The following is a 70,787-nucleotide window of genomic DNA, read 5'->3' on the forward strand; positions in this document are numbered from 1 at the left end:
CACAATGAAAATAATCAGGAACCATCTATCTTCCCCAAAAAAGGGGGCTTTCTGCCCATCTCTAATTCTCACCACTCTCCCCTGCAAATATATATACCTCTGATGTTCAATAAGTCTGCCCAGATGGGGGAGTCTGTCTGTCTGTGAATGAGATACTTAAATCTGATGATGTCTTGCCACAGACCATCTTCAGTATCTAATTTCCACCGCCACTTGATCAACAACGTACATAACCATGATATTCTAATATTCATGGATCTGATTTCCATTTGAGCATAGGAGTCCAAGTGAAGAGAAAAATGGAAAAAGAAAGGCACCCATTTTTTCTCGAGATGGCAAAAGATTATACAGAATTGAAATACAGAGAAAACGACCAAACCAAACCACGTTGTTGGTCCCAAGACCCAAGCATAGGGTGGACGTGCCGGCTAGGCTAGCCTGAGACATTACTGCCAACATGACATGTATTTCGATCTGCCCATACGGTGTGTCGTTCTAGCTATAGCTACAGACTCGCGTATTACGTAGTCACGTGCATTCCTAGTGGCGTGTCATTTTTCTGTTCATGGCGGTTCGACACGTGTGTCCGTTCATGGGTAACATGGAGGAAGATCTGCTTAATTGCTGTCGCTGACTGGTACAATTAAGCACCGGCCGGATGATAGACAAACACGGCCACACGAGAGAGAGCGCAACCTACCAAGTATATATTAAATATAGATAAAATTAAAAAAACTAGTTGCATAAATTAATTAGATTTTACAAGACGAATCTTTTAAATCTAATTAATCTATAATTAGACACTAATTGCTACAATAACACATGTAGTAACGATGGATTAATTAGACTTAATAAATTTATCTCACAGTTTTCTTACAGTTTCTGTAATTTATTTTTTTATTAGTATCCGAACACTTCAACAACACCCGTGTAATATTTAATGTGACATAAAAAAACTTTTTGACCTCCAACTAAATAAGGCCTCGACCTCGATGGCAAGCAATGACGATACATCGCATGCATGCTTTTTATCCTCTTGTACTCTTCTTCTAGAGTTCTAGGTTGCCTGCATCCGAAGAAACCAGCTGGCCATATTCGAGTCTAGCTTTCGCTGTGGCTGTGAACCTAGCTCACTGAAAAAAATCGTGAACCCCCTATCACACAGTTGATATTTGACGAGACATCACCCCAAGACTTTCTTTCAAGGAAAAAAACAAGACACCATCAAAATCAAGTGTCAATAGAACGAAACAAGGCAACGTACCTGTTGTTGGAAATTTGACATTGTGCACAACTACGTGCTAGATACCTAGACACACATAGGTAGGGGCGTCCACCTGCAATGTTACTAATCAAACAATGCAATCACCTTCGCTCTCTCAACGGAGACAGCGATATATCTTGATGCATAATAATTGTGTGCCAAGTACGTCCCAATCAGATATAGATCATCAAATGGCAAAGCGATGATGTATAGCGTGGAAACATGTCTTTTACCATACATGTATGTGGTGTATAGGTCAGAGTGCTCAGTTCGATTCAGATATGAATGGATTTACTAACCGAAGTATGCAGAAACATAATATCATAAAAGAAAATACACAAGTGAGAACAATATCGAGACACCATATTTAACGAGATTCAGCAATGTGCCTACATATCCTTAAGGCATGACTACAGACACTCTTCCTATAAAATAATGGCCCGCATCTGGACACTTAGCCCTACACCATATAAACTAGGTATCAAGTCGTTTCATGATTATAATAAGGGTGTTAGAGTTAGGCCAGTGTACGGAAAAATATTAGGTTTAGATTGACATAAAAATTGATGGTGGAGAACACAACACATATAATGCAAGGCAACACTCGCCTATAGACTAGTCTTTTGAATTTAATTAAGCACAACACTATCAAGCCGTAGAAAATACTTGCTAGCCGAAACCATTAATAGGCTAAAAACAAGTCCACAAGACGTATCGACAGGAAAAAATACAATATATTTCCTGATGTCGGTCATCAGAAAACTTTTCCAAAATCATGTTTTTCCTAACCCCCTATATGAATGTATAGAAACATATATTTCACAATGCACATGAATGCTTCGGCACTATAAAAAATATATATGGGGACGAATTAATCGTCTTTTAGGGTTTAAGTGAACTCCTTACTTTGCATGTCTTGTTCTTCCCTTGCACCTCTTGCGGTAGGATCTTCTCCTCCCTCTCTTGTGGCAGCAAACCTCCTACTCCTCTTTCAATCGATAGCGGATCTTTTCTTATGCTCTCTATGTTGTTGCGTGCTCACCACGAGCATGTGTATGCGAAGAGGGTGGCTGCGTCGCGTGAAGGCAAAGGGGCCAACGGTGTATGTAGGTGGAGAGGGGCGATGGAAGGAGGGAGCAATTGTGGCATAGATGGAGAGGAGACGTCGACGAGTGGAAGCAGATTGGGCGCTGATGTTGGATGCAGATCGAGGAGGCGACGTTGGGCGTCGAGCATGGGGGAGGGTAAGGCGGGGGGAAGCCTCCCGTAGGCCAATAGCCGACTCCTGTCGGTTTTTTAGTGTTAGAAATAAAATATTCTTTTCAAGCAACTATATTATTTTCTAAGTGTTTTGTGTCGTAAGCGGATTTCTACCAATGTGTTTTTTTTTCCGGTTTTTTAAACCGATGGGAGTGTTCTTCTTATTCCTGTGGGTTTAAAAACTAACACGGGGGCAATTCTCGCACGCAGCTAGCGGATCCCGTATCCCCACTGGAGCAACTCAAGAAACCAGCCGATCACCTATCCTTTCTCCGTTTCATCCTTGTCATGATGATCTAGCCACCGAGAAAGGGAAGTGGCCAACATGATTTGAAGGCGCGAGTCATGAATGGCCATCCTGTTCCTAGTATAGCTCAGTATAGTTCACTCATCCATCTATCCCACGACGCTACGATCGTGAAGGGGTAGGGGGGCGCACCTCGCTGCGGAACCACCGCCATCGATCGATAGTAACCTCAGAAGCCTCGGAGTTCCGAGTGGTCCTGCCGCCGGCCCGTCGCGTCGCGGTCGCTATAGAAATGGAGCGGAAGGTGAGAGGCGCACATAAATGGGTTCCGGGGTTGCGTCGTCGTGGTTGTGGTTCTGGTTCCGGCCGGTGATTGATCAGAGGACTGTAGCAGATCGGAGTTGCCTCTGAGTTGGCCCCGTCCTGTTTATTTCTCCTGTAGCCCACCGGTCACATGCATTCAACTACAGTGCATACATGATACATACACATGACATGATACACGCTTTAATCTAATCGATCTGGAGCCAATTTGCTGCGTGTGCACGTTTTCAGACTTTTTAGTAGAGGGTGACTGATCTCGTTGAGAATTATCCAGTAGTAGCACTTTTTTTTTTTTAATTTCTTCAGTGAAGAACTGAAGATCGTCTCAACCTTTGAAAAGTACTAAACCACTACTAGTACGTGCTGATTGAAACTGTACATGTATCCATCTCTTTTTATCCTTTAGACCTTTACAACTGTGTCACCATATATATAGAGAGAGCATCTGTGTCCATCATTGACTAGTATACTCCTACTCCACTGGGGGAAAATTTTCCGCGTACATGCGTGTCGATCGGCCGGTGTGGCCGTGCGTACGTGTGTGTATGGGCAAATAATAATGGAAAGTGCGTTGGCTGCTATAACGAACAACGCCGGGTAAAGTAAACATGGGGTTGTACGAACGTGAAAGTTGTGTGTGGCACGTCCGGAAGGTCCGCCGGCAGGCACGTCCCTGGCGGAGAAAGCCAACATGGACACCCCATGCATCCGTCCTGCCCGGCGGATATATATATATATATATATATATATATATATATATATATATATCGACCCGGTCATCTGATCAGACCGTACGTACCGTTTGCTATGTGTAGCCACCGGCTGAACGGCAGAGATTAATGAGCCCTTTGTGCCGCTACGTACTGTGTGGTACGTACGCTACAAACTCGTTGTAGCGAGTTGGGACTTGCCCGGCCGGTTAGTAGTCTTTGAGTTGACGGTTTAATACAATTTCGCGTGGCAAGAAACACTAATACTGATATCAAACATGAATGGGCTTATGGTCTAGTGGCAGGACTGTCCAGAATTATTTAGAGTATACACACGTGTGTACTGACACGCATGTGTGTGTGCGCGTGTAGTTAGTCTGAGTGTGGATGGAGTATGTGGGTTGTGCGCGTTGAAATTGTACATAATCAAAAAAATATTGATTTCACAATAATAAAGTATTGATATCAACAAAAGTTGGAAGTATAAAAAACTTAGGAAATGAAATTGAAGCGATCACTTAATCGGTAGGTGGAATTTATTCAGATCCATGGTTTTAAATCCTGTTTGGCAGGACTTCTCTTCTACTCCAATTCTACTAGGAGCTGTTTGAAACCATGTTTTAGTAAAAGAAAAGGACCCAAGGCTATTTCAAGGGCTTTGGCTCCTCTACACAAGAGAGAGCACTACCAAACAAGGTCAAATTCCTTTAGGGGTCGTGTGAAGAGGACTGAAAACAAGCAGGTACAACACAAAGAGAAGTGAAAACGAGCACTACCGAACAAAGATTGATCAGTTTCATATTTACCGCTAGTGTTGCCATGAGCATCCAACAAATAAATGGTCCTATGAAGTTCTTATGTTACCCAATACTATTCGCTTGTCTGGAAATTTGGCCTTGTTTAGTTCCGAAAAGTGAAAAGTTTTCGGTACTGTAACACTTTCGTTTGTTTATGACAAATATTATCCAATTATGGACTAACTGAGATCAAAAGATTCGTCTCGTGATTTACAGCTAAACTGTGTAATTAGTTTTTGTTTTCGTCTATATTTAATATTTCATGCATGTGCCACAAGATTCGATGTGACGGGGAATCTTGAAAACTTTTTGGTTTTCAGGGTGAACTAAACAAGGCCTTTATGCCTAAAAGTATTATTCATTAAACTGTTGTGAGAGGAAAACACTGCTAAATGTTGTCTATCTACGTTTTCATCTTATTTATATGTTATTTTTGCTTTTCTTTTATTCTTATTACGTTACGACGAGGCCCTCAGTTGTTGTCATCCAATCCTTGTCTACGAGAGGTAGCTCACCGTGGGATTCACAACTAGCAGGGGGTCAACGTGTCAATAAAGACAGAGAGCTAATATTGGAGTACATGTCAAATATGGATGAGTGTGCCGTCATCTTTAATCGTTTCCTCGTCTTATTAATCTATCGTCACTGAAATGTTAGTTAGTTCTTGTAGTGTTGTACTACTTGCCTAGCTAATAACATCCTATAACTACTGTATTATGCATTCCCGCGTTTCACCAAGAAGATAAACGTTGTCATTTCCAAGTCTTTAAATCCTAAAGTTCTTTTTGTTTACTTTTATGTTTTATTATGCATGTACTGTGTTTTTCAGTTTCTCTATTTAGAATTTTAGATTCCTTTCTTTTCTCCATTTTAGATTCCAAAACAAGCTAGGCTGGCGCGAGGGGTATATCCCTTCCTCCAGGTTTGGATGTATGGTCGCCGGCCGGCCGCGTAAGCCCGGCCGTGAGCTACTGTGCGACCGTACAGGACACCTGTGCCCCGCCCTGCGCTCGCACCAGTGGCAGCATGCGCCAGTGTCGTCGTCGCCCGGCCGCCTGGGTCCGATCGGGGCCCCGCTTCGCTCGCACGTAACGGTGCGCGCAGCGCGCTGGCAGGCCAAAGCTTTTGCAAAGTGTGGGCTTCCCGGATCGGTAGATCCCGTCCCGTCGCGCGTGCGTGCAGCGGCCGCGCACGAGACCCGACCTGTCACCGGCACCACCACCTCGCAGTCTCGCATCAAACTGCAAACGAGAGTCGCTCCACTCCTCGAAACAGTTAGTGGATCGAATCGAGCCGACCCGAAACAGAAGAGGGGCAAAGGGTTCGTGACCCTATCGACCCGAGGGTCGACCCGTGACTCCCTACGCCGCCTCGCGGCTCGGCGGCTCCTCTGCACCTCGCGTCGCTCCCCAACTCCCCCTGCTATGCTTGCCTCGGCGTGCGGTGGTGGTCGCTGCTGCTCAGTCTGGCGGAGGGACACCATGTCCGCCTCGGCGTCGTCGTCGTCGGCGGCCGAAGAGAACAAGCAGGAGGCGAGGCCCATTATGCACTGCAAGGGCGTCAACGACCTCGACAAGGTTGTGCTCCATGAGGTCCGAGGCAGCTCTGCTGAGGTACTCGTCTGCCACTCCCGCTCAATTTGCACCTGCTAGGTCGTGTTCCTGCTGCTGGATCCCGATTCAGATCTATGGCTCTTGCTAAATCAGATACGTCAACGGTAAGGTTGTGACGCTTGGCCGCCGGTATCCCTATGGCTTCCACTGATTCAACCATCGAGATTGTTGGGCAGTTTGCTTGTTTAGCAGTTCTACAGATACTGCAGATCAATGGAGAAGTAATGTAAGGTTTTATTGACGGTAAAAAAGTTGTTACTTAGCTGCTGAAGGTTTTACTACATAAAGTTCAGCACTTTATGCAGTTGATTGACAACGAGAAGTTTTCTTTTACCCTGTTCATATGGAGACTAGCAGTAGAGAGACCTCTGCTTAGTCTTTCCAAAGTGCACCGGGTGGTGATGTTGTGGTGGCAGGAGGTACTACTATCTCACATAGTCACATGCACACACGGACGCTGCTTAACTGGAGATGGTGCAGCAAGTCAGCAACAGGCAGTTGTGATGGCAACAGGTTCGACCCAAGGATACCCGCGGTTCATCGTTCGAACGGAGCGGATCGACCCCTAAACCTCATTTAGCCCAAACGGATCAGCGGGGCAGCTTTAGGAGCGCTCCGCTCCGGCCCCTTTGCAGGGTTGGTCTCGCACGGCCCCGTGCGCGCCCACAGTGGACGTCGTCCGTGGACGCGCGGTGCTGCTGCCCAGGCATCCGCCTAGCAAAAGCTAGGATTTTTTATTTATTTGTCACTTTTAAGTGTGCCAATTCTACGTGTGTCAATGACATGTAGGACCATATAAATCACTGACATGTGGGACCAAGAATAGCAAATCTGCAAGAACCGACCGTAAGGATGGCATGTTGGTGGTAAATAACTAAAAAGCCCTAGACCCCCAGGTCCCAGGCGGCGGTGGTGTCACCGGATAGGTAGGAGACCCCTCCTCGGTTCGTTTTGCACGCACAGTACGAGTACTGACGGTGCACACGCATTCAATCGCGCCGGTACGAGCCTGTCTGTGCCGCCGGCTCGTCGGTCGTACTGCTACCGTACCCCGCTACGGGTTTAATTGGCCATCAACACGGCGGTACGGTTGCATGCATATGCATGCGTTGCGCTTGCGCCTATAGCGGCAGCAGACGTACAGTACTATAGTACATGTACATGACTGCAGATTCAGCACCGCCACGCGTACGTACGTACGTATACATATGCGTCACACATGGTGTATACTATATAGCTACTCATCAGTTGGAACTTGGAATATGTTCGTCAGTCAGTTTTGACCAAACGTGAACCGCTCGATCGAGTCACCAACTTTTGCTCAAATGTTTTAACGTTTGACCTGCTCAAGTGGCGATCGCTGTCGAATAATCCAACCCAACCCAACCCAACCTCCGATTACAAAACTTGTTGGACCTTTCGATCAGTTCGCACCCGATCGATCGAGCGCGCATCATCGTCGCATGACGCATCCACCCACCACCACCTGTGGTCGTCGTTGTCGTCGCCGCCGTCCGTCGGTCCGTCCCAGCACAAAAAGCTTTCTGATGCCCCTGCTTCTGCTTTGCTTCCTCCTGCGAGGCACGTCGGCCTATGCCCCCGCGACACATGGCCAGTGACGGCGTGACGCAGTGCGCAGCGCTTTCTGAGGTCACTCAGGGACGCGTGTTTGTTTCAGCTTTATCTGCTTAATTTACTAATTATTCAACAGTATTTTTCTCTTCTAATAAATTAGCGAACGACATTTTAACGTGCTCGTAGCTAGCCCATCGCCATTGGCCGGTCAGTTGGATGGCCACTTGCGACGGACCAGGGGAAAAAAATCACGGGCACACAAAAAGGAGGCCGGGGAGAGAAACCTGGAAGCGCACGCACGCACACCATACTTTTGGCCGGACGGAGGCAAAAGCGAGAGACAGGGATCGGAAGGCCGGCGACACTCGATTCGATCGGCGGCCGTCCCGTGTCACACGTACTACGTACCACTCGCCTGTCAATTCCTCTCTCGGTCTGGTCCCCCAACCAGAGCCACCAGAGGGTTCCTTCAGCACGTTGCTGCTGCCATGGACCCTACGTCCCTACCGCCGGCCAAGGTTGTTGGATTATTAACCCTCTCGCTGGTTCTTCTCTCCGATCCACACATGAGTGGAGGAGTCATGACGACGACCCTACCTCTACCTGGCCTTTGTTGGCTCTCCCATCGACGACGCTCCGAGCTAGCTAGAGGTCGTCGTCGTCGTCGTCGCTGCTGCACTGTTGGGACGACATGCGTGTACTAGCAGTACGTATTTCTGCCAAGTGGGTAGCACCAGTAAACTACCTCGCTCAGTCGCTCTACACCATGCATACATACGCCCGCCAGGTACGGTGGTGGTGGTGGTCTTTAATTATTTAACTAAAATAGCCGCCGTGCTTATATAACAGGCATAGCAGGAGAGTAAGTGGTTGGAGGGGAGCATATGCTCAGCTCAGCTCACCGTCTCGCCGGCATGGATGGCCATGGCCGTATGGCAGCAGCTCCGATGCGGAGGATGGCGAGGTGCGCGAGGTGGAGAAGCAGGGCACGTGCATGCATTTCTTTCGCTCGCCGATTTGGCAGCGGGCCGGCCGGCTAGCGGCTCACGCATCGCCGCGCAACGTGAAATCCGTAGGACCGTGTGCAGGTACCCACCTTGATCGAACGGGAGATAGGTTATCGTGGCTTCAAGATTCGTGAAGGCGGGGTATGGTAAAGACCCTTGCTGGCAATTATTATTGCTTACATGATACCAACGTGGAGCCGATGTGGCAGTGTTGGCCCGGGTAACCGAAACCGTAAAAAATGGCACTGGGTGAATGAAATATAAATGCGGTGGTTGGCAAGCTTCCAGCACAAGGAGGACGAAGGGGTATGCATGTGTATAACAAGGAAGCGAATGGATGGGTGTTTCCAGGCATGGATCCAAAGGAGAATTGGAGGAAGTGTGCAACTGAAAGCTTAGGACTAGCTAGCATGTTTGATACTGCATCAACTGCTGCTGTATTAGCAGCTACATGTGGAGAGGGAGCTTGGGCGGATGAAACATTTCGGCGGGATAGTGGAGAAGTCGATGGGTTCGGTGGCAGATTGAACGGGCCGCCAATGGTGGTGGGGAATGAAGGGGATACGGGAGAACAAGGGGGCATCGGTTCATCGACAGTGACAATGCAAGCGACGGGAGGAGCGCCGGCAGGAAGAAACGAGCGCTTGACAACATCGTACGACTGCAAGAAGAGGTACGCATGAAACTACCATGTCGATCTCTGAGTTATCGTAACAAGAATGGAATGCAAAACATTTAATAAGTAAACAGTTTTAGATTGTGGATAAACTTATCGAATTTCACGTAAAGAGTGTTTATTATCTATAGAGTGCATTATGGATCGATGTGATCTAAAAATACATAGGCTAGTGTGGTGTGGCGGACAACATTCCTAAAACATTAAACCAAACAGGTAGTATGTGATAACCTGTTAGTAGTCGGATGACCAAAGGCTTGGAGTATCTGTTAATATGAGTGCAGGAAGAGAGGGATGTCGGGACCGGATGCAAAAATAGCACCGACAGAAGAGAGCGCGCTGTCAAGAGCAATAAAATCTAGTATAGATCGAAAGAGTGAGGCTATATTCTTCCCGTACGAAGGGACGAGATTCAACTCGTTTGAAGAGGCTAAGGAGTTCTACAATCTGTACTCTTGGGAAGTAGGATTTGGAATCCGCACTTCCCGAGGGAGAACAAACAGTAACAGTTACACGACCAAGAAAGACCTGTGCTGTTCGTGCGAGGTTAGTGTTTTGTAGTAGGAACCAAAACATTTAACTGCATACTTCAATCAGGTGGTAATTGATGCCTTACAATTGCAGGGTATGAGCCGTAATCCAAAAGCAGCTTCTTGTAGAACCGGGTGCAAGGCAATGATTAGGCTGCTTAGACTGAAAGACCACAGCTGGTATATTAGCCGGAGTATAACCGAACACAACCACAGTTTGTCTGCTACATGTGGCGAAAAAAAACAATGGTTATCACACAGTGAGATAGATCCTTTAACAAAGGATTTTATCAGGAAACTAAGGGAGAACAACGTCACAACGGGGAGAGTGTGCAACATCCTAGGGACTTCGAGAGGAGTGGGGGGGTTCCCAGTGCGTAGGGAGGTTATTAGGTCAGTATGCGCCAGATTAGCACAACATAACATAGAAGATGACATTTCAAAAACTTTGACCTTACTAGATAAGATGAAAGTAGATGACCCAATGATGGTTGTGCGGTACAAGGTAGATGAAGGTGGGCGTATTGTGCACATGCTGTGGTGCACAGGTAAAAACCAGCAGAATTATGATAGATTTGGTGACGCAATGACTTTTGACACAACATACCGCACCAACTTGTACAACATGCCTTTCGGCCTATTCGTCGGAGTAAACAACCATTTCCAATCAGTTGTGTTCGGGGGAGTACTACTAACCTCAGAGAAGACAGAAGACTTCGAGTGGGCCTTCGCAAACTTCAAGGACATAATGAAGGGCAAGGAGCCAATGACGATACTCACAGGTAACAAAATGATATGACACCATTCTCAGACATATTTACATACATTTAATTTGTAACTAAAATGGCTTTTGACTGAAACAAGCCTTAATTAACACTGTTTGTTTGAGCTCCAGACCAATGTCAGGGTATGGCGGCGGCAATAAAAACAACGCTGCAGACCTCACGACACCGGTGGTGCAAGTGGCATGTACTAAGGAAGGCCAAACAATGGTTGGGAAATGTTTACACGAAAAATACTGGGTTCAAAAGTGAATTCAACAAATTAGTGACTGAGGAGGTTTCGATCATTAAATTCGAGAGAAGGTGGCGACAACTAGTGAGGAAGTATGGGGTGGAAAAAAACAAGTATCTGAAAAGAATCTACAAGCATCGAGGAATGTGGGCTAGGCCTTACTTCATGCATGTGTTTTGCGCTGGAATGACGAGCACACAACGGAGTGAAAGCGCAAACCACATGCTAAAAGGGTTCATCCAGCGATCAGCGCCTATGCACATCTTTGTTAGCAAGTTCAATGAGTTCCAGAATGATCGTATCGCACAAGAAGAAAAGGAGATCCACGTCACAAAGCAGGTGACGGACGGTTTGGTTGCGAAATGCGCATTGACGCCCTAACTCCATAGTTCGAAACCGAAATGAACAAAGTGATGAAATCAACTTTTGTTTTGGTGAATGCAGATGAAAAGGAAACGGCGGATTGGTGTGCCAATAGAGAGGCATGCAGAAGAAATCTACACCAGAGCCATGTACGACCGCCTATACAACGAGCTGTACCACGCAGGCAGCTACTTGATCAAAGGGAGAGGCGCGGACGAAGCATACATTCTGGTGCACTACAAGGAGGATGGAGCAACAGATGAGAAATTATTCCTGGTTAAAGACTCCGGAAATTTTATTAGCTGTAGCTGCGGGCTTTACAACCATGTCGGAATGCTATGCAGACACGCATTGAAGGTATGTAATGAGTATCACACATTAAAATGGTGAACTGATCTAGTGTGTACCCACGTTTTTATTTGCGGTGACATGACTATAATCTGTAAATGAAATTTTGTCTCCACAGGTGTTGATGCACCTGGACAGAACGGAGTTGCCATCCGGTAACATACTAGCCAGATGGAGAAGAGATGTGGCATGCGAAACAGGACATGTAAGCGGTCAAGGGGTGGAGACCAGTAGCTTAGAAAGCGCGACATACATTCAGAAGAAGTTGATGGTGCGTAGAGTACTAGCCATGGCCGGAGTAGAAGGAACCTTGGACGAGTCAGGTTATAAAGAAGCAATGGATGCGCTAGACAAGATAATTTCAGTACGAACCACAAGAGTGGAGGAGAAGAAGATAGAACTTGGGGAAAGAAGCGAAAAGCCAACCTCTTGCCCAAAACGGGCAGTGAAGAAGGGTCGCCGTCAAAACACGAGCCTGAAATCTTACAAAGCTAGCTTAAAGGAGCAAAATAAGAGAAAAAAATACGAGGAGGATGAAATCAGTTCAACATCAGATAATGAGCAAGTGACCGGAACCAGGAAGACGAAGGCACTTTGGGAGATAGAATAGTTCACTGATCTGTGTACCAAGTATGCGAGAAGAAGGCATGATGTGTACTCAGTGGGACTTGTGAAGTGAAAATTAATGAGATAAAATCGAATATAAATTATTAAGATTACATACGGGAAGAACATTGTTAACTTTGCCACGTATCACGAGACAATAATTGAGGTACTTTACATAATAATACACAGTCATGTAGAAAACTGCGCGAACGATAGTACAAAGCTTAGGGACGTTATCATACATGGTGATTAATATAGATGACAGAAACAACATAATTATAGAAAAAAGAATACAAACGAGGGAAAGGGGGGGTTACTACTATGCGAGCACTAGAGTGGAATACAAATGTCGTCAACAAACAAAGGGCGAAGTGACGTACTAAGACTACTTGTTTGCAACGACAAAATAGACAAGGGCCGCAAGTATAGCTACGATGCTGGCAACTAGGAACACCATAGTTAGTATGCACGAAATAAGCACGGTGGTGAGAGAGCCCTGAGTGGAAAGGGTAGACACCCGACCACTGAGCTCGATGATCTTCTTGCGGATGTCGTCGATCTGTTCAGGCAAGGAGGCGTCGGGGGTGCGGGTCTGCGCGAGCGAATGAAGAGATTGGGTACGGGCAGGAGTCGTCTCACGAGGAAGTCCGATCTTTCCAATGCCTCTAAGGAGAGTCTCGTAATCCGCTTGGAAGTAGTAAGATCTGCAAGAGGTCGGGTCCTGCGGCAACGAAATCAACAAAACACATAGTGCAAGCAAGTATTAGGACTAACGATTATAATAAAGATTGCAAGAGAAGTTAACAAGTATATTGGGAGATGGGGTCTGGGAATGTAAAACAAGACATCTATGGGTGGAGGACTTGCCTTCTCCTTGTTCCTAGGACACTTGAAGAACCTCTTCCCACAAGAGTTCTGGCGGGTGCTGGTAAGAGCGATGAGCCTGACATCTTTGCACGATTGGCAAACAATTAGAGGTAGTCCGGTTTCCAGATCAACTGGATCAGGGCCATCTAGGTTGGAAAGGAGATCCTGCGAGTTAACTGAGGATGACTGCGGCATTCTTTGTAGTGCGACTGTATAGCCAAGGAAATGCCGATGGGATTCGATCTAAGCGAATACTGGGGTTTCGAGGCAAGAATGGGGCGTTTCAGCGATGCGGCCAGGCAGCTCAAGATGTATAGCCGGGGGAGATGAATGTTGGAGGAGATGGGGATGATTGGGAAGCAAGCGAGGTGGTGGACGAACTAATTTAGGAGCACCTTGTGGATGTGGTTGCGTATTTATGGTTGCTCCTGCGTTTGCGTGCATCCATTGCGAACAGCAGTACAATTAATGCATTCAGAGAAAAGGATAAGAAATACGCCTTCGCGGTGAGTGGTCGTTGCAAATATTTAATGAGTTCATCGGGATCAGAAATTACAAGAGTACGATAGAGTGGGAAAAAGGTGCCGTGGGTAGGAATGAAGTGTTTCCAGTAAGTGCAAAAAAACGTAAAACAAACCAGCACAAAAGCAGTGTAAGGCATAATATCAAACCGTTTATAGAGTTCAACCCCTACATTAAGATTACACAGGGATGGAAATTTTGAAGAGCACATAGTTCAAAACTAAACCCAAGGGTTTTAGGGTCCCTTAATTACAGCGACGACAGATATGGACGAAGTCCAGGCCTACAATTCATGGCCAGCCCAGGTTGTTCTCAAATCAACATATATTAGTAAGTCGTCTTGGATACCCGGTGATGACGGTGAAGGAGCTAAGGCGACAGCAAAGACTCATGTCTGCCTCGGAGCAAAAGAGACATAACAAAACCCAGAACATTAGCTGGGCCGGCCGCTACAAACGGTGCCTAATAACTTAGTGCGAACCACTCTTCGGCCCGTAAGGGGTTCATTGGCCTATCAAGTAGCAGGCGACACAACGTCCACTTCTCGGAGTAGGGGTAGTCCTGTAACCGCTCCATGGGCCATGCAAATAAAAGCAGAACAATCAAAGTGAAAACTTAAAAACACAAAATATGGTCCACGAACGGGGTAAGCCATGTTTTGAGAGAGGAATCACCGGTGCAAGAATCTGAGTGCCTGCGCGAAAGCCGTCGAAAAGGAGTGCAAACACAGCAACTGCGTAGCCATGGAACCACCTGCGAAAAAAAATGGGGAAGAAAGTTTCGGTGGGAGAAGTGGAAACAAGACAAGGTGTTAAACAATTAATAACAACTATAAAAGCACGGGTGCACAAAACTTGTGTAGTATGACTAACTTTGCGGTTAAACGACCATCCCAGCGGTGAAACTCTATTTTCCATTGATCAACTGGAGTGACACGGCTAGGGAAATTGGGCCCATGCGCAAGGTTGAGACCGAGTAGCATCTTGTGAACGTGCGGGTACCATTGACCAACAAATGTGCGTTGGACAGCTAAAGGCTTGCCAGGGTGGAAAATTGTAACATGCTTTCTGTCCATATCAAATCCGAGACATACCCATTGATCGCCAAACAGGAGAGGTGCAATTACCTGAAGGAAATCATTCTAAAAAATAAATAATATGATATGAAGAACGGGTGATGGCAAACTAAATAAGAGAACTGAAAGGCAATCTAGGTGGTTATTGGTGGTATATGGTGATAGCTTTACGGATTATAATGCTGTTTCCAAACAAAAAAAAAGTTTGTATCGTTCAATAATTGCAGGTGTCATACCAGGTTATAATGAAGGATGTTGGCAAACAGATACGGCGGAGCAAAGAATGCAGCCCATGCAGCTGTCAATTCCTCATCAGAATTGCCGGAAATGCAATCAGACTGCAAATGATAACGGGCTGGGGCGTCATATATAGATTAGGCAACTTGTGACATGGGGGAGTAGCAAGTAGTGAGCATACCGCCCATCCAGGAGGCAAGAATAATCTTCTGGTGGTGGTAGTAGCATTGATTGATATTTGTGCATCGATCTCCATAAAAAGAGCCATAGCAGCAGCCATAACCTTGGCACTTACTGGTTTGTTCGTTTTAAACTGGTCGATAAGCTCACTACCCGTTAAGGTGACATTGATAAATGGTGGAAAAATGACCCAGTCCCTACGTAAAAAAAAGGGACTTGTAAAATGAGTCAACAGCACATGATAACCAAGTAAGTGCCACAAATGTACAGATTTCAGATAGCTTTGCAGGAGAAAGGACTAAAGAGACAGTAGGATGAGTAACAGGGTATTCCAGATATTAGAACACACAAAAACTAAAAAAGAACTAAATGGTAGTAACTAAAGACACCTACATATACTTACCTGAATAGGGTAAACTTATGGAGCCTAGTGGTAGTCACCATCTTATACATCCACATGTCACGGTCATGGTTAAGTATACGGGCTTGGACTACTATCCGATGAGGGGGGCGCGGAGTCTGGGGCGAGTCAGAATCCTCTATTACAATAACTTCAACCTCATTTCTTTCAATACAGATCTCGTGGGGGCGCCTATTTAGGTCAAAACCTGTAATACAAAGTAGAAAAATTAGTATAGGAAAAGGGAACAAATATATTTGCGGCGGGTGCAAATGAGGTGGTCTAAGAGGCTGGTGATGTTAAATTTCTACATTGTGAACAAAAGCTACGCGCCTATGACATACTACCAACAGACTGGAGTTAGCACAAGAGGTGAATCACAGACCTCTAGGGGCCGAACGTGGCGTGTGGTCGAACAATGGCCCAGGGGAGGTAGCGTGAATCAGGGAAGGATTGGCATGCTTAGATGTGAAGCCTGTATAAAAGTGAAAGCAAGCAAGATAATTGGTAAACCTCGTTTGGAGTAACGGTGACTGATTAAAGTGCGTGACATGAAAACTTCATGACCAGGGACAATACTCATTTAACACTAAATTTCAAACGTAGGGAACATTAAGATTACCAAAAACCATACTTGGAGTAGGATTGTCAGTGCAAATAGTAGGGAGATTGGTACGATCGGGAGATTGGTCCAGGATGGCTGGAGATGAAGTGGAGTCATCGTATCTTTTCCGCTTTACAGAGACTAGGTTCAAAAAAATGAAGAAATAAATTAGGAAAAATAAGAGTAGTAAGACCATAAAATACGACATAATAAGTAAACAAATTAATTGGCCAACGAGAAAAAAGTGTAAGGCCCTAAACGAAGGGAACGCAGAAATAATAGACAGAATTTGACGTGCACACCTGACGGCGAGTGTTTGATATTTTCCTTATCAACAAGATCTGATGACTGAACAAAGCATGGTGCCTGAAGCAAAGTATCGAGTTTCCTAGGCTCTGGAGTACTTAGGGGAGTGGGCAACAAGGGAACAGCAAGTTCGGGCGTACCATCTGCAGACGACATTATTGAACAACTATTTCAGAAATTCCGGAACTAGCAACAGCAAAAAAAATTTGGTAACCACGGAAAGGGAGATCCGTGGATGCAGGTGCTTGGCGACCTCGGTTCAAGACAGAGGAATACAAGATGAAGAATGCCTCGTGTTCCCAACTCCGAAATTCCCTAGTGCAGTATTTACATTCCTTGTAAAGTATTTTGTTTGCTATAATTTGCTTCTTAACTCCATCCCAAGATTGTAAAACTTTTATGACCAAGAGTGACCTCTTAAATAAATTCAGGTGGCAAAGCACAGCGGTAGAATGGTAAAAAAAAATGTTTCTCAGCTTCCCCGCGGCGAGCTTGGGACTAAAAATGGGTTGGGGTTATGACAGAAACGAATCAAAACGAACCAAGTTGGACAATTAATATCTATAATAATTGTTACCAATTTAAAAATATTGAACGTTTAATAGCTAGGGGCTAGTAGACATAATTAATCGTCTGGCGTGATAAGTGCAAGTCGGGTAACTACAAAACAGATCATGCACCTTGCCCATCGCAATGAACCGCACCGTCCTGAGCAGGGTTGCCATTGCCGGCGCTAAAACCAGGTGTCTCGTCAATGACAGCGATAAGTTCGGCCACGTTGTGTGACGGTATCTGAGGACAAGAAAAAAAAAAGCACCGTCAGCGTCTGAGGTGAGGTGGAGGGGGTGGTGCAAAGTCATGATATAACACATTAAAAAATATACAGTCCATGTTTAACAGCGGGATGCTGGTTTAAGCAGCTTAAGATTTTGAGGGCGCATATATGCTGTGCGCGGATGTATATGGGCTGAGGTTGATAAGCAAGTGTCCTAAAAAAAATGCTACGTTGCACAAGACGAGCAAGGTGTGATTGAGCTCTAAAAATATAGTTAACATTGCGTTCCAACTACTTTACAGCGACATATATAGGATATGATTACCGAAGGTCGTGACGACGAAGGATCGGTAGGGGGTTGGGAAGACCGACAAAGGATGTCCAACTTCCAGTACGGATGGTGATGCAGTACGACCTTAGGATATAGTAAATAATGAATTAGCGACATAAAAAAGAACTGCGTGGAACGGATAACGGAGTTGGCAGTCACGTACAGAAGGATCACAGAAACAATACCTGATGGCCACCTAGCATGTATCTCCATGAATCAACAGAGAGCCTTCTAACTTTGTCGAGCTCGTCCAGCCTAGAAAGGACCGGGTGCGTGAAATGCCTGATCTGAGGAAACATGGCAGCCCAGCGATCTGGCTGCGGACTTGCAGTGTTCATGAGGTATGTTATCTGTAATCAAACCCAAAAAATGTAAAAAAAAAGGACTGGTCAGAGTGAATGTAAGCAGATGCATGCAAGAATCTATCCTGGGAATAGAAAAAAAGGGTAAAAATGGGGTGGGGCTGTTGGTGGAACCCAAAAAGAAAAACAGGTGCTATGTACGAAGTTGTACAGCTGATGTAAAGTAACAGCAATTTGCATTGGATGAAAGAATCACTGAGTCCCAAATAAATATACATAGTTTCGACGAAGTAACTAAGACTACAAGGAGATGATTTAGAGAATCAGAGTGGGGGACAAGCATAGGCGTGGGTTGGAATGTACCGTTACTAACGAGGAACACCCGTACAATTCAATAGCTGACGGCCGCCGAACGCTGAACAGTTCTCTCTTCACACTATCTGCACAGTCCTTGACGACGTCGAATGCGTAAAGCCCCCAATCGATTCTAGTGTCGTGATTAAGGAGTACTATGGCTCGGAGAACATCGGGGTCGACCTGAGTTGAGCCAACACGGGCTGAAAAAAAAATTGCCGACCACAGCTATGATCATGGCAGCACGAAAAGCAACCATTTCGACGTCCGAAAGCGAGGACTTGGCAGATAGCGCATCGAGGACACGCTGTGCTCGAGCTATGGAAACTTCTTCGGGTACTGAATCGTACCAGAGGATTTTGGCTACCTCAGATCGGATATCGTCGATTGCGCGAGGTGTCTCAATAGACGAGATGTCAGTGCCGTCAGGTAGCCCAAGAATGGAACGGACTTGTGAAAGGGAGAATGGAATGGGGGCAAGGGGGTCGATGGTGAAGACAGAAGAATCTGTGTCCAAAGAAAGAAGAAGCCAAGCCAACAGCTTTTTATCAATAAAGAGGCGGCTGGGAAGGTGGAAGATGAAGGAGAACCCAAGCTCTTGCACGATTTTGAATTGCAGACTACGGCGAGGGATTGCACGCGCAATGCGACGAATGCTGGCCAGAGATGGCTTCCTCAAGCGGATTGGAGGACGTTCTCTAGGAGCAGGATGAGTCCGAGGGACGGGCATGGTACCAACTGCAGCCTGCGCGGCGTCGGGCACGGCATTGGAGTTGCTGGCGAGCAAAGGTGACTGGCACTCCGGCGGCTCCGCCATTGGCAAGCGGGGACGCTTGCTGGAGAAGAAAGAGGATTGGTAATGGAAAAGTCAGCTGGTACTGTATGACTTTTGTTCTTGGGGGGCACTAGAACAGAATAAGAAGTAGAGCGGCAATGGACGTCTTCCCTTTTTTATTACCCTCCCATCGTTGGTGTGCTACCATTTCAAGCTAAACATAATTAAATGATGTCAGGTGAAAAGGGTCCCTATGGACAGGGCTCACGTAATGTTGTTCATGCGATTTAACTCTGTTAAGTAATGCCTTGTTTAGATAAAAAAAAAATCCAAAACTTAAAAAGGTTCCCCACCACAGCGGATCTTGTGGCACATGCAAGGATCATATAAATATATGTAAAACAAAGATAACTAATTGCACAGTTTAGCTGTAAATCACGAGAAGAATCTTTGAAGCCTAGTTGCACCATGATTAAATAATGTTTATCAAATAAGAACCAAAGGTGCTACATTGTCAAAATCTAGAAAATTTTTGGGTCTAAACAAGGCCTAAGTTCATAGGCGCCAAAAAAAAACCAAATTAGGATTCAGATTAAATAAACACATGAAATTGATTCGATCTTCGCTCCTGCTTAACACTAATCTTAGTTTAGTGATAGATTATCAGTGTTAACAAAACAAACCCATGGAGACAAAATGTCAAAATAAATGACAGGATGTAGTTTATGTAGTGTGAGATAAAGTAACCAAAATTATTGTCTTTTTCATATAAATAGGCGGCCGGTGCTGGATAAAGGAAGGGGGAAGACGTTACGTGGCGTCCACACGGCAGTGTTGTGCAGCGGAGAGTCATCATTACCTGACCGAACGGCAGACGATGATAACAAGACTAGTATAAACAAAATGTACAAAGGACGCATGCCTGCAAGTGCCGTCGCCTGCTATTAAATCGGGCCTTGTTTAGTTACCAGTTGGTTTTTAGCTACTGTAGCACTTTCATTTTATATTAAACAAACATTGTCCAATTAGAAAGTAACTAGACTCAAAGAATTCATCTCACAAATTACAGGTAAATTATGCAATTAGTTTTTGTTTTTGTCAATATATAGTATTACATGAATGTCAAAAAAAATTGATGTGACGAGAAAATCTTGAACATTTAAGCGAACTAAAGGAGCCCTCACTGCTTGCTTTTGCCGGTTCATAAGGACGGACGAGAATAAGGAGAAAATGGATTATTCAACAAGCAAGAAAAATTAACGCTTCATGAAGTTTGTAAATCGACATATTCAGTGGTTCCAACATTAAGAAAACAAAATACGCAGAAATGTAAGGCCAAAGCGCGTGGCAAAAACAAGACTTGAAAACCGACGGAACAGATACCGAGTAATGTGCATTACTCTCGAAACAGAATGTTAGCAACGAAAAATATGTAATATTAATTTAATAATTACAACATTACGCATGCTTCAATACTCTATAATAAGCAGAGAAGCGTCACTGAGGGCAACTCAGATGGACTGCGCCCGTTGTTGAGCAATACTAAATTTGGTTGAACAAGTAGTACTCGTTCTTCCAAGCTCGGTTTCCAATAGAGATGGATAACTTCAGTTCTACTTTACGTGCCAGAGCTCAGAGCGACGCTGGCGGAACATGGGGGACGGAAAGGGCGCAGCAAGAGACCGATCTGTTCCATCCGAGGTGCAGCCTACAGCCTAGTGGCATCTGCTTCGGTTCCAGAGTCGAGCGGCAGCAGGAACCAGGTCTTTTCCATTGAAGGCTACCTGTACTCTGACGACCGCCGCGTGCTCAGCCCATTTATGCATACAGACACTGAAAGGATCTCGCAAAGTCCAATGCCGTATTCGGCTGTGCAGGCTCCGTGTCCGGCTGTGCAGGCTGCAACCACCGGCAAAGCATTTATAGGGAAGCTTGGGACATAACGATAGGCTAATTTACTTCCATCCAAAATCCAAACACTTAACAAGATAATGCATCGCATCAAATATTTAGACACGTGCTTACAGAAATAAATGTAAACATAAATAAAAGCTAACTACATAATTTTATCGCAATTTTCAAGACGAAACTTTTCAAACTAGTTATAAAATGATTGGATAATAATTACCATAAAAAAACGAAAATAGTACATAGTTAGAAAAAAAAATCGGGAATGAACTAAAAAAGACTATGAAGGAGCAGTAAAGCTAGCATGTACGTGTCTTGCCCATACGGACGCTAACATAGCGTAGGTGATACGGGTGTAAAAGGTGATTAAGTAATTCAAATATAACATTGTGGGTACGTTTATTATCGTAATTTAGTATGACGAAACCATGGCCATATAGCAGCAGTACGACCGAGGATACGGATAAATAATCAATTCAACAGTTATGATTAATTAGGGTCGAAAACAAAAAGATGCCATGCATGATTTCTAAGTTCTAAGCTATTATAAATAAACAAACAAGTACTCCCTACATGTCGTAATTATATGACGTTTAGGCCAAAAGTACATAAATCAGGGGGTGCTAAATTATCGGTTATTTTCCTGTTGTGCCCTTAGTAAATATAGCTTGCGGTGCTACTTGTACAACGGTTTGTCATAGACTGCCTGACCAAAGCTGCACAGCAAAATGACAGATCTCTGCGTTTCGAAACATATAAACGGGGGTACTTTTTTTATTACAGCCACCGGTTTTGCATGTCCCCGCGTGACTTAGATCGGGCGCGTTTGGCCAGGTAGGGGCGCGTAATTCCGACGAACGACGAACATGAGCAGCAAGCAACGTGCTGCGAGCGCGACCGATAACCATGGCCGCGAGTGTGCGCTGCGGGAGACAAACTAGCGACGAGCGTGTGATGAAGAGACGAGCGTGCATCCTAAAATTAGTACATGGAAGATGCATGGGGACATGCGAGAACGGGAACGGGCCGAAAGGTGAGGTGTGGCTGTGTTCATTTGGTGCCCCATGTGCCCCATGCAGCCTCGACTCCTTCAATTCTGGAAACAAGGCACTCACCCACGACGACTTCCTTTACCTAAATGAATACGGTATTAACATACCAAATGAAAGAAACACATTAGAGCAACCAGACGTAAAAAAAAAAGCAAAAAACTGGTGACATTGAGACGGCATATTTAGGATTAATGTGGACACCGATTAGGTCCTAGGAAGTTTATCATTAATTGTACAGTGCAGACCCTGGCGTTCTTTGGATAGCAACTAGCATCTCCAACCTAACTACGCAATAAAAATGTGATTTTACATGGTCGTGTGCGGGTAAACGAATGGGAACACAGGCTTAAGTCAAAGTGAATAAATGAAACACATAAGGCGAAAATACTAACACCGTCCAACACTGGTGGAGGTGAAGGGTCTATAATGAGAGATGCGCAACAGTATGAAACACATATAATAAGAAGTGAGACGAAGAGAATGGTGAACAGGACAATATAACACATGGAACAGTACGACATTATACATATTATTAGAACAAATTGTTACACATCGGCATAACTAAAGAACGACACCAAGCAACTATTTGGTACACAACAAGTAGGATCAAAGCTTGCGGACACACAGGACACTTGATAGGGATTGGACGACGAGACTGGTACATGGAAATGGCAAGGACATGGGCGGTACAGGAGTACAACAATGAAAACTAATTACATGCACGTAAACTAAATTTATTGCTAATACATAACTTCGAGACTACTAAAGAGGTAACAGGATAGCTGATAAGACGACAACCGGGCTGGAGACGACTTCCAACTAACGAGCAATCCTACACGTCCACTATGAAGAAGCTGATGTGCAGGTGGCCAGCGGTCTCACGGATGAGGACTACATATGTGTCGGATGCACGGAGCCCGTTGATGTGCACGAAGTCCAGCCAACCAGAAGTAATACGGGCTAACTGGTCACCAAAAAAGGGACGAGACAGCAATGCAGGGAACTCGTTGCGGGTATCATCCCCATAGTGAATTGTAACCGATGCGTGGCGAGGAAGCATGGAGGAGAAATGCGTCCCGAAGTACTGCATGGAACAAAAAGAAAAAAGCACGACCATATTAATAAAAAATAATAGGAATTATGAAATTTAGTGTTGATGGTTGATCATGAGCTTGGTCTAATAAACTTACAAAATAGCCGGCATAGATATGGGTCCTGACCAGACTGACTACATACAAAGGGTAGGACGTGACACGGTTCATCCATAAATCAGCTAGGATCTGCATTATGCGCGGAGTCATGTGGACCCTGGGTCCGAGATCATACTGCATGCCAAGTAAATGCGCAGGGACTACAAAAGAAAAAACAAAACAAATGGGTATGTTTGAATATTAATTGCAACTGGTATTTTTATTAAGCATTCAATCAGGTTAGTGGTCCATACCTTGCACACGAGGAGGAACGGGGACATCAGCTGCGGCCGCAGCAGTCGAAGGAGAACTGGGTGAAGATTGGCTTGGGCGGCCTGCATGGTGTGCATGTGGGGGCGCCGGCATCTTGACGTCCTCAGCAGGGGGATCTGGGTTAGGGACAGGATCAACGGGGGCTGTTGCACCACGATGCATTTCTGCACGTGGGGGTGACTGGACATATGCCGGTGCAGACAATACGAACGGGTCGGAAATAGGAGTGGTTACGACCGATCGAAGTGGCATGGGCTTCTCAAAGCCATTGTTGCCGTACAGCCTCATGACAAACCTGGAAGGCCTCATGAGAACAAAAAGTCCAATGTCAAAGCATGATATACGCTCGGCGGCAACAAATTCAGGCCATCCAGAGGGACCAAGATAGACACGACCAGCCTCGTGAACCACAGATACAGGGTGGGGGAACATTGAATCGCCGAGAACTAAAACTCGGCCACCAATTTCTTGCTTGAACTCCTGAGCGAAAGGTTGGGGTAAGGCCTACAAACGGGGTTGCAAAAAAGGTTTGTTTAATACTAATTGATTAAGATAGATTACATGATTTAAACCAGCACAGGCAGATTAAAAATGTAAAGGCGTCCACGGGATACTAACAATGCGAGTCTTGAAATCTGCAGTAAACTGTTTGATAAACGAACGGGTGCGGTGCAAATGGAGCGGGTCGAGCACAGACGGCTCCTTAGGGACAGATGACCTGCCTCCGGCCTAGGTAATAAAGCAAAATATTCGAATATTAGGACAAGAGGAAACTAATTTAGTTTTTTGCAAATGACAGTTCACATAATAGAATATGAGCGTCACCATTGAAGAATACTTACTGGTGCGGACATTGGTAAGTTCCGGGCATGATTCGGGTGGTGGACAGCCATAGGACGAGATGATGGGTGCAGTGGAGGAAGACGGCTGGTGTAGTGTGCTGGTGCTGGACCGCGAGAGGTAGGCGTACAAACACGGGGACGGAGTGGAGTGGGGCTTGTCTGCTGACCAACACGTGGTACGTGCATAGGGGATGCACCCAGTGGGAGAGACTGTGGACTGCGACAACCCACAAGGGTTACACGCCCGTCCTTGAGCTCCAGACGATCGAAAAACATCACACCGTACTGAGCACCGGGATCAGCTCTGTTGATGGATGGTGACCTAGCCTGCACCTTGCAAATAACAACGCCGATAACATCTTCAGTGCCGGATGAAATGGAAAAAGAACATCCAGATAATGGCAATAGCAACAACACACCTGAACGCTCGGGATTGTATTGGGCTGTGGGAGGACTTGGACGTCATCATCTTCGGACGACTCCTCAGCCTCTAATTCCTCTAAGAGACGACCCATATCATCAGAACTGTCGGGGAACGGGGCACCATCGTCAATTGGACTCTCTACAATGGGGCGCTTGCCTGCAGCAATTTCAGCGGCTGCAAGAGGATCGGAGTATACAGAGGGGCGGGGGCGCTTTGGCGAGGAGGATGGATCAATATGAGAAACATCATGGTGAGTATTAGACATTGTGCGCTTGCCGGGCACATTCTCCTCAGGGGAGGAGGGTGTGTGCTGGGGAGTGTCAGCACGACCGGTTGGATCCATTGAGGCAATGAGTGAGTTAGGAAGATGTAGTTGTGTGGAAGCACGAGTTTCCATTGAGCTTGGATACTGATATTTATAGCCAAATAATGGCGGTGACGTGGACACAATTGCATGTCCAAAGAGATGATCGAGTCGGGAGCATTTATGACTTGTTGCATGCAGCGTCTGCATGCGGGCTAAGGTCAAACATATAAATTAAATAAAGCCAGGACAATAAATGATAAGATAAATGAATAGGTTTGATGCATGGACACTTACACAAGGAAGATTTATCACACATGAATAAGGTAGGTGCTGTGTTGGTTGCATACGACGCCTGTCGGGCACATGAATACGTATGCAAAGAGGAAAACGACAACATTGAAAATTGGAATGAGAAAAATGAAGGCGGCAGACGGGAAAATTTGAAATTGGGATTTGAGATGGCGCCAGCGTGCTCAGCAAGCCGAGTGACAAATTGAACAGTTCAGCTGGCAAACCATAAAAAGGGGGCAACTTGTTTGAAAGGCCATAGGTAGACAATGGACGTCGACGTATCCAAGGCGCGCTCAATACTTCCAGAAGAAAGAGCACTTGAGGGCGGGACAAGGAGACAGAGTCCGTTTCGTGAACCAAATAGGATGAAGGTCACGATAAAGATGATCAGGGACGCGTGTGGAGAGTCGAGAGACCAAGGGAGGCTAGTAATCAACGGGAGCCAGGTGTTCACGGTAATCGGTTTATAGAAGCAGGCTAGTAACTAATATTCTCTAGGAAGCAACACCTACAACATGAGTAGCTGTCAGGTAGATGGATTGCATTTCTTATGACAAAGATAACATGTTATGCAGGTCGAGCTATGCGGGATGCTGACAAGAATCGAACAACATGAACGGTGGACGGACTATGAGATATACGATGGCACCGGCAGCATAAGATCGCGTATTTGGTAAGATCACTGAGTTTTATGCAATATATTCTACAGCGTCGACAATGAGATTTGATAGGAATTATAACTATTATGTAATGCAACCGACCATGCCTACGACGACATTCGGATGGTGTCAAAAAGGCCTAGAGACGAGGACGGCTACACTGACATGAGTGGGTCAAGGTAAGCGGGAAAACTGTCATTTGAAAAAATCAAAGCAAATGTTGCCAAATACTAAGAATTTGAATGCGACAGAGTTGGGGGGTACTACGCCGTTAACGGCACATGCACAGTGATAGACGGCGATGCGATGATTAACACTTTGATCGCCAGGTAATGATACAAATGAAATGACAAATGATTTAAGTGCGTGTTCAGCATTCTGCTTACTGCTCGTCTGACTTAAAGAAGCTGATACAAATTATGCAGGGAGGTGACCAACTACAACTCCGTGACTGAACACATGTTGAGCGTCATACATGAGCATCTGGAGCTTGGACACCGACTCAGTTCAAACAGAATTGTAGACAGAATGGGGACAAAGGCGCAATTAGACATCGACAAGGAAGGTGTTCTCATGCTACTTTCAAGTGATGAGGAAAGGTACGGGGCTATGTGCCTACAGTCCTGTGAAGTGAGCGTGATTATGAATTAAGATTTCAATACAGAGGATGACTAATGTAAATACAATTGTTCATTGGTTGTGATCAGGGAAAAGGAGGATGGGTTGACGGAGGATTACATCAGGGCGAAAATGGGCCTAGATAGGGACAACATGAGGTATACAGATGGACTGTGAATGTGACAATATAGAATGAGACTCATTATAATGTCTTAGTAATAGCTGAAACTCCTCATTACAGGAAGGTCCTGGATGGATTGATCAACGAAGGGCTAGTTTACAACACGGTGGACGAGTATCACTACAAGATGGCAGGGTAGCGGTTGAGTGTTCGCGCAGTGCAAAAATTTAGAAACGAAACAAAGGAATGTGACTCATGCGGTTATCCGGCAGTTTAAAGTATTGTATTATTCTTGAAATCAACGTAGTATTCCAGAGTTGTAAATCAAGTGTAGCCGGTAGGGTTTGTCATGCATACAAAACGGCCTGACACACTAAGATACAAAAAAAAACTAAACTGCAATAACCTTAACGCTAATGATGACTAAAAAACAACAAAAAATAAAAAGCTGCCGAGAATAAAAAAAAAGGCAAAGGTGTATAGCAGACTCAAGTCTAAGAGCACATGTTAAGGGTTCAGTCAAGCAGCAATTGCTATCTATGCGTCCACGAAGTTGGAGAGAGGCAGCGGCACAAGTGGAGGGACAGCAAGCATCTGACTAAATGTCGAAGGAGCAGACCCAAGATTGTCAACCAGTGAAGATACATCAGCCAGTAATAGTGCAGATAAATCCTGAACCTGGCACTAAGAAAAGAGAACAAATACCAAGTCATGGATCGGTAAATTGAACATTAATTCTAGTTGTTTTGTTGATTGCGTTCGAAAAGGGGACAGAATGAGTAGCACCAACATACCAAATCAACGCTACCACGAAGCAGTGTGCCGTCAAAACTCCGACAGAAATGTAGGCATAGAACACCGGAACGATTACAACTATGAAACAGAGGGGGGGGGGGGCAAAAAGGGAACAAGTAAGCGTTGAGAAATACAAAATCTGTCGGCAAGGTTTATCTACGTTTGAAGTTTCAACACAAAAAAATTGACTAACCTTGTGATCTGGCTTTGCCCATGATAGAAAATTTCTAGACGAGCATCGTCCCATGGGTGGCGCCAGCCATTTAGTATGTGCCGCGAAACCATTGACATAGCAGATTTGAGAATGTTTGCAACACGCTGATAATAAGCAGTGGTGAACGTTCGACATGAGGAGGAGTAGTATGGGTCATATACGACGATGGTGTTATCTGATATGCGCCAAGCAAAGCATACCCACCGATGCTGTAGCAGAGCAGGGAAAAAGAACTGTGCAAACGGGAGTGGGTGTGTAAGTCAAACTTTCAACGGAAAATGAAAGATAACTTATACAAGAGCATAAACATGTTTCTAGTGCAAAAGAAAACAACACAAAGTTGTCGGTAATGACGAGGGAAGTGTGCAAGTAATTCTAACTTACAATCTTGCATGAAGTGACATCATAAGTAATATGTGAACCACAGAACAAGGACGAGACTGCAGTATCCGATACATCAAACGAACCAGCAAGCAAAGAAACCTGTAAACGAAATTCATTGCAATGATGACAACCAAAGGACCACAAAATAAAACATAGCAAACATAATATAGTATGTCAAACATTCAAAATCATACAATTTAGTCTAAGAAAAGGAGCACACCATGAAATCACACTCAACATAGTGCCTCCAACGTAGGGAACCTTCATTAACATATAGGCAGTCATCAAACTGCTTGAAACGACGGAGAACGGCGTCAACGAGCTCCATTTCGAACTCAGCTTTGCCAAGGAACTGCGCCTTAACAGCAGAGGTCCGTACCTCAATATACTTAGGACAATAGTGAACAATCCAGGGCCTGCAGCATAAAAAAGAAATGAAATGACAGTTATTAAGGTGAACAAGGGAAGGACTATTTTCTAAAAAGTACGTAACTCGTTACATTCGATTGTAATGGTACTAAGTAGAGAACTGTTTGATTTCAAAGACAAGGAATAAATACAAATACAGTTTTAAGAATAAGTGAATTACTGATCGCTGTCTTCAAGCATGGCAATCTTCTTGGAGAGTTCAAGTGCAAACGAACGGTCAAATAGATAGGAGCAACCAAGATCCCAAGGAGACCTTGACACAGAGCAGGCTACGCGTGGAGAATGAGGAGAGACGTGTGAGACATACTGATCTTCCATGTGAGGGACATTGAGGTCACTGCACCTAACTTCTTTAAATGATCTCGTGCGAAGTAAAAAACGAGCCATAGCTTTGCATGCAGTTAAACTTTCGTCAATGTCATTGTATACAGGTTGCTTGGTAAGAGCAAACTGGTTCGTGTCATGCCCACGCGTGATCGGGGATCGGTAGCCACCGGAGGTCAAAATATCGTCAGGAAAACAGCTTGAAAACTTCCTCTTCAACGACACTTGGTTCAACAAAGGTGCCTCTTGAGAACGAACAGATTCCGAATGCCACGAGCGGCACAAACCTGCACATATAAGAACAACCTTAGGGGTTGGATTGGGAGAAAATAAAGGAGGGCAGTAAACTACGTTGATATAATGCAATTATAGTTAACAGGCATACCAACATGAGGGCAAGCCGCGCTGGTAGATGGCTGATATCTGAAACCATTGGCGTAAGGCTCAATAATATGAAATATAAGGGATAACATTTTCAGAGCCAAGCTCCCACTGGCCGAACTGAGCTCCTGTTGAAAATGTGTAGAACTTATCTGCCTTTCAAAATCAGAGACAGCAACAAAAATAGGTCCAGCAGCCTGATTGGCGAAAAGACAGGCATAATATAAGAAATATTACATGAAGTGCATTGTACAGAGTTACGGAAATTTTGTGATGTGAGATTACACGTTGTCACAAACACAAACTACGAACAATAAACTTTCCTAACGAACACAGTGTGGGGTAAAAACACCAAAACATTGCTCAGACAGTACCTCATTTGGGATCTTCATGACGCGAGTCATCAAGCTTGAAAGTTCCCAGAGTTCAAGCATGGTGTCTTGGTTACAGCTTCGGCCATTACCATGAATACAAGTGGCCCAGTGATAACAGACAAGATCGGGAGATCTAAGCTGTATAATCATATGGATACTAATGTAAGCAACAGGAGAGAGACAATTATATAATTTGGTTCAAACAGATTGCAAAAAAAAAGTAATAAAAGAAATAGCTCATCTATAATGACATCTCACCTTGGCAGCAATAGAAGTGCCGTGGGAGTTCACAAAGGACCCAACAAAGCTACTATCTGCAGCTATCATAGCCCTTAAGCGATCATACGAAAAGCAACGGACCCGGGGTAATGTAGTGTGAGCCATCGATAAGGATCCTAAATCAACACTGTCAAGGTATAGTACCTGCAGAACAAGATGAATAGTCGCTATATTAAAAAAAGGAATAATATGAATGTATAGTGTGAGGGTGGGGGGAGGGACACTTCGTATTATACAAAAAAAAGCAGGGGACGAAAGCAAACAGCAAATAATTAGAAGTACCTGCAAGAACAAAGAGCATCCGTAAATATAAGGAGTTTTGACATTGCTAGATAAATCTGCCTTCAGCTTCGATACAGCAGATAGGAGTCGTCGCAGCACAAAATCGGCCCAATCATAAGATTTGATATTACCAGGGTTAACAATAGCATGCATGTAGTCTTCAGAGACACGGTCATGCTTGCCACAAGGAGCAAACAATGAAGCCATGACAAACACGACAAAGGCAGCCTTGAACTCAGCCTGCTCAGATAAGCTCATCAACCCATCACATTCGCGGAGAAGAATAGCTTGGGCGGCCTTTATACTGCGAAGTTGACTTAGATTGATATGGCCTGAAGATTCGGGCGAAGTTCCATCGCTGACAGATCTCTTAGAACCTGTCCTAACTATACTCATGCCACCTACTGGAATTCCAAAAACCTTTGCAATATCGTCCTTGTCAAAATGTATGCATGTTCCATCACCAATGAGAATGGTCTGAGATGATTCGTCAACACGGGACATCAGCCACGCCGAAAACCGTAGATTGATCTGCTTGAGTGACGGAAAATACAGCAGACCCTGGAAACCAACGGCCCGAACCAGCTCTTTTTTCTGAGATCCGAATGTGGACACAACCTCATGTATAAGCCTGACAGAACATCGTGAAGCAACCGAGCCCGTGTCTGTGAGTTGAGATACAGCCATACTAGACTGATCGGAAATTGCGGTACGAGGGTACTCAGCGTACATACAACCCTGCAACAAACGACCTAACAATTAAATGCCCGACTGCCTTAACATAAAAGTTAAGAAGAGATTCCAATAAGAGTGACCTCAACTAAGCGTGTGCGAGATAAATTCAACGGAATCAACTACAAGAATGCATAAGAAACTGGAGCAGAGTACGAGTGATGATATAGAGTGAATAAGAACCCTAAAAATGATGGCGACGGCCACTGAAACGCAGCAAAAATAGAGCCACGTCTAGCGTCCGATTTAGAATCAGTTGTAGATTTAAATATGGCTCGGTAAATGGAACCCGTGTTTTGAAAATATACAAGTAACAAGACTACAGAAACAGTATATCAAGGAAAATACACATACCGCGGAGTTTGAATCCGAGCAAATGCTTCTTCCGATAGAATCGTGCACACATCTGAAGTTGAGCGGATTCGAAGATGCGTGCCGCGGGGCACTAAGAGATGGATTCATCGGGCTTAGATAAAGATGACCTACCAAGCCGTAAGCAAGCGAGTAATATACGAACTAAATGGATGATAGCAACGAGGAGATTTCCGGAAGGATAGAGAAGGTGTTCGAAAGGTAGAAGAAAGGTAGAGTGAAGAGGACGAAAGACCTGTCCAGACGGTGGTATTCAGAATAGATCGAGAAAGCCCGAGGAAAAAAAAGGCACCGCATTAAATCGTCTACCTACCATTGTGGTAAAAAAAAAATTACCTCTACCGTATAAAAGGGTTAATGGAGATAACGACTAATGAATTGTCCACCTGGAAAGCCAACGCCCACGTCAGCTAGACAGACACGAATCCAAAAGACAAATCGAACGGTAAAGGTGGGAGTGGGTACGTGCCGCGGATACCAGCCAAATATTCCCGCATCGCCGCGCCTGTGCGGCGAGCTAGCTGAGCTCGCGAGGCGGCAGCATGCAGGTCCGCCGCCGCCCCCGCTGGCCGCTGGCCGACCGGCTAACAACTGTAGCTCCTGAAAGCCAGCTAGCCAGCCAGCCGGCCGATCGATGCGTGCATGTGCCCTTCTTCTCCATCGGGCACGCCTCGCCTGCGCATCTTCTGAGCGCAAAAAGATATCAGTCTTCTTCACCTCGAACGGGGTGGTGCAGCAGCTGGCGGCTCTGGATCCCCAGGTTCCTGGAAGCGGCTGCAAAGTTAGGGGGTAAGCTTGCGCATGTGAGTGCTATGTTTGGCTCCATCTATCATCATTATTGGTAATCTTTTGGCTTTTGCTAATAATGATTCTCAATTTTGATAGATGATTCGTTTTGTAGAAGTAGTAGAGTGAAAAAGATTTTGGGGCCTGGTTCTGCAACATTATTCAACTGTTGTGTGTGCAAGCTCTTTTTGTCTGACATTTTTTCTACCCTTTTTGTCTAGTTGTGAAGGTTTGATGCTCTTTCAGACTAGTTAAGTTTGATGAAGGAACTCGATTCTTTGCCTGATTTGCTTTTGCTCGATCGCGAGGCTTGGGAAAGTACAGACGCAGTACTGTTCACTTCTGCTGAGCTCCAGCCTCCATGCTGCTAGGTGTCCACTTTTGTGCCCAATAATACATCTCAATTAAGTGAGGTTTTGACCTATTATAATGGTAATAAAGGTAGTAGATCGTGTTACATACCCCCTTTCTTTTTTTACGAAAGAGTATCATGTTTTACTTGTTCTAATTAATCGTAATAAGCATGAGAGGGTATCCACGGTTCATCTTTTCATATACATGTTGTTCAAAAAGGAGAAGAAGAAATGGATAATGGGCTGCGCCTTCAAGTGTGTGTACTTAGAGCTGCATCTGCAATTTCAAGCTTAAATGGGTTTCATCTTGTCTAAAATATCTTTTGTGAAAATAATGTACGAAAAAGTATTGCATATTTATTAACTATGCTAAATAAAAAGTGCCTACATGTTTACCGAGGGGAAAATGCCATTTTTTGTTTGGGGATTCTTTTCTCGTGACCATCGGATTCTATTCTGCACCTAACCACATGCATTTTCTATAAATGACTTATGGCAAGCAAGAACTGCTGCACATATATATAATAACATGAAAATGAGGAAAAAAACATTTTTACTGGTTCACCAGCATACCGTACCGTACCATGCAATAATGCTTTGAGCTATAAGTGGTAAGCCTAACTTCTTTCAAAGCAAATGCTTTCAACTTTCATGAGTGAAGATGGAAGCATCATTGCAGTTGCAGACACGCCAAAGTGGTTACAGAGGCCAGAGTGAGCACAGCACACATGCAGGAAAGCTACTAAAACAACAGACGACAGGTAATTTGGAAGCACCGGAACATAAACTGTGTCTATTATTATTTGGTGTGGGTCTGGTGGGCTAAACTGCTGCATGCCTGCATGCATGTGTCAAGCAACAGACCATATCACCACCGCTGCACCATTCGATTTTCTGTCACATTGCATGATGATCTAACACAGCATATATCAAAATATCGGCCACTTCCACACTAACATTTTATTAGCCAGACTTTTGTCTACTTAAGGGGGTGTTTGGCACGGCTCATAACGAGAGGCTCGTGTAGAGGAGGCAGAGCGTTTTGGAGAAGTCATAATTTGTGGCTTCATCAAAACGGCTTAGACTCCTCTGCTCTTTACTTAAAAATAGCTTCTTCACAAAAACGTTTGGCAGGACTCCTCTGGAGGAGCCAGAGTCAGAACCGAAGAGGAGCAGTACCAAACAGACCCTAGGTTCAGTCAATTTTTGTCATTTTGGCACCACACACTATCATGTTTTCTCTCTCTCTCGGAAGTGCACTAAACTTTAGTTACATTTTGGTATCTATTTTAAAGATTTTTTAATCTATTCAAAAACTAAATTTCATTAATAAAATAACGGGTGCTCTTTCTGAGAGAGGAGTATTTAATTAGCTAGTAATTATGGGGCACCCTTCTAGAGATCCACTAAGCATCCTATATTAGTCCTCTTGTGTATCAGGAGTAGCTCATGCACACATATTCAACAGAAGGATAATATAATTAACCATGCATCATATACATACATACATACTCCTATAAAATAACATAATATATATGTCTCCTCTTTCTCTTTTTGTACATTGGAAATTGATAGTGGGGAGCACAATATATAATTAAGATGAGGCTAGTGTTTTGAGTTGAGTTAGGTCCAAGGTCTTAGTATGTTGTGGGCTTCGATAGACCTAGACCCGAGGCCCATTGGCTTGTGTGTATAGAGGGTAGGACCGGATTCCACTCGCAATCTAACAGTTTACCTTGTCCTTTTGTTCTCCCCTACAAACTCTCCTTTTCTGATTGTCAACTGGTGATTGCGTCTTTTAACCACAACCTATCCAGGTGGCAGGCCTCCCTTCTCAGTAGGGTGGGGCATCTCGTCATTGCTTCCATTGTGCTTAGCGCCCTTACCCTCCACTACATATTGGCTATTGGGCTTCACAAAATTGTTATCAAGGCAATTGACAGTCATCCTAGGGCTTTTTTGGAATGCAGAAGACTCTTGCCATGGATCCATATTAATGACCGTCACCTGGATCCAAGGTATGCCAGCGACCACCCGACATTACCCTTGCTTGTAGGTTCGCCCCTGGGATGGGCTTGATAGTAGGTGTGTACGATGGAAACGTGCAAGCCCTTTTGATCTTGTGATGCTTATGACGCACTGGCTCCCTCCTAACATACAATACTTCCATGTACTATGGATCTAGCGAACTGAGGACCTTTGTTCCATTATCTAAAAAATGGATCTAGCGAACAAAAGTGTCAAACAAGGAGAAGATCTTCACATGGTTGTACTTCAAGGATCGTCCAAGCACCAAGGAGAACCTACTACACAAACATGTCCTCAATCATGGTATTTGTTGTGGACGTAGTCACCCCATGGAAGACAGACATCACGTCTTCTTTGGGTACCATCTCAATAGCGAGTTGTGGAGTTGCATTAGTCTGTCCTCTCTAGCGTCTGCCAACGACTGGTCTCTGCCATCTGCTCTTGGAAATGATCTAGCGACTTGGCCATCCATCCTTCTAGCTATATACTATGGCGTTTGTGTGATGCCAAAAATGGTGTAGCCTTTAGAAAAGAGACACTCAACAAGCCAAATCATTTCTAATATTTGTGATGGCTTAGCCATTTGGGAGGGGAGGTTCGCTTCCATCTCTATGAACCTGGATTTGTGCCAGTGGCAAGCTTTTCTACGATCATGTACGAAAACCATAATAATCCGTTGTTGACTGCATTGACCCTCAGGGGTATTTAATTAAGGTACATAAGGGAGCATAATATAATCCTGTTCTTTTTCTAGAATTCTATCTTTTGTCTCTAGAATTTATATACATCTTCAATTATCTATAACCATACATATCTTTATTTCAAACACAACCTTCACAGGGAAAATATGTTCACGGTAGCTGGATGCATATGTATTGCTCTAAATTGAGTTGCATGCCAAGATTTCAGTTTGGCGTACGTCCCCTTGATCATCACGGCTAAATCCCTAAACTGAGGATAATGACGATGGGCACAAAGGGATGGATGGAATTCCCAGGTCTCGGCCTCTCGGGCATATCCAGGAAAGCCTTATGTATGTCCTTTTTTTTTGAGAGAGAGAGAGAGAGAGTGGAAAGCCTTATGTCATACTGAATGATGAGAAATGTTGATGGGCCTAGGCCTTCACCTGCCGGCCCAGAAGAGAACAGCAGGCTTGGAGACCTGGAGTTGCAGTTGAATATATATCACATATTCTCTTTGTCCGTGAAAACTTAAACTTCTAGAATTATCTAAGTTAAACTTTTAAAATTTTGATTGAATTTTAAAAATACTAAGATTTATAATACTAAATTAACATCATTAGAATATATTTTCGTAAGACATTCATTTTATATCATAGATATTGATGTTTTTTTCTATAAAGTTAAACATGAATTCTAGAAGTTAAAACTTTTAGAGACCGAGAAAGTATATATATTTTCATGCCTTAATAAGTGTGAAAAAAATTGTGTTGAGTCCCTGTCTGTGAGAGATTTGTGACCCCAAAAGCAAAGAGACCACCCTCACAAGGCGCGCGATCGTTCAGCGTTGGCGGCGAGAGCGGGGCCCTGATCTCAGGTCTGTGGATTCTTCGGATGCCGCCGGGCGGCCGAAAGCAACCCCTTGAGAGACCTTTGACCCACATCCTTCCATCACATTTCCCATCGTGTATATTATGTGATTGTGACATACGTATAAATAATGCTCCCAGCAGCCAACGAGGCGCGCGACTCCATCGCAACTTCGCAAGCAAGCAGACAAAGTCAACGGCGTTTTGCCTCGTGGCGCTGGCTTTGCTGGTTCTCTGCCCCTGCCTGCCCTGCCCTCTACAGGAAGCAACCAAACGAAACATGACGTGGCTCTCCGATTTTGTTTGATTAGGCTTAGGTTAGTTTGCAAAATTTTTTAAGATTTCTTGTCATATTAAATCTTTAAATACATGCATAAAACATTAGATGTAAATAAAACAATAACTAATGGTACAACTTATCTAAAATTTACAACACAAATCTTTTAAGTCTAATTAGTTCATGATTAGATAATAATTAATAAATACAAACAAAAGTACTAAATTTTTTTTATGAACTAAACAAGACCATAGTCAATCATTATTCTCAAGCAGAGCAGGCGGCTACACCCAGACAGACGGTTAGGCCTTGTTTAGTTTTCTGAGGCAAAAAAATTTCGCGATACGGTAGCACTTTTGTTTGTTTGTGATAATTATTGTCTAACTATAGACTAACTAGACTCAAAATGTTCGTCTCGTTAATTTTGACCAAACTGTGCAATTAGTTTTTTTTCCTATATTTAATACTTTATGCATGCATTTAAAAATTCTATGTGATAAAGAATCTTGAAAAATTTTAGGTTTGTGGGTGGAAGGAAACAAAGCCTTAGCTGACGGACGAGATTAGAGAATGAGATGCGGGTGACGGGTGTAAGGTATCGCGCAGGCTTCTGTTAGGCCTTGTTGGCCTTGTTTAGTTAAAAAAACCAAAAAAAATTCAAGATTTCTCGTCACATATAAATCTTACGTCACATACATAGAGACATAGAGCATTAAATATAGACGAAAATAAAAACTAATTATACAGTTTGTAAATTACGAGATAAATCTTTTAAACCTAATTAGTTATGATTGGTCAATAATTGCAAATAAAAACAAAAGTACTATCGTTTATTTTTTAGAACTAAACAAGGCCTTATCTGTTCTGCGCGGCATCAGGCCTTGTTTAGATGCGAATTTTTTTTGGATTTTGCTACTGTAGCACTTTCGTTTGTTTGTAGCAAATATTGTCCAATCATGGACTAACTAGAATCAAAAGATTCATCTCCCAATTTACAATTAAACTATGCAATTAGTTTTTATTTTCATCTATATTTAATACTTCATGCATGCATACATCGAAAGATTCGATATGACAGTAAATCTTGAAAACTTTTTGGTTGTAGGGGTGAACTAAACAAGCCCTTATTCTGGATGAAGCTTTGCCGCCGGTTGGCGACGGGAGACGGGAATCTCTTGGATGGCTGCTGGGACGCGCTGGATGGGAAGCTTGGAAAGGATGATTGCGTGACCGCGTTGGTAGGACGGACAGGCTGGGGCTACTAAACGCGTGATGCTCCTCCCATGTCTCTATTATACAAAGGTCTTGTTTAGTTTGTAAAAATTTTTATGATTTCTCGTCACATCGAATATTTGATCACATGCATACAGCATTAAATAAAGATTAAAAATAAAAATTAATTACACAGTTTATCTGAAATTTGTGAGATGAATCTTTTGAGCCTAGTTACTCCGTGGTTGGACAATGTTTGTCAAATAAAAACAAAAGTGCTACAGTAGCCAAAAACCCAAAATTTTGCCAACTAAACAAAAAAAAAACTAATACGTGTGATTGCTGGTTTGTTACGCTATGATATATCGTAAGTGTTGTTAATTTTCATCTACCGTCTCGATCGATCAACAAGCCTACGTAATGGCGTCATATGAATTTACCATGCCTAACCGACCACAAACTACGCCAAACATGAAAGTAGTACCAAAGTTATGGTAGAACTGACTGTAAGCACACAAGAAAGATATATACTCATATATCCCATAAAATATGTTACAGTCTATTGACCACTATAAGATCATCAAACTTTTTTCTTCCAAAAAGAATGTTTTTCCCTTCTTTTACATTTCAAAAACCATAGCAATTGAAGTACTGTGTTTAAGCGCGTTTGCGTAATTTTCTCCGTTCGCTTATCTTATAAGTCGTACATTTTGTGTCAGTCAATAATGTTTTTCTCTCACAATAAATCAGCGAATAATATTTTCAGCCATAACTTTTCAGACCAATGAACAGTCTAAAACAAAGCTTTAAGATAATCTCATAGATAAGTCGATGCGCTCAATGTCACATGATTATTATCAGCAACCACAACTTCATACCGAAGCAACCGCAACGTTGGAGTCCAAACGCTGAACAGTTGATGACAATCTTGACTTTATGACAACTACCTCTGAATGTTCCACATGATTTGTCACAGCAAATGTGGCTTCTACCTCTAGCCGATTGGCGAAATCCTCCACTTGCACTCTCATTTCCTACTGGAACATGGGGATTCATCTTTGAACCATTCCGACAACTCAATCATTAGACTTTGTATGAACCTTCAAATGTGGCAGACGACCATTTGTTTTTATCAATGACTGACAACCATTTGTTTTTATCAATGACAAACAACATCTTAAACCTTTTGTGTTTTATATGGTCATTATTTTTCTTTCCCAAACAAAATAAGTGACATTTCAAGGTTGTCTTAAGCCCATCCTTTAATTCTGGTATTTGAAAATGTTCAAAGTAGATTTATCTCAAAACTTACTTTTGTTAAAGAAAATATGCCTTTAATATGTTTTATATTTTATAAATATTAAGGAAAGGAAATGTACATATCAAGTTGTGTTTCTAAACTATGCTACTAAATATATAATACAACATCAACTATCTGTGACCGGAGAGATTATCTCGGTTTATCTATAATTGCTTATGGTAGCTTACCTTTTTCTTGGTCTGAAAATTTTCAATTGAAGATAATTCAGGTAATAATACTTTTTTACCAAGAAAACCTTCGGATAAACCATGACCCAGGCTTCCAGGGTACTTCCTACGTTCTATTTTAATTGTTGTTGTTGGTGTACGTACCACAAGTTTGACTCGATTTGTAAAAAATATGTGTAACATTTGTATCTTCAAATAAATTTGTTAAAAAACTAGATTCAATTATCTTTCTAATGATACTAATTATATATTATAAATATTAATTTTTTAATATATAATTGTTGGTAGTTATTTTTTAGAAAACGTAAGCGATAATTAAAAAGGAACGGAGTGAGTAAGTTCTAGGAGATGACAACAAACAAGAGACAAATCCCGCAAATGCCTGGAGGACCAAATGGTGACGCAAGTACTAACGGCCAGCCGTCAACGGATAAACAACCAAAACGGCTTAAACCCAAACCGGCAAGACCTCATCATCTCATCTGCAGTCAGTCTAACCAACAATTCCTCCCTTTCCATCCATCAACCCAACAGAGCCTCCTCACTGCCACGCGGGTCCCGGACCCGCACGTCATCCACTTGCGTCGCCGACTCAGAAGTCGATAAGCCCACGGCGGGCGGGGCTTCGCACCTCGCTTCCTCTGCTTTCCTTCCTCCGGCCCTCGGCCCTCCCGGTTCCTAGTCCACCTGCCCTGCCCCGCTCTCGTATTATCTCCCCGTTCTCCGGTCCTCTTCGCGTGCGCATTGACGACGAATTTCTAGAGCGCCGTACCGCGCACGACTCCCGAGCCGAGCCCCCACCGCGAAGCCGCGCCAGAATCGGGAGGCAGCCAGCCTTTGCCTTGCCTTGCTCCGCGGCGAGAGGAGGGTGGTGGGGGGTGATGTACCCGCTGGTGACGGGCACGCCGCCGGCGCGGCTGCCGGCGGCGTCGCGGGTGGACAAGGCCACGAGCCACCTGCTGCAGGGACCCGACTGGGCCGTCAACCTCGAAATCTGCGACACCCTCAACGCCGACCGCTGGTGAGCGATCGCCATCCCCCCTCTCTCTCCCTCTCCCGCTTGCTCTCCTGATGTCCTTCTCGCTTGCGGGGTCCGCTCGGGCGGCGTGGTTGTCAAGTTGCTTGCTTTGTGTGGGGGAATTTCGAAGCGTGGTTGGGGTTCTGCCTGTGCGGGCAATAACGGCGGCGCGGCTTTGCAAATTCCGTTGCCTCGCGGCTCGCACTGCTAGCTCGTGGAGCTCCTCTGGTTGGGGTTTTCTTGTGTTGGGGCCGTTGACCACTTGACCTGATCGCTTCAGCGAGTCTTTGGTTAAAAAATTTGGGGCGATTTGAGGATTTTGCTTGCTAGAGACTAGCACTTAACACGATTTCTGGGAAGTAACCAGTCTGGCTTTCGTTTGCTTTATTCTCTGTTGCTATATGCTGTTGGGAGGGGGCATTATGCACCAAGCAGGGAACTTTGCATGCCAACTTAATCATATAGGGTGGCAAGTGGCATATATACTGAAAAAAAGCTTAAACTGCAGCTTGAGCTTAGGTGGAATCCTGTCTGTGTACACCCATATTTATCTATCAATCATCACGGAACTTGTGCCGCAAATTGGTGAAGACGTTTAGCTACATGGGGTCTCATCATGATGTGTTACTGTTTTAGTGCCAAGTTTAAGTGCTTGCTTTCCTTTACAGCAAATGGGCAAGATGAACCTGGTGGTAGAGTTTTGATTAGTGGTCAAGAAATATGATGGCTTTTACGTTTTTACTCAATGATGATGCCACCCTTGGGAACTTCAACTCTTGTTTTGGTACCTTGGCAGTTGACGACAGTGGTTTTCGTAACTTTAGGTTCCAACTTCACTGTAGTTGTTGTTCAGGGTAACTAGTGCATTTGGAATTCCATTTAGTTGTGGTATTGATCAGTTACCGTTTTATAATGAATTGTTTATTTACAATAACATATTGCATGGGATTTGTACATGATTTATTTTTTATGGTTGTTAATAGAAGCCTACAATATCCAAACTGTAAGCTAAATTATTCTGTTTAGACGTCACACAGTCAGAAGACATACACAGAGTAACTTACATAATTGCACTTCTGATTTTCCTGGCTTAGAACTTATATATTATCACTCTGAATCAGGCAAACAAAGGATGTGGTAAAAGCTGTGAAGAAGCGATTGCAGCATAAGGACCCAAAAGTTCAATTCTTTACTTTGACGGTACACACTATAATCAATAATTTTTCTGTAATATTTGCTGTGGGATTACAAAAAAATTTAACTGTTCATACCCCCTGTTGAATTTCTGCAGTTATTGGAGACAATGATGAAGAACTGTGGTGAATATGTTCATTTTGAAGTTGTTGATCATCATGTTCTACAGGAGATGGTTAAAATTGTCCAGAAGAGGGTATTTCCATCATCCTCTCTCCTATTATCACTATTATATTATGTTGCTTAAGTTGCTAAGAGAAAAAAGAATAGTTGGATGTTGAAGGATCTTTGTCAGTTTTAAAAAGTTTTACCAAAATTAGCTAAATTATTTCCAGTGATATGGTATATGCATAAACTTTTTTCATATGTATTTTGAACTTTATGAGGTATAACCATTGAAAAAAAATATGATGCTACATTTCTTCTTATATCTTTTTTTTTTCTAAAATCATTTCAGCATGATATGCAAGTGAGGGATAAGGCATTGTTACTTCTGGATTCATGGCAAGAGGCATTTGGTGGACCTGGTGGCAAATATCCACAGTACTACTGGTCATACATTGAACTAAAGGTATGCATCAAATCCCGATTCGATCTCATGTGCTGATAGTTTTTCTGTCATAGAGATGGATTATTGATTTATTGTTCTCCTAAATTAATTTGGAGTTAAACCATGACTTGGAAGAAATATTCAAAGCCTCAAGTGCACCAGTGATACTTATTGTATGTTCTTTTCGCAAAACATTTTACAGAGGGCAGGAGTAATGTTCCCACGACGTCCTGTAGATGCTCCTCCAGTATTTACTCCTCCTGCAACACATCAGGCGTATGGTTCACCTAGATATACTTCTGGAAGTCTAAATGAGAGAATCACATCTGATGCTGGAACATTGAGGTAAAACTCTTATGTAGCATTGGCTTATTTGACTGTTCCAAGTGTTGACTTTTCTTTCATTACTACTTTTATGGATATAACCTTTTTTTTCTATTTTGCTGTTCAGCTTTGAGGGTTTGAATAATATTAGAAATGCAACGGAACTTCTGTGTGATATGGTGAATGCTTTGAACCCTGCTGATCGCATGGCAGTAAAAGATGAAATCATTACAGATCTTGTAAATCAATGTCGTTCAAATCAACAAAAGCTCATCCAATTTGTCAGTTCCACAGGGTACGCCTATCACTCTCAGATTATACAGAGCTACATTACCTTGTCCTTAATGTATTGCATAACCATATTTACTAATCAGCATGGTTTCTGTTGTTGCAATTTATAATGTCTTCTGTTACATAGTGATGTAGACATGCATGCAGTGTATCATAAAAATAATATATGAAAATTTTGTGCTTGTTGTCAGGGATGAGGAGCTGCTAAAGCAAGGACTAGAACTAAATGATCGCTTACAGAGTGTACTGACAAAACATGATGCTATTGCTTCTGGTTCTCCATTACCAGTTGAAACACCGAGTAGAGAACTACGCAGAGAGGATCCAAATCCTGAGCCATCTACACCAATTACACATGATAGCAAGGCTCAAGTTGAAGAGGATGAAGATGATGAGTTTGCTCAGATAGCACGAAGGTACCTAGTGGCCTGCAAAAGGCTTCAGACAGTTTATACTTACTGTTATTGTCTGTTAGGGTTTTAACTATTGATCGTTTTTATGTATTTGCAGAAAAAACAAATCTGTGATATCCAGTGATGAGGCATCATCCAGTGCTGGTGATCAGGCCCTGGTACCTGTTGATCCAGCACTTTCTGAAGTTTCTTCAGTTGCGAGCAATGCAATAGTGCCTCTCGACGCAACTTCTGTTAGTGGAACCAGGACGAAGGAGCAGGATATGATTGATCTTCTCAGCCTCACTTTGTACAGTCCTCCTGAATCATCTGCAGATTCTTCAACTCAGAACCAAAATGGGAGTCAGCCGAGCGTCACATCAAATGGACCAGAAACACAGCCGAGCTATCAGCCCGCTGCAGCGAATGGGGCAAATTACCCTGCCAACAACCAGGCTTATCCAACAAACCAGGGATATGTTCCTTACAATAACTATGTTGCACCATGGGCCCAAACGGGACCGGTTGCACAGCCTGGAGCATATCCAACTCAACCCCAGCAATATGTGACTCAACCCCAGCAATATGTGTCTAGCTATCCGGCACCACCATGGGCTATGCCTGCAAGTGCCAATGCAACTAATCCTTTCCAGCCTGCGACATACCAAACTCCAAACCCTCCTGCTGCTTCTGTTGCCCCTGCAGCTACCTATCCAACTACGTCAAAGTCTTATGCCGCTCCATCAATGCAACTTGTTCCATCTCCAGCACCAAAACCCCTGCAAAGTTACAACTCTTCTATTTCTCAAACATACTCTGGTCCGAACATGGTTACAGATGCTCGGATGAACGGAAATCAGCGGCCAAAAGAAACTCCAGTGGCAGCAGCCAGACCATATTACATGCCGGACAATTTGTTTGGAGACCTGATCGACGTGAAGAGTTTTGGCGCTGGAAGCAAGATCAACAGGTCTACCAGCATGCCGAGTCCAAAGGGTGGTGGCCAGCCTATGATTGGTAGAAACAAATAGGCCTCCGAAGTTCAAAATAGGGATGAGCATATATTTAGTTAATTGCTACTGTCGTTTGGTTTGATGTAAATTTGCTGTATATTTTAACGTGTCAATTCGCGAATTTGTTACGTTGGTCAATTTCTCAGTTGCTGCTTTAGAGATGCCGAGATGGGTAGAGCAGTCATTGCTGCAGATGATCAATGACATTATCGTGATGGCTTGATGATAGAAACCACCATTGCCTGCTTAGTGTTTTCTACTGTCATGTGCTCTGATACTCGCATATGTTCATTTAATTCGTGAACATTTTATTTTGGATTCTACGTTAACGTTTTCTTTCCTGCCAAATCACTGCTACTGTATGTATGTAATTTGTAAAGCCGCATCTAGCATCTATTGAACATCGATAAGTATTTGTCAACGGAGAGCAGAAATATGTGGAGCATCTGAAAAGAAGTTGATATGGGTCACAAACAAACAGTTGCTACTCCATGGGTCTGCGAGACAGATTACGAGACAACGAGGTGCTGTCTCACAACTCGTCTCTTATTTATGAGCAAGAATACCATGCCTACGGATCAGCGGATGACATGGCATCGTCCTAGATTAAGAGACAACGAGGTGCTGTCTCACAAATCGCAACATTATTTATGGGTAAAATTCCCATGCCAACGGACCAGAGTATGCACATCATCTTCGCCCTGCCTGCCTCACAGCTTCGAGAGCGCAATGTCCATCACCTCAATGAAGAAGTCTGCAACACGAGGCAGTTCGTCATTTCCCCAGAAAAATCACGTGTCACTAGTTAAGATCAATGAGGAATGCTTCAGCAGATAGCAGGTCTTACCGGAATCCTCTTTGGTGAAGCACAACGGTGGTGTTATCCTAAAAACGTTCCCATAGAAACCACCCTTCCCAACCAGCACTCCCATATCTGTTGAAGAAGAGAGCACTTAGATTACAGTAAGAGTTGTGCATCTAGCTTCGGACCTGGAGGAGGTTGTCAAAGCACAACGCACTTACCTTTCATATGGTTCATGACATGTGAGATCTCAGCTTTCGCTGGGGTTTTCTTTTCACGGTCTGTCACCAGCTCAACTCCAAGAAGGAAGCCTTTGCCCCTAACATCACCAATGACTGCAGAACAGACAGGTAAAATGTGAGTGGCAAGTAATAGTGACATGATTTATTTGTTTCTTTTTCATTTGCCTGCTTACTTTCATGCTTCTCTTTAAGCTTGTTAAGCTGTTCCTTTAGATAGGAGCCTACAACAAACGCATTCTCCTGGAGCTTCTCCTTCTCCAGCACTTTGAGCACTGCATGCCCGCCCGCAGTGCTGACAGGGTTACCACCGAAGGTATTGAAGTAACTTCTGCGGGTCAAGACCTGAGCAATCTCTGGTGTTGTCACAACAGCTCCTATGGGTATGCCATTCCCAATACCCTGAAATTCAACAAGAACATGTGAGCAACCAACGTGATGCTGCACCAGATGTGCATTTTGATGATTTTACCATGATTGGATGTCATGGGGATGCAAGAGCCTGCACATCATGGAGGAGTTTTCAAGCTTTACCTTGGCCATGGTGACTATGTCTGGGATGACACCATGCCCTTCGAATCCCCAGAAGTGGCTTCCAGTTCGCGCAACTCCTGCCTGAACTTCGTCAGCGATGCAGAGTCCACCGGCTTTCCTTACCATATCATATGCCACAGGCAAGTATCCTGGTGCCAATTCCACTATTCCACCAACCCCCTTCAGAAAAGAACATGTCGTGTTCAGGAGAGAAAATTGCTTTTCATTTAAGAGTGGTAAAGATGCTCAGCCGATGCTTTGATATTGGAATACCTGTATGGCTTCCGAAATGAAACCACCAACTCTCCCTGTAGTTCCAAATTCAATGATTTCCTGAACATCTCTGGCATATTTCTCTCCGTCAGAACCAAAAGCACCTCTGTAGGGGTCTGGATTAAGCGCATGGTGTACTCCCGTCTGGATACATTACAGGTTAGCAATCATCATGGTGTTTTGCCACAAAACTAAGTACTAAATGGAGATTTTAAAGCACAGTGATGCAAAGAACAAATGACCGATGCAAGTTTAGCTATGGAACTTCATTATTTTGCATATGATGTTTAGGTAAAATTTTGGCACCTTATTGCAGTACCAAAAAAGGAAAGGGCACCTACCTGAACAACATTAAATTTCCAATTGGATTGAGCGGTAGCACCCATTGTTCCAGCAGCATTCCCATGGTATCCATTCCTAAGTGAGATGATGTCATTGCAACCAGTGTAAAGGCGTGCAATCATCAGTGCAAGCTCATTCGCCTCCGTGCCTGAATTTGTGAAGAAAACAACCTGACATGAAAGAAACCAGTTTCCATGAGGCTCAAATCATCCAAAAGAATGTCCATTTCTGAAGTAACTTCAGGTAAAGAAACATTTGAAGTTTTTCTTAGAGAATACCTTCAGATCACCAGGCATTTTGGAAGCCAATGCCTCTGCAAAATCTGCAATGGCATGATTGAGATATAGAACCGTGGAGTGCTGGATCCGCTTTGCCTGGTTCACTATGGCTTCAACCACATCTGGATGGCAGTGCCCACAACAAACTGTTGCAATGCCACCAAAAGCATCCAGGTAACGACGGCCATCCTCATCAAATAGGTACTGCTTCTTTCCGTCGACTATGTTCAACTGCAATGAATATCGCATAATAAATGATCAGCTGAATGCAATGATGTTGTGGAACTGACAATGACTTTAGCTTCTATTGCTTGATTGAAAAACTAATATACTTGATCGGGTTCTTACATCATACAGTACATACTACAAGAGGCACTCATATGATCTCATGTCCAAGTAATGACAGGATGACAACATGCAGGGGTTAACTTTGCTGTTTACTTCTTTCCAGACATGCAAGTGGATCTCAAAGTGCTAGCTGCTTTTTGTTCTCCTTCGTGCCAACTTTTATCAAATTAGATAAGTATATCTAGTTTAAAATTATTTGATGTGTAACACACGTGCTTCTCTGAGTATTGCACATGAACTCCAATTATATCTCCTTTAAAATTATTTGATGCGAGGCACACCTGCTCTTCTGAGTACTGCACATGAACTCCAATGGGACAGGAGTCAGCAAATTAGGTACACGGTTCTTGACCTTGTTTATGTACTTTGACAATGCGTGCACAGTTTTACATGTTCTGTTGTCAGTAACCATGTATATTCTGACAAATAGAGAAACAAGTGGCACAGCTACATATATCTGAGATCTAAGAGGCATAAAACATAGTTGTGGAAATTAATCGGAAGAGCCTAGATTTTCTTCAAGTTTGCAGGCAAAACTGGGCAGCCTCGTCATTGCAATTTTCAACAACCCAGGAAAAGCCTATCACTTATTCATTTCCCTACCCATCCGGCATGTGCATTTAGAAAAATGATCTACTAGTCACAGAAAAAAAACAAATACTGTTGACATCTTGTGGTGCTGGTACAACAAGTTTCTTTTGTTGATTCGCTTAAGACTCCGGTTCGAGTAGTACTGCCTGCAATGCAGAATTTGTGGCTGCTAACATCTTATGGGATTCTGGAAGTGCCTCGAGACAGAGCTTGGTTGCATACTTCTGTATAGCTATATATCAGATCTCACTTTACTAGTTTACTTCAGATAAGAACAGAGCACATGTACGGTACCTCTGTCAAACGAGAGAGACAGAGATAACAGAGCACATGCGGTATGGCATTCCTATCAAACCTATCAGAAAACGACAAAGATCACTGCTCTGTGCCAAAGGGGACTACCAAGAAGACGACATTTCTTCTCTAAAAAAGAAATAAAAAGAAGAAGAAGACGGCATTTCCCGAAAGAATAAAACAAAAAAATGTTTTAGTTCCGAAAAATGCTAGTGGTTCGATAGTTCGTCTTAACCTAACTGATCGCCCGGGCGATCGGCGCAGCTTTTACCCAAAAAAAAAAAAAGATTGAAACCGAAGGAAATTTACAGTTCTTTCCCTTTTTCCTTTTGGTCCTAGCAATCCGGTCGTTCCCACAGAACAGGAGAGAGTGGGCGAGTGGCGATGATGGGTTGGGTGAGCGGGCAAACGTACAGGGCGATCGTAGAAGTGGAAGAGGGACGGGCTGAGGAACTGAGCCCGCTTCCGGAAGATCTCGTCGGCGCGCGGCCCGTCGTACGGCGGCGGCGTGTAGTCGAAGGCCGGCATCTTGGGGACGGCGTCGGCGCCATTCTCTGGCGCGGGCGCGGCGACGGCGGCCGCGGAGAGGCTGGAGTTGGCCCGGGCGGGGACGAGCGCCGCCTGGAGGAGCCTCCGGGAGGAGGCGAGGCGCTGCATGTGCGGCGCTGTGGTTTTCGCGGGTGGTCGGGTCGGGGGTCCTACCGGAGCGGCGCGGGTGCGGGACGGAGTTGCTTGCTGGGTTGATTGAGGAGGCCGTGGCGACGCCTATAAATAGACGGTGGTGAGATGGGTTTCCACTTCCCATTGGCAGGTGGGGCATGGGTAGGACCACGACGACGGTGCGTAAATTACCAGTCTGCCCTTCGCTGCTCTCTCGGCGAGACGGCGACGGCTTGTTTGGTGAGGGAACGAGACGTGTCGGGTGGCCGAAGCGCGGTAGTATGGTGACAACAAGGCCTGCACTCTGTGTGGTACGTTTGTCACGGACCTTTTGTTCAATGTGCGTTTGATTAGGCACGACTTAATTAGCTCACACATTATTATTAAGCGCCAAAAAGAAGAACACGGGCACGCAGGCGGCATCATGCGCAACGCTAGCTTGTCCACCAACGGACCCAAAAAAAAAAATGCATGCGTTGTAAATAACGCACGATTGCAAACGTAGTTGATTGAACCTATCCTAGATCCTAGTTCTCCGCAGCTCGTTGGGCACTCGGGGTCTGCTGGACGAACGGCGCTGCTTGAACCGGCAAGAACTGGCGACCGAGCTGCACAGCCTGCGCTGCTATGCATGTCGCAAGTGAGGCTCGTTTTGTTTTGCCCACGACTCCGGAAGGATCGTTGTCGTGGTCCACGTACGGCTGCACGACCACTGAGCACAGCTTCAGTGCACAAATTTCTCGTGAAAAACGTCAGGTAGCTAGTGCGGTGCTATGAAGTGCCCATCACCATCACATCTCCCATGCATGTTTCCTCGGGGTTTCAGTGGCAAATTTTACAAAACTGGTGCATATATAGGCGAGCACCATCAGTTCGCATTCGCAATCAGGAAGCAGGTTCATCAACACCTACCTACCTACATTTTGCTCTCAGTGTGTTTTTTTTTCTTTTTCTAAACAAAGAACAATATAATAGTTTGATAAGATGATTGTCCTTTCTAGAATCATCTATTGGCCGCTTATCTTATTGGCTTATCATTGCCAATTGAGGTCCCCAATGACACGTAACGTGTGGGACAAACCGACTGCGACGGCCGGGGTTGATTGGAGCCGCGATGCCGCGCTAGCTTTTTCTCACGCCTTCACATCGAAATCAAAAAAGTTTTCAAGATTCCTCGTCACATCGAATCTTACGTCACGTACATGAAGCATTAAATATAGACAAAAACAAAAACTAATTACACAGTTTGTCTGTAAATCGCGAGACGAATCTTTTGATCCTAGTTAGTTCATGATTGAACAATATTTGTCAAATAAAAATAAAAATATTACAGTAGCAAAATCTGAAATTTTTTCGAAACTAAACAAGGCGCAAAACGATAAACTGTACGCTTCATTGCTTCCCTTATCACTTGACATGATGTTCACGGTTCACCTAGTGAAGCATTAAATGTAGAAGAATGACTGCCAACTTCTTTCTCTCATAAATGCATGCTTGGTTGCTTTCACCGTGTAATTCTACGACGTTCAATGTTGACGACATCGTCAGCACACTGAACTTTTCTGTCCCGTATTATTTCAGTAGTACTTTTCAACAAACAAAATAATAATTTTTTTTCTCAAAGAATTTCAGCACCAGCATCAGCATTAACCATTCCTTATGACGGAGACACCTGTACAAAAGAGATCTTTTATAGTAGAGTTAGCACTTAGCACTTTAGCAGGTTAGTGAACTAATGCCTGCTTTTGCGAGATTTCGATAATGTTGTCCGTGGTTGTGTTCTGCTAGTGCTCCTCCAATCCATAGGTCTTTCAATCGATTATCTCATCTCTAGCTGGGCTCGCTTGCACTGCTGGCCAAGTGGTGCCGAGTCACTCTCCTGATCCAATGCATGCAGCTGACGGTGTGCGTGGCTTGCTTGTGAGTTGTGAGTGACAGCCATGCAAGTTGGGCGCCGTGAAACGTAAGTGATGACTCATGAGTCACGAGATACATTATATTTTTGCAACCATGCAAACTGTGGGTGCTTATTATATAAGTATATACACAATATTTTTATCTTTTATGTGAAATGTTCGATCTATCGCCACATCACCCTTTACAAACTAACACTCCATCTAGGAATGATAGACACATATTTTGACAAAGGAAAAACAATTTTTACACACTTGAGTACTTGACTCACAGTTAGTCACATTATATATATGCAAGTTAAGGCATGAATTTGTATCAATAGATTTGTATTCAAAGTGACTCCAACATAATATTGATTCTATAGCGGTTGATAACATATTGCAAAAAAAAATGTATGTGCTTTTGTGAAAAATATATTTATCATTTTTGGACGGAGGAACTAATCATTACTTCAACCTGAGAATTGGAAGCATCTCACCGAATTTCATGGTACTTTTTTTTCCTGAATACGCAAAAAACTTGTATATCATTGCATTAAAATAGAAAGGAAGCATGAACGTCTTCACTAAATTCCATGGCATAAACTGATGATTTACCACCTCAACCTAAGATAGTGTGGTTTTTTAATCTAAGCACCTCGAATTACTTGTTTGTAACTTAAGCGATCGACCAGCCATAACCAGATTTTTCAATTTCTTCTAGTGATGTGGGGTTCTTCTAGTGTTTTAGCATTCAAATTTTAGTATAAACTTTCCTAGTAAATATCTCTTAGTGAGGATTCCCTAGTGTTTTGACTAGTGGTAGTGTTTTATTACTAACTAAAAATACTAGGAGAACTCCACCATTTTGGTAGTGAGCATTCTATTAGTAGGAAGCACATGAAAACAGCATAGATCTACTTGATGAAAGCAAATTCTACAACAATTCGTTTCTGAAATAGAAATCTATATTGATAATTATGTGACAAAGTATTAGAACGATTTAAGTTGCGTGCGAAGAGATTTTTGTCGGTTATTCCCGATCTGACCATTTTAGCCGCACACGTGCAGGCTGCCAGTGTAGCTATCCCGTGACAGTGGTAGAAACGATAGATCAGCTGATGTCATGCATGACTCATTCAAGAATCTGCCGATGGGCACTGCTCACTCACTCGTTTGTACTTTGCTCTGTGTACCCTACAAGATACAACGACCCAGCGTCCTCAGCCAAACAATAATAAAAATATCTACACTCATGTGATATATATTTATATCGAAATCATATAATTAGAGCAAAGGCGAAGTAGTTAAATAGCGTAGAGAAATTCATAAAGCGTAACAATATTTGTGCGTCTTGCCAAAAAAAAACTATATTTATGCCCAAAAATTCAGCATACATACACAAATAAAAGGCCAACCTAGTAGCTAAGGCCTTGTTTAGTTCCCAAAAATTTTGCAAAATTTTTGAGATTCCCCGTCACATCGAATCTTTAGACGTATGCATGAAGTATTAAATATAGATGAAAATAAAAACTAATTGCATAGTTTGGTCAGAATTGACGAGATGAATCTTTTGAGCCTAGTTAGTCTATAATTGGACAATATTTGTCAAATACAAACAAAAGTGTTACTATTCATATTTTGCAAATCAGCAGCAGTTATGAAGCCCAAAAAAATAAATAGCACTCGTCATAAACGGTTTAAGACGGAGGTTTAAGTTAAACCTCCGTCTGGTGGCTCGGGCGCTCGGCGCTGCTTCAGATCATCGTAGGATGTTGGAGCGCTCTGTGGCTCTTTGCATGGAGGCAAGAATCTAGTGAACCTCATGCTCATTGTCGTCGATGGCAGAGAGCTAACAATTCTGTTTGTTTTCCCCGATAGATGCAAGCATCATTCTCAGGTTGCACAACCGAACACGAATTAAAGAATGGAAAAGGTGATTTAACGCAAGATGCCAATCCAGACTTGCAACTTTGCCAAAAAAGTGTTTTAGGGAATTGTTAAAGAACTATTCCCAAACGTGATTTAACTAACGAATTAAAGAATTGATGAAACCGTGATTTTTAAGTATTGATGAAGCCGTACTTTTTCTATCAGCCAGCTGTGTTTTTCTCTCATAATAAATCAGTCAACAGTAATTTGAGCCTTGACTTTTTAGACCAGCGAACAGACCCAATTATTATTCCCAAAACGCAAATGCCAATCCAGAGCATCTCCAAAGGCTTTGGCAAATTGAATTTGGCATTTGTTGTTATTTGCAAACTCCCATAATAAAATGCAAAAGATAAAAATAGGTCATCTCCAAGGAAATTGGCATTTGGACTTGACAAATGATAAAAATAGAAGGTCTCCACGCGCGCGCGCTTTCCTCGCACGTGTCTTTGCTCGCGCGATTGTGTTTGCAAAGCTATCCACAACTTGGCATTTTTGCCAAGTTTGTTGACTAAATTGCAAACTCCAAATGCAAAAACCGTTGGATACCTCTTTTGGAACTTTTTAGCAGATTACAAAACTCAAATGCAATTGCCGAACTCGCCATGCGACAGACGCTAAAACGGTGACAAAGTCCAAATCACGTTATGGTTTCCGATCAGTAAAGGCCGTAAAACAGCAATGTTAAAACCCATAATCAACCTGGCACTAATGGGGGTTAGGGAATCTTCTTTTGGGCCCTAATTCTAGGGCTCATGGGCCGCACAGCAAGGAGTCTCGTGGGCTCGAGGCAAAAGCAAAAGTGCGAAACCTGGCCAGTGCGCGCGGGCCGCATCCTCAAGCGCCGCACCGGTTCTGGGCTGGAATTTTCGATGACAAAGAAAAACAGCTCGGCGAGACGAGAGTCGACCGGGGAGCCTTCGTCATCAGTAGCTTGTGCCGGCAGACGGGCGGCACCGCCGCACTAGAGCGCGCCACCGGCCAGTAGTGCACACATCTTTCGATTCGCCCCCGGGCCGGGGTCGATGGTGATGATGGACGCAACGATCTCGCTTCCCCCAGCGCGGTCCCCGGGCGCAATGAGTACGCGCTCGTCTGCTCGTGAGTCGTGACCGTATCGTACGTTCCCCGGCAAAGTAAGCCGCGCCGCGTTCACTCCTGGTCCTGGACACGGACGGCGAGCGCCGCCGAGCGGGGTTCTGAAAAGGGCGCGGGGCCGTCGGGGCACTACACCAGCGAGACCTGCGAGACACGCCACGCGCAGGCACACGCAACGACGCCTTCGCGGACGGACGGCGGACGCGGAGCAGCACTCTGCGCCTGCGGCAGAAAACCTTCTAGTAGCCCTAGGCCCTAGTTAGCCCGGCCTACAGGCAGGATCGATCTCGGGCCGACATGGATGTTGGAGACGAAGAGGAACAAGAAATGCTCGGTCTTCATCAGGCTCTCCTCTCTGCGACTGGTAAAGGCTCTGGCCTCGTTTACTTGCAAATATTTTTGCAAAATAGAAATAGTAGCACTTTCGTTTATATTTGACAAATATTGTCTAATTATAGACTAACTAGGCTCAAAAAATTCGTCTCGTCAATTCCGACCAAACTATGCAATTAGTTTTAATTTTCATCTACATTTAATACCTCATGCATACGTCTAAAGATTCGAAACAAGGCCTGAGATCGATCGGTCTTCGCCGACTGAGATATGATGATGCACGCATGACGTGGCTTGGGAGTTGGGAGCCGGGAGTGCGCGATCTCTTGCGGATTGGCAGATTGTGGACTTCTGTAAGTGGAGTCGTCATCGGCTGTTTTCTGTTTCCACAGACAGACAGGGGCAGCGTAACCCCACAAGAGATACTTGGCGGTGCACTCGCTGATTCGCTGGAAATTTTCTTTTCGGTCTGCGCGCAGCATAGGTGATAGGTCTATCCTAGACCTAATGGCGGACGGCCAGTGGATGGAAACTGTGTTTATCCGATCCACCTGACGACCTTGGTTAATCATGTGGATTTGCAAGTGCTCGGAGTTGGTGATGGGAGGTGGTGCTGTGCATGCTCCATTTCTTCCCTGTGTTCCTACTGAACTGGTGCTGCAGAGATCCTGCTCTGCTCATCAGCATCGTTGTGACGCATGGAGTTGGTTGGTTAATTCACCTTTGCTTACGGCTCATTAAAATTGCACCTAGACCGAAACATCTGTGTGTGACTGTGTTACTAATAAATAGTTAATGTCATCTTAGAGACACTTCAAATACAAATATGTTGATACATACAAGCTTTATGTCCATATTGAAGAAGTCCTAATTCTTGCTTCCACTTACCTCTAAACCAAACGTGACTTCGTGCCTTAAATCTTGTCTTCAGGCATACTAAAGTTATAATAAAAAATTTATACTAAAGCATATTATACTATATGTTCACCGTATACATCTACTTACGTGAAGTCCAACAAAATTAGATTTTTCATTTTATAATTTTTATATAATTTGCTATGATTTTTTAAAGATTCAGCAGAAATAAAAAAAACACACACACAAAACCACTATCAATGTAGCAAAGCCACCGCTCAAAACCGCTTAACAGAGTTGTTATTTGATCGGTTTTAATTTAGAAAGTTTAAGAGGTAGAAAATTCGGTTTTATAGTTTAGGTAGTCATAGTTGAGAGAGTTATATAGATTTTTTTGAAAAGAATAGGTTCCTTCCTCTTCTTGTCTCCGGCAGACACACCGATTTTGTATATGACCTGATACACTTGATTTGACATGTGATGATATTTGCATATATGTGTACATATGATTAGTGTGTGTAACTAGTTAGCTTGTGAGGTGAGCGCGCGGGTAACTAATGTGAATAGATAACGTATGCATGTAACATTGTATTGTTTACAAGCATATAATGTATATATTATTGTTTATAGTTTCTGGTGGCGTGCTAACGTATAATACGTTTGTATGGTATGGGCAATCACATACTGACGAAATGTATGCATTGTTTTTTATTATCAACTGTTTGATTCGATTTGTAAAACATAAACATGCAGGTCCAGATGAGCGTGCGTTCGTTCCACGTACGTGTGCTGTGTGAGACGACACATCTGCACCTGCACGTCAGCACGTACGTGCACCCGGTATGTGTGCGCGTGTATTTGTGTGTGTGTGTGTGTGTGTGTGTGTGTGTGTGTGTGTGTGTGTGTGTGTGTGTGTGTGTGTGTGTGTGTGTGTGTGGTGTTGCTGAGATGAGGCCGGATTCAGGAGCTGCGAGCTCATAGGCCACAGGTTGCTACCTTAACTGACCAACCAGCCAGCCAGCCCGGCCGGTTTCTTGTTGTGATGTGCCCTGCAGTTACGAACCTTGCCGGTTGCCGGTTGCCGTCCCTTGCTACCATCTTAAACACGGTGATATGATGCCTCCTTCTCCTTGCCTTTACAGCCAAACACGTTCCTTGCACGGATTAACACGTCGTAGAAACCCAGACGTTAATGTCTCTGCTGACGACCAGAGCCGTCGTGGCCGGCGGCTGACCGCGCGGCGATCGAATCGAGCAGCTGCTAGCTGCGCTCCGGGGAGGCGTTTCCAAGCCGTGATCGAACCGTCTGCGGCCCACGCTTCACGTTTTGCACCAGACCAGAAATTAGCGCCTCCCAATTTTGACGAACCATTGTAGCTTCCAAGTTCCAACTGACGACAAACCGACGGTTTCAATCAGGCAGTACTGTAGTTTGTGGTCTCGCGCCCTTAGCCAGCCAGATTCAGAGCCTACGAAACATGGTACAAAACGTAAAGATACACCCATCAAGCTCACGTAAGGCCGAAGCCCACATAAGACACACCCATGGTCATCCGGAGAAGCTACCACCCTGCCGCCGCACCGCACAATTGACCAGACACCGGCGGACTCCTCGCCAAAACGCAAAAGAAATCTTCTTTATATTTATATAGATTTATATGATTTTATAGTTAAATATTTTTAATTAATAAAAATTGTCCGGACTTCTCAATCTTCTGGCTTCGCCACTCCAGAGCACCACACGAGCTGGGATGACGTACGATGGCGTGCAGTGGACGGCCATCTTGGAAATCAATGCATCGTAGGGCGCCCTTGACCTTTGGGTTGACGGCGTCCGGGGCTCTGAGGTGCAGGCGAGAGCAGCCCATGAACACGAGGGATGCGACCTAAGGTATGTCTTCTTCCCCACTGACTCATGTGGCTGAGGGTCACGTTCCATCCTCGGACTCGATGTTTGAGTGTTTGCAAGTCGCGTTCCACCTTCTATTGGGACGACGTCCCATTATGTCTCCGTTCCACGAATCGAAACGAAGTTCGCGGAACAGGAACGTGGGGCACGTTCCTGTCCTCCGGCTGCTAAGCTCCTGCCTGCTGACAATAGACTTTGTGTTCCATGACAATGCCCTTCATTACTAGTGTTATGATCTGTTTGGGTGAAGGTGTTAAAATTTAACAAGTAGTATTGTAATATTTTTATTTTATTAAACAATTAATGTTTAATTATGAACTAATTAAGCTCAAAAAATTTGTCTGTAAATTATTCTCTAGTTATGTTTTTAGTTTTGTAAATAATATTATATATATTATATATATATAACGAGATTTAATTTAAAATCTAAAGTTTACCGCGACGAACCAAATACACGTTACTGCCATCTCGTGTACCGTATGTTGCCAACCTTGGCCGGCGATCGCCGTCACGTCAGGTGCATATCTGCCTGCGCTACCACTAGCAGCCGCCCCTGGGCCAAGCACAGAGGCACAGAGCACTATATAAGCTGGGGCTTGTGGCACAGCACAACGAACAAGAACAAACCACACAGCCGGCCATATCGGAGCCAGAGCCCAGAGCCACAGCCATCGCCATCGCCATCGGCCATCGCCGTTGGTGGTTCGTTGATCGCCGTCGGGCCACTCGTTGAGATTGCACAATAACTAGCACTCTTCGGCGTAGCGTACCAAGCGCGCACCGGAGAAAAAAAAAATCCTTCCCACTAACTATGTCGTCTCCTTCCTCGGTCCATTGGCTGAGCTTGGTAGGGAGCATCTGGCTCCAGACCATCAACGGGCCCAACTCCGACTTCCCCGTCTATTCGTCGCAGCTCAAGGAGATCAAGGGCATCTCCCAGGTGGGGCTCAACTTCCTGGCCTTCGCCTCCGACGCCGGCAAGCTCTTCGGCTGGTTCGCGGGGGTGGCCGCGCTGTACCTCCCGCTCTGGGTGGTGGCGCTCACCGGGGCGACGTTCGGCCTCGTCGGGTACGGCGTCCAGTTCCTGTTCCTCGACAGGGCCGGCCTCGCGTACTGGCACCTGTTCGTGCTCACCTCCCTCGCCGGCAACGGCATCTGCTGGATCAACACGGTGTGCTACCTGCTGTGCATCCGGAACTTCCCCTCGCACAGCCGCGTCGCGGTCAGCCTGGCCACCAGCTACCTCGGGCTCAGCGCCAAGTTCTACACCACCATGGCGGAGACCATCCCGAGGGCGGCGAGGGCGAGGTACTCCACCACGGAGGTGTACCTCCTCCTCAATGCCGTCGTCCCGATGGCCGTCACGCTCGTGGCGGCGCCGTCCCTCCGGATGGTCGACCTCAAGGACAAGGAGGGCCGCAAGAGGACCACCGAAGCGCCGTTCCTCGCCATGTTCGTGATCACCCTGGCCACCGGAGCCTGCGCCATCGTCGGCAGCATAGGCGCCAAGTCCATCGGGCTCTCGTCTAGAGAACACATGGTCAGCTTCTACGTGATGCTGGCCCTGCCTCTACTGATCCCGGTGTGGCTCAGAGTCAGGGAGAGCACGGCCAAGATACGCGAGACTATGTGGCCTGAGAACCGGGTCCACGACCACGACTCCGACGGGGCCGAGACGACGACGGTGTCGGTGGTCGAGATTGAGGCGGCGGAGGAGGACAAGCCGGAGCCGGAGGTCGAACAGAGTGGTAGTAGTCAGGAGGAGGTCGGCGGCCTCCGCTTGCTGAGGCAACTTGACTTCTGGCTCTACTTTTTCAGCTACATGTTCAGCGGCAGTCTGGGTCTGGTCTTCCTCAACAACCTGGGACAGATCGCCGACTCCCGAGGACTCGCCGACGCGTCCACTCTGGTTTCCCTGTCCTCCTCCTTCGGCTTCTTCGGTCGTCTCCTTCCTGCCTTCTTGGACTACTACACGGCCAAGTAAACACACCCGTCTTCACTCTTGCTCTTGCATGCAAACGTCTCAGCTAGCCGTTAATTACTTGTCCTGACGAAAAGATGTGTGTGTGTGTGTGCATGACCGGTACAGGAGTGGCTACTCCCTATCAAGAACGGCGTCCATGGCGTGGCTGATGGCTCCCATGCCCGGCGCGTTCCTGCTGCTGCTGCATCCCAAGAACATGTTCCTGTACGCCAGCACGGCGGTGGTGGGCACGTGCACGGGCGCCATCACCTCGGTGGCGGCGTCGACGACGAACGAGCTGTTCGGCACCAAGAACTTCGGCGTCAACCACAACGTGGTGGTGGCCAACATCCCGGTGGGCTCGCTCTGCTTCGGCTACCTCGCCGCGTTCCTGTACCAGAGGGGCGCGCACGGCGGCAACCGCTGCCTCGGCGCCGCCTGCTACCGGGACACCTTCATCCTCTGGGGCGCCACCTGCGCCCTGGGCACGGCGCTGTGCACCGTGCTGTACGCGCGGTCGCGCCGTTCCGCCGCCGGCAGGCTACCCCGCTAGGCTCGGCGGCATGCGTACGGCACTGGTTGGTCGGCTAACGTAGACGGTGGTGATGATGATGATAGCCAAGGGTCCAGAAGCTTCTCTAGTGAACGAGTTTAGCTGTTCATTAGATGCCACATAGTATACTTAATTAAGAGGAGAATAAAAAATATCTAGCTAGAGAGTACTGCTAGGTGGATATATATATATATAGAATCTTTTTTTTCTTCTTCTTCTTAGGATTATTTTGTTTTGTTAGTTTGTTCACACACAGTCCGCCCTTGGAGACACTGAAAATCTCCATGCATATGCTTATGGGTGAAACGGAACAGAGTACATGTAAACGATGCTGAAAGTTGCAATTTTTGCCAGCCTAGCGGTAAATTCTGCGTTCAATTCTTTGGTTGGCTTGTTCACTTCGATAGAGTCAACTCTCGGGCCAATCTGTTCTGGAAATTAAAAACATCCGGTCGCTTGATAAATCCTTGTGCCCGAGCTGCCCCGGAGTTCTTGAGACAAGTGATCACATCTTCATTTGGCTGATAAACCATGATAGAAAAAAACTGTTAAATAGGTGGCAAATTCGGCTCAATAAATAGGCTTATCGTTTGCTTGCCCAAAGGCTGCAAATGTGTGGAGTCGGCTCAATATCGGTGTGCGAAGCTGGAGACCAGACAACGCCTTGGGATATTGGACGGGCCATCAACTTACCTGCTAGGGTCCGGTTAGACATGATGCTCGTCATCCTCTGGCGTACTATCTACAAAGCTAGGAACGTGACAGTTTTCGACTGCACGGTCACCATCACATCCAATGTGCTACACGCTCAGCGATCAAAGACGCCGGTGCTTGGGCCTTTACATACAAGAAGGACAAGCTTGTGCAACAGCTATAGCCTGAATAGAATACTTTCAGTCCTGTCGTGACAGTCTGTGATCTTGCTACCTCTGCTTAGTTCTCTACACCCCCTCTATACACACCTTTGTACCCCTTCCGGGATGCCGGAAGTATTTTATAAATAGAGTCAATCCTATCCAGCCCCTTGATGAAGGGACCTAGGCTATCGGCACATCAGTGGTGACGCTTTATGCCATGATTTCTAGGCACATAAACTCTGATTCTTTCTTATATGACATAGCTTAGCAGTGCTCCTACTATTTTTTTCAAAAAAAAAAGTCACGACTGGATATATTATGCTGGCACAAGTCTTTGTTTTGGCATAGACACAACTTATGCACTGCCCACGACACCACCTGAAAATATCAAAGCTTGTTTTCTTCGTCCATTCATGACATTGCAAAAAAATATTTATACAATTTGTCATTATCACTTTAATGAAAAAAAAACATATTCCATTCAAGAGTTAGAGAAGAGAAGAGATATAATAATAAGTACTAAGCTTGCGTTGTAGATATGTTTATGTGTTATTTTCATGTTGTGCTAGTCTAAGCACGATCTTGTTTGCAAAAAAAAAAAAATCTAAGCACGATCTAAAATGGGTGCCTCCCATCAGAAAAAAATAGGTGTAGCCTTCCTGCACCGGCGCCTCCGTGCAGGTCCACGCAAATGGATGCCACATGTTCTAGAAAATCCATCGCAAGGTCAAGAAGTATTCTAAAAAATAGACAATTAACAACTCATCAAGATACTTTAAAAATAGGTAACTGTGTTCATATGAGACGTGATTATCGAGATTGAGGATGTATGGGAAGTTGGCTCAGTTGATACCCCTCCTCCTCCAAACCCCAGTCGATTCTTCCTTTCATTCTTCTCTCAAGCATGACAGCGGCCATGCAAGAGATAGATATATCGAGGCCTTGTTTACTTTCCAGGAAATTTTGAAAAAATTTTCACATTCTCCGTCACATCGAATCTTTAGACGCATGCATAGAATATTAAATATAGACAAAAATAAAAACTAATTGTACAGTTTGATCGAAATTAACGAGACGAATCTTTTGAGTTTAGTTAGTTCATGATTGGACAATATTTGTCAAATACAAACGAAAGTGCTACAGTGTCTATTTTTTAAAATTTTTCGGAACTAAACAAGGCCCGAGTGAGCGAGATGGCATTGGAGCGTGTCGGTGAAGTACGGCACCGTGTCGTGTCGACGACCACAATGAGAGTATTAATTCCTTGCCAGACTCGATGTGGACTAGTACGTCAGACCAGCCTATCATCAATGGGCTTATCAGTCTATTAGCCATGTCGACATAGGTCTTGTTTAGTTTCGAAAAGCGAAAAGTTTTCGGTACTGTAGTACTTTTGTTTGTTTATGACAAATATTATCCAATTATGTACTAACTAGGATTAAAAGATTCGTCTTGTGATTTACAGCTAAACTGTGTAATTAGTTTTTATTTTTGTCTATATTTAATGTTTCATGCATGTGCCACAAGATTTGATATGACGGACATATTAAGATGCCCGCTACGGTAAATCGATTTACCGCAGCGGGCAAAAGTGTCCGTCGCGGTTAATTAAAAGTGTCCGCTACGGTAGATCGCACGATTTACAGCAGCGGACCAAAAAAAACGCCCGCCACGACGTGAACGGTAGCAACGTCACGGAAGTTCGTTTCTGTAGTAGTGCCGGTTTGGCTATGGCTACTACTCCGCCGTCGTACATCGGTCTGCTAATGTGCGGGCATATATAAATCTTAATAAGACGGATGAGCATGTCTCGACGATCCGGCTCATAATAATCTTTGAGAAAAATCCTGTTGCGCATGTGCACGCATGCATGATAGAGAAACAATAGTCAATACGTATGTCACAACTCAGGACTTGTGCAGTCCGCCAAATTTTTTTTGGCTTTAGCTACTGTAACATTTTTATTTGTATGTGACAATTATTATCTGATTATGGAGTAACTAGGCTCAAAAGATTCGTTTAGTAAATTACAGACAAATTGTGTAACTAGTTTTTATTTTCATTTATATTTAATGCTCCATGCATGTGTACAAAGATTTAAAGTGATAGAAAATTCTAAAAATTTTGGAGAACTAAACAAAACCTCAAAGAAGGCGCGGTAAGATAAGCAATGCAAGCTTTTAGAATCTGATAACTATTCAGCAATATTTTTTCAAATAACAAATTAGCCCTGTTTAGATTGCTGATAAAAATTTTTTGGATGTCACATCGGATGTGTCGGAAGGATGTCGGGAGAGGTTTTTAGAAACGAATAAAAAAGCAAATTACACAGCTCGTCAGGAAACTGCAAGACAAATCTATTAAGCATAATTAATCTGTCATTAGCATATGTGGGTTACTGTAGCACTTAAGGCTAATCATGGAGTAACTAGGCTTAAAAGATTCGTCTCGCGATTTTTTCAACCAAACTGTGTAATTAGTTTATTTTTTTATGTACATTTAATGTTCCATGCATATGTCCAAAGATTCGATGGGATGTATGAAAAAATTTTGAGGTGCAAACTAAACAGGGCCAAACGAATAGGGTGAGCAGACCCCGATGGACGCGCGAGAAGAAACCGACACGGACGAGAGGACCATCAGCCAGCCGCGCGGCACTGCCCTAGCCCTAGCTACCTAGCGCTCTGCCTGTGTGCCTGGCCAAGCACACGTTAGACTACTGCCATAGCCACAGCAGCTTTGTGCCCGACTGGCCGCCGGTCCAAGCGAGCAGAGAGCGAGAGAGACAGCGACGACAGTGACCTCGCTCGTTCTCCGGCCGCCGGCCCGCTACCATTCCACGCAGACGCAATGCAAGATTCCTTCCTTCCTTCCTCCATCTTCCCCTCGCGATCATGCACACGCCGGCCGGCCGGTCGTGTGGTGCATGCGGTGGCTGGTGGTCCAGAGTGATAGCTCCGATCCGAAGCAGGGCCGGGGCCGCCGCCGGGCCGGCACACAGATACTTGGCAGGCGGTCGATCGATAGATGGATCGATCGACGACGACGACGTCGCGACCGGGCGACGACGACGACGACGAGATCTGCAGTAAAAACCGGCGGTCTCACTCTCACATCCAGAAACAAGTCGCCCGACGGTACGCGGCCGAGAGGGACGGCATGCAGTCATGCACATGCGCGACTCTCGCGCATATATTAATTGTTGGTATGCGCGGCTGGCCGGAGCAACGATCGACGGGGTGAGAAGCGACCGGCGCAGCTAACGTTTGCGTTACGTACGTGCGGACCTGAGCGCCGCTCTCCACCGTCGACCCACACGCGCTGGCCGTATAATGCGTTTGGATCGAGAACGGAGTTGGATGGAATATTCATGATGTGCATGTTTAGTTAGTTGGATAGGACAAGTTATTTTTCTGTTTGGTTGAATGAAAGTGGATAACATTACAATAGTTGTCTAATTATATATCTACTAGCAAATATATGCCTGTGCATTGCAACAGGAAAAGAACATCAAATGGCCATAGAAAATGATTTACATATCTATTTATATTTATCCTTTTTATAAAATTCAAAGTCCATAATTTATTTTGTTGATAACCATAACATATATGGTATTAGTTAGTTAATATTTACAATAATATGTACTCCCTCCATCCCAAATTGTAAGTCATTCCAAGAATCTTGGAGAGTCAAACTTTTCTAAGTTTGACCAAATTTATATTATAAAATAGTAATAATTATGGTACTAACTAAGTATCATTAGATTCTTTCTTAATTATATTTTCATAGTATACTCACTTTACGTTACAAATCTTAGTATTTTTCTCTATAATTTTGGTCAAACATGAAAATACTTTGAATCTCCAAGATTCTTGAAATGACTTACAATTTGGGATGGAGGGAGTAGTTTGGAGACATATTTATTTAATAATAAAAATAGAAATGAGTTAAACCTTATCTTACTCTAATATTACCTTTTAATATACCTTAGTATTATATTAAAACACGAGAAGTTTGATGCTAGCTTTATTTTTTTATTTAGATTAGGATTCCTATGAAATATGATATATCAATTAAATGTATGTAGATTATGAACATATGGGCTTATAAAGGGTTCATATGACATAACAACACATAGTGCAAAGTTAGTGGAAGCATTCTCAATCATAAATTTAGGTAAATTAGTAAATCAGTGAGATATGTAGGAATGATGCTAAAACTTTTATCACAAATCAAGCATCACATTAAATAGGCTACCATAAAATTTTCATAATAATTGGAGCATGATAACTATAATTTCAATTTTACACTAAAAAGCATAGGCAAGCATCTCCAGCAAAAAATATACTAAAATTTGTGATTTTTTTTTGTTTACTGCATGGATCTACATATGTCGAGCTGAACAAAATTTATTTTGTAATTTTTAGATTTTTTATGAATTACTACGCATTTATCAATTTCCACAAGATCAATTTTACACTAAAACCATAGGCAAACATCTCCAACAAAAAAAATATACTAAAATTTATGATATTTTTTGTTTACTGCATGGATCTACATATGTGGAGCTGAACAAAATTTGTTTTGTAATTTTTAGATTTTTCTATAAATTACTACACATTTATTAATTTTTAGCCGATTTAAAGAATAAAAGAAAAGTAAACTAATATGACAAATACTTTGCACCTAGGTCCCTGTACTTTTTTATTCTCAACATGCTATGATATGTATATGAGATTTTGTATTGAGAAATCTAGAAAAACTTCTATTTTTTTCTCTTCCACGCGGTAGCCACCGGCAGATTCCGGACCGAGCGGACAGATTGCACCTAGGCCCTTGTACGTTCTTTATTCTCAACATGATCTGATGTGTATAGGAGATTTTGTATTGGGAACTCTAGAAAAATTTCTATTTTTCTTTTCTCTTCCACACGGTAGCCACCGGCAGATTCCGGACCGAGGCGGACAAATTGGTTGAGGCAAACTGAAATTTTCACAATTTAGTAGTAGGTATAGATTATATTTAAAAATAATATGTTAATTAGCACACATAATAACCTAACTAGCATATGAAACATGGACTAATCAAATGTATTAGCACTTATCAAAACTAATCCTACCATCATAATTACTAAATAATAATATAACATACTACTCATCCTTAGTTTATTTACTAATGACAAAGGTAAGAAGATATGGATAAGCTGGTTCACAAGATTTTTACAAACCAGTAAATCCAGCGTTTAGGGTGTATTCTCTATCTATAGTTTTACTGTTATAGGTCTAAATGATTCATCCAACCAAACGCCAGTGACGATCCATGAATGATCCAATCTCATCCATACAAATCCAACTACCCAAACACATTCTTAGAGGTTTTCACAGCTACTCTAGTAGCAGATTACGTACATCACACATTAATAAGCCCGTGGTCCATTTGCAGCGTGCGTGCAGGCGGTGCAAGTAAGAAGAAAATGTCAAGGAAAGGAGAAAGTAATAAAGCGCCCGTTACGTTGACAGTCCACTTATATTTTGTAATAAAAATAATCAAACTTGTCTTTTACTCCAAAGTAGTAGTATGCAGTAGGACCGCGTGTGCATAGACGATCGGCATGCATGCATGGCACTTCCTTTAAGACCACCATTTTGATTTTCGGTACGGTCTACCTAGTCGGCCCGCCGGATATATGCTCTGTTCCACTTTGGTAAGGCCTTGTTTAGTTCCTAAAAAAATTTACAAAATTTTTCAGATTCTCCGTCACATCGAATCTTTAGACGCATTCATGGAGTATTAAATATAGACGAAAATAAAAACTAATTGTATAGTTTGGTCGGAATTGATGAGATGAATCTTTTGAGCCTAGTTAGTCCATGATTGGATAATATTTGTCACAAACAAACGAAAGTGCTACAGTATCTGTTTTTCAAAAAATTTTGGCCTAATTTCATTCATCAGAGGAACATTGTGGCATCGAGGAGTCACACACACGGCGTACGTGCTCGTAGCGGTCAAGCTTGGAACGGAGCACTCCAGCACGCTGGCCGGCTCTTTTCGGCACCGGCCGCACGGGCACCAAATGACATGCGCACGCGTGATGTACAGGATTGGAACGACGACGACGACGACGGAAGACGGCGAAGAGACCCATCACGTCAGAATATCAAAGCCAAAAGGGCAAGTAGCGTCCATGACGGTTCGGCCGGCTCGATGCTGTACTACGTAGGTTACCAAAAAAAATCAAACGGAGACGGAGGCAACTAGCTATAGTATACCTTGTTAAGGACGATATATATATATATATATATATATATATATATATATATATATATATATGAATAAACCTGATATATTTAAGAGCAGCGGATTCGGACTGGCGCGTCGCGGCCGGACGGCTATGAGATTGATGAGAACCTCGTACACGGCGGCGCATCCACGTACGTACACCTTCTTCGCCCGCGCTATACGTGAATGCATATCGCCGCCGGCGTGCGACCGCCGGCGCGCCGTTGAACCTTTTGGCCGGCTTCCATTCCATTCCACCGCCGTGTACGGCGCTCCGCCGGCGGTCGATTGAGATTTATCGACCCGGACGGCTGGGATATATATATAATAATATGTACATTACGCGATCGATCCAAATTAATCTTCTCTATATATAGTCGTACGTGTTGAAGCTAGGCAAGTTAAATCAGAGCACAGCCGTCGCGGCAAAACGGCGAAAAGGATTGTACCGGCCGGTCGAGTTACGTATATTATTAGAGATCGGAGTGCGCATGCATCAGGATCAGCTATAGGGCGTGCTTATATATATATACACATACTAGGCACTAGCAAAGAGCATAGATTCATGTGGGTACGTTAACGGAAAAAGCGTGACGGTGACAGGGGTCCATCATTGTGCGGCTAGTGTGTAACACCACCGGCAATGCAGGATTATTTGCGAGGGGCCGGGGGTCGGAAAGTGATCGATGCTGGGCACACCGAGAGATGGAGTGGCAGTGGACGTACGGCGACGTGTGCTTGGCCAGTTTCCCCGGAGCGTCACGGTGACGCGACGGTGATGCCATAAATCGTGGGGGGTACGGTGGCACTGGCTATAGATAGATAGTATACTGGAGTATATCTATACACACGTAGATAGATTTATAGATATATATGGTTCGAGTGTTGCCATCTTAATTGTGGCTGCCCGGGTGGCCGGGTGCCTCTCCGTTGTGGTCCAAGCGTATGTGTGTGTGCGTGCGCCGTCGCGTCGATCGCGTACAGCAAATGGTAGAGCCGGAACAAATCGTGCATGAACATCAGAGTATCCCATGACCGGAACGTCTCTGGAGGCATATACGTACGTATATACGTGCGTACAAAAGGCACACTCCACTGTATTTGGCATGCATGCTGCATGCATGCATCTCAGCAGGCCGACACGGCCCCCGGCTCGGGCCGGTGCTGTGCATGCATCACGCTGATGCAGGCCGTGATGCATGCAACCGCAACAACGCCCTGAATAATTCCTTCCGAAAATGTACAGGGCTAGACTAGCTAGAGTGTGTGATATTATGATTATGATCTCACTTTTATGCAGATGCTAGTTGCACTTGCACGTACTCGAGATCAGCTTTCTTCAGCCGCAGCCGGGTGTACGTGTCCGGGTGAGATGCTGTGTTAGGCGCCCTTAATTAGCTCCCCGATCCTGGTACTAGATGCGTGTTGTCTGCCCAGGTTTAACACCACCTTTTGCGTGTCCTGCGAGCATTACAGATGTCACCGATGGATTAGATCCTCTGTTTCCATGGCGGCATGGCGCGCAACACAGGCACGGATCGATGACCGATCGATGACTACAAATTAAAGGCGCCATGCATCAAGCCATGGCATCAGCTTTAACTGACAAAGTGATGGCTATAGCGGCAAAGGGGGGACAGGAAGGCATCTGCAATGGTTGATGTGACGGGACACGCCTCCATTCAGGCCTCGTTTAGTTGGCAAAAATTTTTGTTTTTGGCTACTGTAGCATTTCGTTTTTATTTGATAAACATTGTCCAATCACGGAGTAACTAGACTCAAAAGATCCATCTCACAAATTACAGATAAACTGTGCAGTTAGTTTTTATTTTCGTCTATATTTAATGCTTCATGCATGTGACCAAAGATTCGATGTGACAGGGAATCTTGAAAATTTTTGCGAACTAAACAAGGCCTCAGTTCAGGCCGAGACGTGTCGGAGATCGAATGCTAGATCCGTACGATGATGGACGGGGGTGATCGTCCGCTCATCTGCGGAACATTATGCCCGCAGATGATGGTGTTGTGGGCACATAGATACGACGCAAAGCATATATTGCTGCTAGATTTTTGCATTGCATGCCCCGCCAAAGGCCAAAGCATTGCTGCTTTCGCGTGGGACAGCGGAGGCTGCGCGTGGCAAACTGCCAGTGTGCTGTGCTGTGCGTAGGTACGTACTCCGTACTTTGGTTGGTGGTGGTGCCTTGCAGCCTTGAGATATTTTTTTGGGGCACGGGGGTGCAATGTGGTCATGGACATGTTCACATGGAGTTTGGATATATCATATATGCACGCACGCAACATGCATGCATGGCACGGGAGTGCAATGTGGAGTGTAGGATGCACATGCACGCACGCCGAATGCGTATAAAATCGTCCGTGGACACGTCAAGGGATAGAGCTTGGCATAAAAAACCTATACACCGAGGAAGATGTGACTACAGTCTACAGAGTAGTGCCCAATTCAGGCAGGATTTAGCTATCTAGCTGTACAAGCGTTAAACCGATGCTTGACGAATTTCGCGTATGTATTTTTAAGGGACAAACATGTACTGGGAAATGAGAAGTGATGCTAATTAAGGGACCAGCATATGTAAGAGAATAAAAAAATGTCAAATGAGACGAAGGGAGAGTTTTTTTTTTTTTTGTGAACGAGACTAAGGGAGACTTCAAGATCTGAAGAAAAGCAAGGAAAGGACAGAATTGCAGAAACGAAGGGAGAAAAGAAAACGAAAACAGCGGAAAACACACACACACAAACGGCAAACAGAAGAGCCCACAGGATTAGCCCATTTAGACACGGGATACAACAAGCCCATACGACCCCAACGTACTAGGTTTCGGCCGAAGAGAATTGGAGCCCAATTAAAGGAGCGGTGTAGTTGGCGACCCAAGCTCCTTGACCCACGCATCATATTAGAGTTTCGCAGCTGAGAAGAAGGCCGTCTTGTTTGGGCATATATTCATTTCCATTTATATGTGTCAAAATGGATTAGAGTAAAATTAAATTAAATTATGAACTTATTTCGTACAGCTCACAACAACTTTATGAGCTGTTGTAAGCTGTTTAAAATAGTTTCATGAGTGAAATTGTTTTTCTTCTGTTGAAAATAATAGCAATTTAGCGATGCATAGATTAATTCCGACAAAAAAAAGACTAACAACATGTATCACAGATATATAAACCAAAACTAGCACTACGATTTGAGTCAATTTTACGGGATCTAGTGCTAGCAACAGAAATGATATGAGACCAAACAACAGAGAGAAGATAGACATCCTTATAGTGAGGTTGTCGGCGCGAATGAAGAAGAAGAAGAAGAGATCGGCGAACACTGAGCGTAGAGAGAAGACGTCCAGCGAGCAGTCGCGACAGCGCTTCCCAAAAACCTGATACGCCCCTAGCCCATGCAGAGACGCGAGGAGCAGTTGGCGACGGGATGTGGAAGACGAGGGTAGCGCAATAATGTGGCGAGGAAGAGATGAATCTCTCCTAAAAACCTGATATGCCCCCTAGCCCATGCAGAGACGCGAGGAGACATAGGCTTTGGAGCATGTTCTCCTAACACCGATGACACGTTGGCGACGGGATGTGGAAGACGAAAGTCGCGCACCCGCAAGGGTCGAAGCGGGAAATCACCGGACCATTCACGCGCATGTCGTGTATGCGAGCGCACACGTTAGGTTCTTCCTTTTCCTCTCCCCAATAGCTTCAAGAAGATGGAGATAGCTCAACTATTTAAGTTGGCCTCACTCCACTTGAAGTAGCAAGGTGGGACTAAAGTCCTCCACCTTTCCATATATACATGCATGTGTGAATAAGCCTTTGAGATTTATTTGGAATTGTTTAGCCTATGGCCCAAAACATCTAACATCTTCTCCTCTCACAAAAATATGAGTTAGGACGAAGTAAAAAAAATAGCCTATTGCAGCTTTCTCCCTCATTTCTCTCTCTCTCACACTATGCATGAAGCAGTTGTTGAAGCTATTTTACCTAATACCTTTTCCAAAACAGCTCAATTTTACTTAGAAAATTGCTCATAAAACTATTTTATAACAAAACAACTTTACTAGTGATGTTAAGTTGTGCCAAATAAACACTCGTTGCACTCCAATACATATGAATTAAAGTAAATACACATGCATCTAAACAAACAAGATCAAATATAAAGAAGTTTTCGTCGAACCCATGGGCCCAATCATCATAATTGCTTTGCAGATCTGTAGAGTCACATGTAATCTTATTTGTCACCGAAGTATACATGCTTGTCTGTCCTTTCCATGTAATCTTCTTTCTCACCGAAATATTTTTTTTCACGAACAAGGATTCTTTGGCCCATATTTCATGAAGAGGGAGTGCAGTTTTGAACGGTTATAGAGTTAGGCTCGACTAGTGGCGAGAGGTCATTAGCAAGAGCCATGAGCCAAACAACAAACCTATCAACTGGATACACCAAGCAGGCAGTGATAAAGCTAGAGCAAATTAGAGGGTGGTGCACTTAGCTTGTGGGTGTATACACATTCTCCGTGCGGGATATATATATGGTGAAATTTTAGATCCAATTACTGTTTTTACAATTTTTAAAGAGTGCATTTGCACCACTAATTAATCTGTAGCTTCGCTCCTGCAAGCAGGTCTATTACAAATGAATACACTCCTGTTAGTGTTGTTGTTGTTGAGAACAAAGATCGATCTGGAGATCAGCTAAGCTAACTCCAACTGCCTCCCTCCCAATATAGATAAAAGGTGAAAGACGGATTATATTGCAGCTCAGAACCTGCGCGCTGATCAGCCAACGATCGACCACATATATACTACCATCAATCCCTGTCTGGGATCAGCTGGAACGCTCCAGCAAGCTGGTCCAGCACGGGGTCACCACGCCTACTGCTACTCCATGTAGCGTAGCAGTCCAAGCTGGTGGTGGCCGGCTCGCACCCACTACTACCAGCCCTTGCATCGA

General features: G+C 44.2%; 6 protein-coding genes and 2 long non-coding RNA genes across 9 annotated transcripts; 5 read left to right on the top strand and 3 right to left on the bottom strand.

The window, feature by feature from the left end:
• LOC110429990 lies at positions 913–2,481 on the bottom strand. Its single transcript, XR_002447149.1, has 3 exons — positions 2,171–2,481; positions 1,265–1,337; positions 913–1,133 (listed from the first exon to the last, which is right to left on the bottom strand). It is a non-coding gene; the product is annotated as an uncharacterized LOC110429990 (long non-coding RNA).
• On the top strand, positions 5,880–6,477 carry LOC110430569. Its single transcript, XR_002447917.1, has 2 exons — positions 5,880–6,215; positions 6,309–6,477. It is a non-coding gene; the product is annotated as an uncharacterized LOC110430569 (long non-coding RNA).
• On the top strand, positions 10,955–13,006 carry LOC110430597 (protein FAR1-RELATED SEQUENCE 1-like). The gene is made up of 3 exons (XM_021448404.1): positions 10,955–11,356; positions 11,462–11,737; positions 11,847–13,006. The coding sequence occupies exons 1-3, from the start codon at positions 11,162–11,164 to the stop codon at positions 12,336–12,338; spliced, it is 963 nt and encodes a 320-aa protein (XP_021304079.1). The 5' UTR covers positions 10,955–11,161; the 3' UTR covers positions 12,339–13,006.
• On the top strand, positions 25,616–26,946 carry LOC8064128 (replication protein A 32 kDa subunit B). The gene is made up of 7 exons (XM_002439906.2): positions 25,616–25,804; positions 25,925–26,022; positions 26,146–26,187; positions 26,260–26,337; positions 26,434–26,607; positions 26,716–26,784; positions 26,868–26,946. The coding sequence occupies exons 1-7, from the start codon at positions 25,616–25,618 to the stop codon at positions 26,944–26,946; spliced, it is 729 nt and encodes a 242-aa protein (XP_002439951.2).
• LOC8076993 lies at positions 27,009–31,595 on the bottom strand. Of its 2 annotated transcripts, none has more exons than XM_021447020.1 (11): positions 31,296–31,595; positions 30,210–30,947; positions 29,907–30,071; positions 29,649–29,786; positions 29,279–29,471; positions 28,730–29,180; positions 28,361–28,556; positions 28,141–28,239; positions 27,736–27,989; positions 27,542–27,620; positions 27,009–27,425 (listed from the first exon to the last, which is right to left on the bottom strand). In XM_021447020.1, the coding sequence occupies exons 1-11, from the start codon at positions 31,401–31,403 to the stop codon at positions 27,285–27,287; spliced, it is 2,562 nt and encodes an 853-aa protein (XP_021302695.1). In that variant the 5' UTR covers positions 31,404–31,595; the 3' UTR covers positions 27,009–27,284. The 2 variants fall into 2 exon arrangements, with proteins under 2 accessions (XP_021302695.1, XP_021302693.1); XM_021447018.1 differs by having other exon boundaries at positions 27,009–27,431.
• Positions 39,665–44,037, top strand: LOC110430197 (target of Myb protein 1-like). The gene is made up of 8 exons (XM_021447374.1): positions 39,665–40,027; positions 41,146–41,224; positions 41,316–41,414; positions 41,676–41,789; positions 41,971–42,113; positions 42,220–42,387; positions 42,575–42,799; positions 42,894–44,037. The coding sequence occupies exons 1-8, from the start codon at positions 39,888–39,890 to the stop codon at positions 43,804–43,806; spliced, it is 1,881 nt and encodes a 626-aa protein (XP_021303049.1). The 5' UTR covers positions 39,665–39,887; the 3' UTR covers positions 43,807–44,037.
• LOC8064129 (alanine--glyoxylate aminotransferase 2 homolog 3, mitochondrial) lies at positions 44,200–48,232 on the bottom strand. Its single transcript, XM_002441213.2, has 9 exons — positions 47,904–48,232; positions 46,257–46,487; positions 45,978–46,148; positions 45,637–45,780; positions 45,364–45,543; positions 45,006–45,231; positions 44,812–44,925; positions 44,636–44,722; positions 44,200–44,542 (listed from the first exon to the last, which is right to left on the bottom strand). Exons 1-9 carry the CDS (start codon positions 48,144–48,146, stop codon positions 44,499–44,501), a joined length of 1,440 nt encoding a protein of 479 aa, XP_002441258.1. The 5' UTR covers positions 48,147–48,232; the 3' UTR covers positions 44,200–44,498.
• Positions 56,788–59,082, top strand: LOC8064130 (protein NUCLEAR FUSION DEFECTIVE 4). Its single transcript, XM_002439907.2, has 2 exons — positions 56,788–58,148; positions 58,258–59,082. Exons 1-2 carry the CDS (start codon positions 56,980–56,982, stop codon positions 58,682–58,684), a joined length of 1,596 nt encoding a protein of 531 aa, XP_002439952.1. The 5' UTR covers positions 56,788–56,979; the 3' UTR covers positions 58,685–59,082.

This window comes from Sorghum bicolor, chromosome 9 (genome assembly GCF_000003195.3).
Source record: "Sorghum bicolor cultivar BTx623 chromosome 9, Sorghum_bicolor_NCBIv3, whole genome shotgun sequence".
NCBI classification, from domain to species: Eukaryota; Viridiplantae; Streptophyta; class Magnoliopsida; order Poales; family Poaceae; genus Sorghum; species Sorghum bicolor.

Bases quoted from the DNA above. Each gene is read 5' to 3' on its own strand.
- LOC8064130 (XM_002439907.2), top strand. From the start codon at position 56,980: ATGTCGTCTCCTTCCTCGGTCCATTGGCTGAGCTTGGTAGGGAGCATC. The intron at 58,149-58,257 runs GTAAACACACCC...TGACCGGTACAG, and splicing joins TTGGACTACTACACGGCCAA to GAGTGGCTACTCCCTATCAA.
- LOC8076993 (XM_021447018.1), bottom strand. From the start codon at position 31,403: ATGAATCCATCTCTTAGTGCCCCGCGGCACGCATCTTCGAATCCGCTC. The intron at 27,990-28,140 runs GTAAGTTAGAAT...CCGTTTGCACAG, and splicing joins ATGTCACTTCATGCAAGATT to TTCTTTTTCCCTGCTCTGCT. The intron at 27,621-27,735 runs GTTAGTCAATTT...TCTGTTTCATAG, and splicing joins GGGCAAAGCCAGATCACAAG to TTGTAATCGTTCCGGTGTTC.
- LOC110430197 (XM_021447374.1), top strand. From the start codon at position 39,888: ATGTACCCGCTGGTGACGGGCACGCCGCCGGCGCGGCTGCCGGCGGCG. The intron at 42,388-42,574 runs GTACGCCTATCA...GCTTGTTGTCAG, and splicing joins CAATTTGTCAGTTCCACAGG to GGATGAGGAGCTGCTAAAGC. The intron at 42,800-42,893 runs GTACCTAGTGGC...ATGTATTTGCAG, and splicing joins TTTGCTCAGATAGCACGAAG to AAAAAACAAATCTGTGATAT.
- LOC8064129 (XM_002441213.2), bottom strand. From the start codon at position 48,146: ATGCAGCGCCTCGCCTCCTCCCGGAGGCTCCTCCAGGCGGCGCTCGTC. The intron at 45,544-45,636 runs GTATTCCAATAT...TCTTTTCTGAAG, and splicing joins TCATTTCGGAAGCCATACAG to GGGGTTGGTGGAATAGTGGA. The intron at 44,926-45,005 runs GTAAGCAGGCAA...TCTGTTCTGCAG, and splicing joins GCTTAAAGAGAAGCATGAAA to TCATTGGTGATGTTAGGGGC.
- LOC8064128 (XM_002439906.2), top strand. From the start codon at position 25,616: ATGGACGTCGACGTATCCAAGGCGCGCTCAATACTTCCAGAAGAAAGA. The intron at 26,023-26,145 runs GTAAGATCACTG...GGTGTCAAAAAG, and splicing joins AGCATAAGATCGCGTATTTG to GCCTAGAGACGAGGACGGCT. The intron at 26,338-26,433 runs GTAATGATACAA...CAAATTATGCAG, and splicing joins ATTAACACTTTGATCGCCAG to GGAGGTGACCAACTACAACT.
- LOC110430597 (XM_021448404.1), top strand. From the start codon at position 11,162: ATGTGGGCTAGGCCTTACTTCATGCATGTGTTTTGCGCTGGAATGACG. The intron at 11,357-11,461 runs GTGACGGACGGT...TGGTGAATGCAG, and splicing joins AGATCCACGTCACAAAGCAG to ATGAAAAGGAAACGGCGGAT. The intron at 11,738-11,846 runs GTATGTAATGAG...TTGTCTCCACAG, and splicing joins TATGCAGACACGCATTGAAG to GTGTTGATGCACCTGGACAG.